The sequence below is a fragment of the Arctopsyche grandis genome, chromosome 10 (assembly GCF_051622035.1).
Source record: "Arctopsyche grandis isolate Sample6627 chromosome 10, ASM5162203v2, whole genome shotgun sequence".
Lineage (NCBI taxonomy): Eukaryota > Metazoa > Arthropoda > Insecta > Trichoptera > Hydropsychidae > Arctopsyche > Arctopsyche grandis.
The window spans coordinates 10,164,052-10,236,140 of record NC_135364.1 but is presented as its reverse complement, the minus strand read 5'-3'; the positions used below and the strand labels follow the sequence as shown (position 1 = coordinate 10,236,140).

The following is a 72,089-nucleotide window of genomic DNA, read 5'->3' as shown; positions in this document are numbered from 1 at the left end:
ACCAAACCTAACCCAACCTAGCCTAACTATCACCGAAATCAAATAATTCGACATTGCAAAAATATCGAAAAAACTCGCTTACCTCACCAAAACTAACCCAACCTAACCTAACCATTAACAAATTAAAGAATTCGATATTGTAAGATTTACTTAAAACTTGCTAACCACAACAAATCTAACCCAACCTAACCTAACCATCACCGAATTCAAAGAATTCGACATTGCAAAAATATACGAAAACCTCGCTTACTTCACCAATCCCAACCCAACCTAACCCAACCATCACCGGATTGAAAGAATTCAACATTGCAAAAATATACATAAAACGTGCTTACCCCACCAAACCTAACCCAACCTAACCTAACCATCACCAAAATCAAAGCATTCCAGATTGAAAGACTTACACAAAACTCTCTATCCTCACCATACCTTACCCAACCTAGCCTTACCATCACCGAAATCGAAGAATTCGAGATTGTAAGACTTACACAAAACTCGCTAACCTCACCAAACCTAACCCAACCTAGCCTAACTATCACCGAAATCAAATGATTCGACATTGCAAAAATATCGAAAAAACTCGCTTTCCTCACCAAAACTAACCCAACCTAACCTCACCATTAACAAATTAAAGAATTCGATATTGTGAGATTTACTTAAAACTTGCTAACCACACCAAATGTAACCCAACCTAACCTAACCATCACCGAATTCAAAGAATTCGACATTGCAAAAATATACGAAAACCTCGCTTACTTCACCAATCCCAACCCAACCTAACCCAACCTTCACCGGATTAAAAGCATTCGACATTGCGAAAATATATCGAAAAAACTCGCTTACCTCACCAAACCTAACCCAACCCAATCTAACCATTAACGAAATCAGAGAATTCGAATTGTAGGATTTACTTAAGACATGCTAACCACACCAAACCTAACCCAACCTAGCCTAACTATCACCGAAATCAAATAATTCGACATTGCAAAAATATCGAAAAAACTCGCTTACCTCACCAAAACTAACCCAACCTAACCTAACCATTAACAAATTAAAGAATTCAAGATTGTAAGATTTACTTAAAACTTGCTAACCACACCAAATCTAACCCAACCTAACCTAACCATCACCGAATTCAAAGAATTCGACATTGCAAAAATATACGAAAACCTCGCTTACTTCACCAATCCCAACCCAACCTAACCCAACCATCACCGGATTGAAAGAATTCGACATTGCAAAAATATACATAAAACGTGCTTACCCCACCAAACCTAACCCAACCTAACCTAACCATCACCAAAATCAAAGCATTCCAGATTGAAAGACTTACACAAAACTCTCTATCCTCACCAAACCTTACCCAACCTAGCCTAACTATCACCGAAATTAAATGATTCGACATTGCAAAAATATCGAAAAAACTCGCTTTCCTCACCAAAACTAACCCAACCTAACCTAACCATTAATAAATTAAAGAATTCGATATTGTGAGATTTACTTAAAACTTGCTAACCACACCAAATGTAACCCAACCTAACCTAACCATCACCGAATTCAAAGAATTCGACATTGCAAAAATATACGAAAACCTCGCTTACTTCACCAATCCCAACCCAACCTAACCCAACCATCACCGGATTGAAAGAATTCGACATTGCAAAAATATACATAAAACGTGCTTACCTCACCAAACCTAACCCAACCTGACCTAACCATCACCGAAATCAAAGCATTCCAGATTGAAAGACTTACACAAAACTCTCTATCCTCACCAAACCTAACCCAACCTAGCCTTTCCATTACCGAAATCGAAGAATTCGAGATTGTAAGATTTACACAAAACTCTATAACCTCACCAAACCTTATCCAACCTAACCTAACCATCACCGAAATCGAAGAATTCGAGATTGTTAGATTTACACAAAACTCGCTAACATCACCAAACCGAACCCAACCTAGCCTTACTATCACCCAAATCAAATAATTCGACATTGCAAAAATATCGAAAAAACTCGCTTACCTCACCAAAACTAACCCAACCTAACCTAACCATTAACAAATTAAAGAATTCGTTATTGTAAGATTTCCTTAAAACTTTCTAACCACACCATTCTAGCCCAACCGAACCTTACCATCACCGAATTCAAAGAATTCGACATTGCAAAAATATACGAAAACCTCGCTTACTTCACCAATCCCAACCCAACCTAACCCAACCATCACCGGATTGAAAGAATTCGACATTGCAAAAATATACATAAAACGTGCTTACCTCACCAAACCTAACCCAACCTGACCTAACCATCACCGAAATCAAAGCATTCCAGATTGAAAGACTTACACAAAACTCTCTATCCGCACCAAACCTAACCCAACCTAGCCTTTCCATTACCGAAATCGAAGAATTCGAGATTGTAAGATTTACACAAAACTCTATAACCTCACCAAACCTTATCCAACCTAACCTAACCATCACCGAAATCGAAGAATTCGAGATTGTTAGATTTACACAAAACTCGCTAACATCACCAAACCGAACCCAACCTAGCCTTACTATCACCCAAATCAAATAATTCGACATTGCAAAAATATCGAAAAAACTCGCTTACCTCACCAAAACTAACCCAACCTAACCTAACCATTAACAAATTAAAGAATTCGTTATTGTAAGATTTCCTTAAAACTTTCTAACCACACCATTCTAGCCCAACCGAACCTTACCATCACCGAATTCAAAGAATTCGACATTGCAAAAATATACGAAAACCTCGCTTACTTCACCAATCCCAACCCAACCTAACCCAACCATCACCGGATTGAAAGAATTCGACATTGCAAAAATATACATAAAACGTGCTTACCTCACCAAACCTAACCCAACCTGACCTAACCATCACCGAAATCAAAGCATTCCAGATTGAAAGACTTACACAAAACTCTCTATCCTCACCAAACCTAACCCAACCTAGCCTTTCCATTACCGAAATCGAAGAATTCGAGATTGTAAGATTTACACAAAACTCTATAACCTCACCAAACCTTATCCAACCTAACCTAACCATCACCGAAATCGAAGAATTCGAGATTGTTAGATTTACACAAAACTCGCTAACATCACCAAACCTAACCCAACCTAGCCTTACTATCACCCAAATCAAATAATTCGACATTGCAAAAATATCGAAAAAACTCGCTTACCTCACCAAAACTAACCCAACCAAACCTAACCATTAACAATTTAAAGAATTCGTTATTGTAAGATTTCCTTAAAACTTGCTAACCACACCAAATCTAGCCCAACCGAACCTTACCATCACCGAATTCAAAGAATTCGACATTGCAAAAATATACGAAAATCTCGCTTACTTCACCAATCCCAACCCAACCTAACCCAACCATCACCGGATTGAAAGAATTCTACATTGCAAAAATATACATAAAACGTGCTTACCCCACCAAACCTAACCCAACCTAACCTAACCATCACCGAAATCAAAGCATTCCAGATTAAAAGACTTACACAAAACTCTCTATCCTCACCAAACCTAACCCAACCTAGCCTTACCATCACCGAAATCGAAGAATTCGAGATTGTAAGATTTACACAAAACTCGCTAACCTCACCAAACCTAACCCAACCTAGCCTAACTATCACCGAAATCAAATAATTCGACATTGCAAAAATATCGAAAAAACTCGCTTACCTCACCAAAACTAACCCAACCTAACCTAACCATTAACAAATTAAAGAATTCGATATTGTAAGATTTACTTAAAACTTGCTAACCACAACAAATCTAACCCAACCTAACCTAACCATCACCGAATTCAAAGAATTCGACATTGCAAAAATATACGAAAACCTCGCTTACTTCACCAATCCCAACCCAACCTAACCCAACCATCACCGGATTGAAAGAATTCGACATTGCAAAAATATACATAAAACGTGCTTACCCCACCAAACCTAACCCAACCTAACCTAACCATCACCAAAATCAAAGCATTCCAGATTGAAAGACTTACACAAAACTCTCTATCCTCACCAAACCTTACCCAACCTAGCCTTACCATCACCGAAATCGAAGAATTCGAGATTGTAAGACTTACACAAAACTCGCTAACCTCACCAAACCTAACCCAACCTAGCCTAACTATCACCGAAATCAAATGATTCGACATTGCAAAAATATCGAAAAAACTCGCTTTCCTCACCAAAACTAACCCAACCTAACCTCACCATTAACAAATTAAAGAATTCGATATTGTGAGATTTACTTAAAACTTGCTAACCACACCAAATGTAACCCAACCTAACCTAACCATCACCGAATTCAAAGAATTCGACATTGCAAAAATATCGAAAAAACTCGCTTACCTCACCAAAACTAACCCAACCTAACCTAACCATTAACAAATTAAAGAATTCGTTATTGTAAGATTTCCTTAAAACTTTCTAACCACACCATTCTAGCCCAACCGAACCTTACCATCACCGAATTCAAAGAATTCGACATTGCAAAAATATACGAAAACCTCGCTTACTTCACCAATCCCAACCCAACCTAACCCAACCATCACCGGATTGAAAGAATTCGACATTGCAAAAATATACATAAAACGTGCTTACCTCACCAAACCTAACCCAACCTGACCTAACCATCACCGAAATCAAAGCATTCCAGATTGAAAGACTTACACAAAACTCTCTATCCTCACCAAACCTAACCCAACCTAGCCTTTCCATTACCGAAATCGAAGAATTCGAGATTGTAAGATTTACACAAAACTCTATAACCTCACCAAACCTTATCCAACCTAACCTAACCATCACCGAAATCGAAGAATTCGAGATTGTTAGATTTACACAAAACTCGCTAACATCACCAAACCTAACCCAACCTAGCCTTACTATCACCCAAATCAAATAATTCGACATTGCAAAAATATCGAAAAAACTCGCTTACCTCACCAAAACTAACCCAACCAAACCTAACCATTAACAATTTAAAGAATTCGTTATTGTAAGATTTCCTTAAAACTTGCTAACCACACCAAATCTAGCCCAACCGAACCTTACCATCACCGAATTTAAAGAATTCGACATTGCAAAAATATACGAAAATCTCGCTTACTTCACCAATCCCAACCCAACCTAACCCAACCATCACCGGATTGAAAGAATTCTACATTGCAAAAATATACATAAAACGTGCTTACCCCACCAAACCTAACCCAACCTAACCTAACCATCACCGAAATCAAAGCATTCCAGATTAAAAGACTTACACAAAACTCTCTATCCTCACCAAACCTAACCCAACCTAGCCTTACCATCACCGAAATCGAAGAATTCGAGATTGTAAGATTTACACAAAACTCGCTAACCTCACCAAACCTAACCCAACCTAGCCTAACTATCACCGAAATCAAATAATTCGACATTGCAAAAATATCGAAAAAACTCGCTTACCTCACCAAAACTAACCCAACCTAACCTAACCATTAACAAATTAAAGAATTCGATATTGTGAGATTTACTTAAAACTTGCTAACCACACCAAATGTAACCCAACCTAACCTAACCATCACCGAATTCAAAGAATTCGACATTGCAAAAATATACGAAAACCTCGCTTACTTCACCAATCCCAACCCAACCTAACCCAACCTTCACCGGATTAAAAGCATTCGACATTGCGCAAAATATATCGAAAAAACTCGCTTACCTCACCAAACCTAACCCAACCCAATCTAACCATTAACGAAATCAGAGAATTCGAATTGTAGGATTTACTTAAGACATGCTAACCACACCAAACCTAACCCAACCTAGCCTAACTATCACCGAAATCAAATAATTCGACATTGCAAAAATATCGAAAAAACTCGCTTACCTCACCAAAACTAACCCAACCTAACCTAACCATTAACAAATTAAAGAATTCAAGATTGTAAGATTTACTTAAAACTTGCTAACCACACCAAATCTAACCCAACCTAACCTAACCATCACCGAATTCAAAGAATTCGACATTGCAAAAATATACGAAAACCTCGCTTACTTCACCAATCCCAACCCAACCTAACCCAACCATCACCGGATTGAAAGAATTCGACATTGCAAAAATATACATAAAACGTGCTTACCCCACCAAACCTAACCCAACCTAACCTAACCATCGCCAAAATCAAAGCATTCCAGATTGAAAGACTTACACAAAACTCTCTATCCTCACCAAACCTTACCCAACCTAGCCTAACTATCACCGAAATTAAATGATTCGACATTGCAAAAATATCGAAAAAACTCGCTTTCCTCACCAAAACTAACCCAACCTAACCTAACCATTAATAAATTAAAGAATTCGATATTGTAAGATTTACTTAAAACTTGCTAACCACACCAAATCTAACCCAACCTAACCTAACCATCACCGAATTCAAAGAATTCGACATTGCAAAAATATACGAAAACCTCGCTTACTTCACCAATCCCAACCCAACCTAAGCTAACCATCACCGGATTGAAAGAATTCTACATTGCAAAAATATACATAAAACGTGCTTACCCCACCAAACCTAACCCAACCTAACCTAACCATCACCGAAATAGAAGAATTCGAGATTGTAAGATTTACACAAAACTCGCTAAACTCACCAAACCTAACCCAACCTAGCCTTACTATCACCCAAATCAAATAATTCGACATTGCAAAAATATCGAAAAAACTCGCTTACCTCACCAAAACTAACCCAACCTAACCTAACCATTAACAAATTAAAGAATTCGTTATTGTAAGATTTCCTCAAAACTTTCTAACCACACCATTCTAGCCCAACCGAACCTTACCATCACCGAATTCAAAGAATTCGACATTGCAAAAATATACGAAAACCTCGCTTACTTCACCAATCCCAACCCAACCTAACCCAACCATCACCGGATTGAAAGAATTCGACATTGCAAAAATATACATAAAACGTGCTTACCTCACCAAACCTAACCCAACCTGACCTAACCATCACCGAAATCAAAGCATTCCAGATTGAAAGACTTACACAAAACTCTCTATCCTCACCAAACCTAACCCAACCTAGCCTTTCCATTACCGAAATCGAAGAATTCGAGATTGTAAGATTTACACAAAACTCTATAACCTCACCAAACCTTATCCAACCTAACCTAACCATCACCGAAATCGAAGAATTCGAGATTGTTAGATTTACACAAAACTCGCTAACATCACCAAACCTAACCCAACCTAGCCTTACTATCACCCAAATCAAATAATTCGACATTGCAAAAATATCGAAAAAACTCGCTTACCTCACCAAAACTAACCCAACCAAACCTAACCATTAACAATTTAAAGAATTCGTTATTGTAAGATTTCCTTAAAACTTGCTAACCACACCAAATCTAGCCCAACCGAACCTTACCATCACCGAATTCAAAGAATTCGACATTGCAAAAATATACGAAAATCTCGCTTACTTCACCAATCCCAACCCAACCTAACCCAACCATCACCGGATTGAAAGAATTCTACATTGCAAAAATATACATAAAACGTGCTTACCCCACCAAACCTAACCCAACCTAACCTAACCATCACCGAAATCAAAGCATTCCAGATTAAAAGACTTACACAAAACTCTCTATCCTCACCAAACCTAACCCAACCTAGCCTTACCATCACCGAAATCGAAGAATTCGAGATTGTAAGATTTACACAAAACTCGCTAACCTCACCAAACCTAACCCAACCTAGCCTAACTATCACCGAAATCAAATAATTCGACATTGCAAAAATATCGAAAAAACTCGCTTACCTCACCAAAACTAACCCAACCTAACCTAACCATTAACAAATTAAAGAATTCGATATTGTAAGATTTACTTAAAACTTGCTAACCACAACAAATCTAACCCAACCTAACCTAACCATCACCGAATTCAAAGAATTCGACATTGCAAAAATATACGAAAACCTCGCTTACTTCACCAATCCCAACCCAACCTAACCCAACCATCACCGGATTGAAAGAATTCGACATTGCAAAAATATACATAAAACGTGCTTACCCCACCAAACCTAACCCAACCTAACCTTACCATCACCAAAATCAAAGCATTCCAGATTGAAAGACTTACACAAAACTCTCTATCCTCACCAAACCTTACCCAACCTAGCCTTACCATCACCGAAATCGAAGAATTCGAGATTGTAAGACTTACACAAAACTCGCTAACCTCACCAAACCTAACCCAACCTAGCCTAACTATCACCGAAATCAAATGATTCGACATTGCAAAAATATCGAAAAAACTCGCTTTCCTCACCAAAACTAACCCAACCTAACCTCACCATTAACAAATTAAAGAATTCGATATTGTGAGATTTACTTAAAACTTGCTAACCACACCAAATGTAACCCAACCTAACCTAACCATCACCGAATTCAAAGAATTCGACATTGCAAAAATATACGAAAACCTCGCTTACTTCACCAATCCCAACCCAACCTAACCCAACCTTCACCGGATTAAAAGCATTCGACATTGCGAAAATATATCGAAAAAACTCGCTTACCTCACCAAACCTAACCCAACCCAATCTAACCATTAACGAAATCAGAGAATTCGAATTGTAGGATTTACTTAAGACATGCTAACCACACCAAACCTAACCCAACCAAGCCTAACTATCACCGAAATCAAATAATTCGACATTGCAAAAATATCGAAAAAACTCGCTTACCTCACCAAAACTAACCCAACCTAACCTAACCATTAACAAATTAAAGAATTCAAGATTGTAAGATTTACTTAAAACTTGCTAACCACACCAAATCTAACCCAACCTAACCTAACCATCACCGAATTCAAAGAATTCGACATTGCAAAAATATACGAAAACCTCGCTTACTTCACCAATCCCAACCCAACCTAACCCAACCATCACCGGATTGAAAGAATTCGACATTGCAAAAATATACATAAAACGTGCTTACCCCACCAAACCTAACCCAACCTAACCTAACCATCACCAAAATCAAAGCATTCCAGATTGAAAGACTTACACAAAACTCTCTATCCTCACCAAACCTTACCCAACCTAGCCTAACTATCACCGAAATTAAATGATTCGACATTGCAAAAATATCGAAAAAACTCGCTTTCCTCACCAAAACTAACCCAACCTAACCTAACCATTAATAAATTAAAGAATTCGATATTGTAAGATTTACTTAAAACTTGCTAACCACACCAAATCTAACCCAACCTAACCTAACCATCACCGAATTCAAAGAATTCGACATTGCAAAAATATACGAAAACCTCGCTTACTTCACCAATCCCAACCCAACCTAAGCTAACCATCACCGGATTGAAAGAATTCTACATTGCAAAAATATACATAAAACGTGCTTACCCCACCAAACCTAACCCAACCTAACCTAACCATCACCGAAATAGAAGAATTCGAGATTGTAAGATTTACACAAAACTCGCTAAACTCACCAAACCTAACCCAACCTAGCCTTACTATCACCCAAATCAAATAATTCGACATTGCAAAAATATCGAAAAAACTCGCTTACCTCACCAAAACTAACCCAACCTAACCTAACCATTAACAAATTAAAGAATTCGTTATTGTAAGATTTCCTCAAAACTTTCTAACCACACCATTCTAGCCCAACCGAACCTTACCATCACCGAATTCAAAGAATTCGACATTGCAAAATACGAAAACCTCGCTTACTTCACCAATCCCAACCCAACCTAACCCAACCATCACCGGATTGAAAGAATTCGACATTGCAAAAATATACATAAAACGTGCTTACCTCACCAAACCTAACCCAACCTGACCTAACCATCACCGAAATCAAAGCATTCCAGATTGAAAGACTTACACAAAACTCTCTATCCTCACCAAACCTAACCCAACCTAGCCTTTCCATTACCGAAATCGAAGAATTCGAGATTGTAAGATTTACACAAAACTCTATAACCTCACCAAACCTTATCCAACCTAACCTAACCATCACCGAAATCGAAGAATTCGAGATTGTTAGATTTACACAAAACTCGCTAACATCACCAAACCTAACCCAACCTAGCCTTACTATCACCCAAATCAAATAATTCGACATTGCAAAAATATCGAAAAAACTCGCTTACCTCACCAAAACTAACCCAACCAAACCTAACCATTAACAATTTAAAGAATTCGTTATTGTAAGATTTCCTTAAAACTTGCTAACCACACCAAATCTAGCCCAACCGAACCTTACCATCACCGAATTCAAAGAATTCGACATTGCAAAAATATACGAAAATCTCGCTTACTTCACCAATCCCAACCCAACCTAACCCAACCATCACCGGATTGAAAGAATTCTACATTGCAAAAATATACATAAAACGTGCTTACCCCACCAAACCTAACCCAACCTAACCTAACCATCACCGAAATCAAAGCATTCCAGATTAAAAGACTTACACAAAACTCTCTATCCTCACCAAACCTAACCCAACCTAGCCTTACCATCACCGAAATCGAAGAATTCGAGATTGTAAGATTTACACAAAACTCGCTAACCTCACCAAACCTAACCCAACCTAGCCTAACTATCACCGAAATCAAATAATTCGACATTGCAAAAATATCGAAAAAACTCGCTTACCTCACCAAAACTCACCCAACCTAACCTAACCATTAACAAATTAAAGAATTCGATATTGTAAGATTTACTTAAAACTTGCTAACCACAACAAATCTAACCCAACCTAACCTAACCATCACCGAATTCAAAGAATTCGACATTGCAAAAATATACGAAAACCTCGCTTACTTCACCAATCCCAACCCAACCTAACCCAACCATCACCGGATTGAAAGAATTCGACATTGCAAAAATATACATAAAACGTGCTTACCCCACCAAACCTAACCCAACCTAACCTAACCATCACCAAAATCAAAGCATTCCAGATTGAAAGACTTACACAAAACTCTCTATCCTCACCAAACCTTACCCAACCTAACCTTACCATCACCGAAATCGAAGAATTCGAGATTGTAAGACTTACACAAAACTCGCTAACCTCACCAAACCTAACCCAACCTAGCCTAACTATCACCGAAATCAAATGATTCGACATTGCAAAAATATCGAAAAAACTCGCTTTCCTCACCAAAACTAACCCAACCTAACCTCACCATTAACAAATTAAAGAATTCGATATTGTGAGATTTACTTAAAACTTGCTAACCACACCAAATGTAACCCAACCTAACCTAACCATCACCGAAATCAAATAATTCGACATTGCAAAAATATCGAAAAAACTCGCTTACCTCACCAAAACTAACCCAACCTAACCTAACCATTAACAAATTAAAGAATTCGATATTGTAAGATTTACTTAAAACTTGCTAACCACAACAAATCTAACCCAACCTAACCTAACCATCACCGAATTCAAAGAATTCGACATTGCAAAAATATACGAAAACCTCGCTTACTTCACCAATCCCAACCCAACCTAACCCAACCATCACCGGATTGAAAGAATTCGACATTGCAAAAATATACATAAAACGTGCTTACCCCACCAAACCTAACCCAACCTAACCTAACCATCACCAAAATCAAAGCATTCCAGATTGAAAGACTTACACAAAACTCTCTATCCTCACCAAACCTTACCCAACCTAGCCTTACCATCACCGAAATCGAAGAATTCGAGATTGTAAGACTTACACAAAACTCGCTAACCTCACCAAACCTAACCCAACCTAGCCTAACTATCACCGAAATCAAATGATTCGACATTGCAAAAATATCGAAAAAACTCGCTTTCCTCACCAAAACTAACCCAACCTAACCTCACCATTAACAAATTAAAGAATTCGATATTGTGAGATTTACTTAAAACTTGCTAACCACACCAAATGTAACCCAACCTAACCTAACCATCACCGAATTCAAAGAATTCGACATTGCAAAAATATCGAAAAAACTCGCTTACCTCACCAAAACTAACCCAACCTAACCTTACCATTAACAAATTAAAGAATTCGTTATTGTAAGATTTCCTTAAAACTTTCTAACCACACCATTCTAGCCCAACCGAACCTTACCATCACCGAATTCAAAGAATTCGACATTGCAAAAATATACGAAAACCTCGCTTACTTCACCAATCCCAACCCAACCTAACCCAACCATCACCGGATTGAAAGAATTCGACATTGCAAAAATATACATAAAACGTGCTTACCTCACCAAACCTAACCCAACCTGACCTAACCATCACCGAAATCAAAGCATTCCAGATTGAAAGACTTACACAAAACTCTCTATCCTCACCAAACCTAACCCAACCTAGCCTTTCCATTACCGAAATCGAAGAATTCGAGATTGTAAGATTTACACAAAACTCTATAACCTCACCAAACCTTATCCAACCTAACCTAACCATCACCGAAATCGAAGAATTCGAGATTGTTAGATTTACACAAAACTCGCTAACATCACCAAACCTAACCCAACCTAGCCTTACTATCACCCAAATCAAATAATTCGACATTGCAAAAATATCGAAAAAACTCGCTTACCTCACCAAAACTAACCCAACCAAACCTAACCATTAACAATTTAAAGAATTCGTTATTGTAAGATTTCCTTAAAACTTGCTAACCACACCAAATCTAGCCCAACCGAACCTTACCATCACCGAATTCAAAGAATTCGACATTGCAAAAATATACGAAAATCTCGCTTACTTCACCAATCCCAACCCAACCTAACCCAACCATCACCGGATTGAAAGAATTCTACATTGCAAAAATATACATAAAACGTGCTTACCCCACCAAACCTAACCCAACCTAACCTAACCATCACCGAAATCAAAGCATTCCAGATTAAAAGACTTACACAAAACTCTCTATCCTCACCAAACCTAACCCAACCTAGCCTTACCATCACCGAAATCGAAGAATTCGAGATTGTAAGATTTACACAAAACTCGCTAACCTCACCAAACCTAACCCAACCTAGCCTAACTATCACCGAAATCAAATAATTCGACATTGCAAAAATATCGAAAAAACTCGCTTACCTCACCAAAACTAACCCAACCTAACCTAACCATTAACAAATTAAAGAATTCGATATTGTAAGATTTACTTAAAACTTGCTAACCACAACAAATCTAACCCAACCTAACCTAACCATCACCGAATTCAAAGAATTCGACATTGCAAAAATATACGAAAACCTCGCTTACTTCACCAATCCCAACCCAACCTAACCCAACCATCACCGGATTGAAAGAATTCGACATTGCAAAAATATACATAAAACGTGCTTACCCCACCAAACCTAACCCAACCTAACCTAACCATCACCAAAATCAAAGCATTCCAGATTGAAAGACTTACACAAAACTCTCTATCCTCACCAAACCTTACCCAACCTAGCCTTACCATCACCGAAATCGAAGAATTCGAGATTGTAAGACTTACACAAAACTCGCTAACCTCACCAAACCTAACCCAACCTAGCCTAACTATCACCGAAATCAAATGATTCGACATTGCAAAAATATCGAAAAAACTCGCTTTCCTCACCAAAACTAACCCAACCTAACCTCACCATTAACAAATTAAAGAATTCGATATTGTGAGATTTACTTAAAACTTGCTAACCACACCAAATGTAACCCAACCTAACCTAACCATCACCGAATTCAAAGAATTCGACATTGCAAAAATATACGAAAACCTCGCTTACTTCACCAATCCCAACCCAACCTAACCCAACCTTCACCGGATTAAAAGCATTCGACATTGCGAAAATATATCGAAAAAACTCGCTTACCTCACCAAACCTAACCCAACCCAATCTAACCATTAACGAAATCAGAGAATTCGAATTGTAGGATTTACTTAAGACATGCTAACCACACCAAACCTAACCCAACCTAGCCTAACTATCACCGAAATCAAATAATTCGACATTGCAAAAATATCGAAAAAACTCGCTTACCTCACCAAAACTAACCCAACCTAACCTAACCATTAACAAATTAAAGAATTCAAGATTGTAAGATTTACTTAAAACTTGCTAACCACACCAAATCTAACCCAACCTAACCTAACCATCACCGAATTCAAAGAATTCGACATTGCAAAAATATACGAAAACCTCGCTTACTTCACCAATCCCAACCCAACCTAACCCAACCATCACCGGATTGAAAGAATTCGACATTGCAAAAATATACATAAAACGTGCTTACCCCACCAAACCTAACCCAACCTAACCTAACCATCACCAAAATCAAAGCATTCCAGATTGAAAGACTTACACAAAACTCTCTATCCTCACCAAACCTTACCCAACCTAGCCTAACTATCACCGAAATTAAATGATTCGACATTGCAAAAATATCGAAAAAACTCGCTTTCCTCACCAAAACTAACCCAACCTAACCTAACCATTAATAAATTAAAGAATTCGATATTGTAAGATTTACTTAAAACTTGCTAACCACACCAAATCTAACCCAACCTAACCTAACCATCACCGAATTCAAAGAATTCGACATTGCAAAAATATACGAAAACCTCGCTTACTTCACCAATCCCAACCCAACCTAAGCTAACCATCACCGGATTGAAAGAATTCTACATTGCAAAAATATACATAAAACGTGCTTACCCCACCAAACCTAACCCAACCTAACCTAACCATCACCGAAATAGAAGAATTCGAGATTGTAAGATTTACACAAAACTCGCTAAACTCACCAAACCTAACCCAACCTAGCCTTACTATCACCCAAATCAAATAATTCGACATTGCAAAAATATCGAAAAAACTCGCTTACCTCACCAAAACTAATCCAACCTAACCTAACCATTAACAAATTAAAGAATTCGTTATTGTAAGATTTCCTTAAAACTTTCTAACCACACCATTCTAGCCCAACCGAACCTTACCATCACCGAATTCAAAGAATTCGACATTGCAAAAATATACGAAAACCTCGCTTACTTCACCAATCCCAACCCAACCTAACCCAACCATCACCGGATTGAAAGAATTCGACATTGCAAAAATATACATAAAACGTGCTTACCTCACCAAACCTAACCCAACCTGACCTAACCATCACCGAAATCAAAGCATTCCAGATTGAAAGACTTACACAAAACTCTCTATCCTCACCAAACCTAACCCAACCTAGCCTTTCCATTACCGAAATCGAAGAATTCGAGATTGTAAGATTTACACAAAACTCTATAACCTCACCAAACCTTATCCAACCTAACCTAACCATCACCGAAATCGAAGAATTCGAGATTGTTAGATTTACACAAAACTCGCTAACATCACCAAACCTAACCCAACCTAGCCTTACTATCACCCAAATCAAATAATTCGACATTGCAAAAATATCGCAATCCCAACCCAAACTAACCCAACCTTCACCGGATTAAAAGAATTCGACATTGCAAAAATATATCGAAAAAACTCGCTTACCTCACCAAACCTATCCCAACCCAATCTAACCATTAACGAAATCAGAGAATTCGAGATTGTAGGATTTACTTAAGACATGCTAACCACACCAAACCCAACCCAACCTAGCCTAACTATCACCGCAATCAAAGAATTCGACATTGCAAAAATATATCGAAAAAACTCGCTTACCTCACCAAACCTAACCCAACCCAATCTAACCATTAACGAAATCAGAGAATTCGAGATTGTAAGATTTACTTAAGACATGCTAACCACACCAAACCTAACCTAACCTAACCATCACCGAAATCGAAGAATTCGAGATTTTTAGATTTACACAAAAGTCGCTAACATCACCAAACCTAACGCAACCTAGCCTAACTATCACCGAAATCAAATAATTCGACATTGCAAAAATATCGAAAAAACTCGCTTACCTCACCAAAACTAACCCAACCCAACCTAACCATTAACGAAATCAGAGAATTCGAGATTGTAAGATATACTTAAAACTTGCTTACCACACCAAACCTAGCCCAACCTAACCTAACCTTTACCGAAATCAAAGAATTCAAAATTGTAAGATTTGCCCAAAACTCGCTTAGCTCACCAAACCTAACCCAACCTGACCTAACCATCACCGAAATCAAAGCATTCCAGATTGAAAGACTTACACAAAACTCGCTATCCTCACCAAACCTTACCCAACCCAACCTTACCATCACCGAAATCAAAGAATTCCAGATTAAAAGACTTACACAAAACTCTATAACCTCACCAAACCTAATCCAACCTAACCTAACCATCACCGAAATCGAAGAATTCGAGATTGTTAGATTTACACAAAACTCGCTAACATCACCAAACCTAACCCAACCTAGCCTTACTATCACCCAAATCAAATAATTCGACATTGCAAAAATATCGAAAAAACTCGCTTACCTCACTAAAACTAACCCAACCTAACCTAACCATTAACAAATTAAAGAATTCGTTATTGTAAGATTTACTTAAAACTTGCTAACCACACCAAATCTAACCCAACCTAACCTAACCATCACCGAAATCGAAGAATTCGAGATTGTAAGATTTACACAAAACTCGCTATCCTCACCAAACCTTACCCAACCCAACCTAACCATCACCGAAATCAAAGAATTCCAGATTGGAAGACTTTCACAAAACTCTATAACCTCACCAAACCTAATCCAACCTAACCTAACCATCACCGAAATCGAAGAATTCGATATTGTTAGATTTACACAAAACTCGCTAACCTCACCAAACCTAACCCAACCTAGCCTTACTATCACCCAAATCAAATAATTCGACATTGCAAAAATATCGAAAAAACTCGCTTACCTCACCAAAACTAACCCAACCAAACCTAACCATTAACAATTTAAAGAATTCGTTATTGTAAGATTTCCTTAAAACTTGCTAACCACACCAAATCTAGCCCAACCGAACCTTACCATCACCGAATTCAAAGAATTCGACATTGCAAAAATATACGAAAACCTCGCTTACTTCACCAATCCCAACCCAACCTAACCCAACCATCACCGGATTGAAAGAATTCGACATTGCAAAAATATACATAAAACGTGCTTACCTCACCAAACCTAACTTAACCTGACCTAACCATCACCGAAATCAAAGCATTCCAGATTGAAAGACTTACACAAAACTCTCTATCCTCACCAAACCTAACCCAACCTAGCCTTTCCATTACCGAAATCGAAGAATTCGAGATTGTAAGATTTACACAAAACTCTATAACCTCACCAAACCTTATCCAACCTAACCTAACCATCACCGAAATCGAAGAATTCGAGATTGTTTGATTTACACAAAACTCGCTAACATCACCAAACCTAACCCAACCTAGCCTTACTATCACCCAAATCAAATAATTCGACATTGCAAAAATATCGAAAAAACTCGCTTACCTCACCAAAACTAACCCAACCAAACCTAACCATTAACAATTTAAAGAATTCGTTATTGTAAGATTTCCTTAAAACTTGCTAACCACACCAAATCTAGCCCAACCGAACCTTACCATCACCGAATTCAAAGAATTCGACATTGCAAAAATATACGAAAATCTCGCTTACTTCACCAATCCCAACCCAACCTAACCCAACCATCACCGGATTGAAAGAATTCTACATTGCAAAAATATACATAAAACGTGCTTACCCCACCAAACCTAACCCAACCTAACCTAACCATCACCGAAATCAAAGCATTCCAGATTAAAAGACTTACACAAAACTCTCTATCCTCACCAAACCTAACCCAACCTAGCCTTACCATCACCGAAATCGAAGAATTCGAGATTGTAAGATTTACACAAAACTCGCTAACCTCACCAAACCTAACCCAACCTAGCCTAACTATCACCGAAATCAAATAATTCGACATTGCAAAAATATCGAAAAAACTCGCTTACCTCACCAAAACTAACCCAACCTAACCTAACCATTAACAAATTAAAGAATTCGATATTGTAAGATTTACTTAAAACTTGCTAACCACAACAAATCTAACCCAACCTAACCTAACCATCACCGAATTCAAAGAATTCGACATTGCAAAAATATACGAAAACCTCGCTTACTTCACCAATCCCAACCCAACCTAACCCAACCATCACCGGATTGAAAGAATTCGACATTGCAAAAATATACATAAAACGTGCTTACCCCACCAAACCTAACCCAACCTAACCTAACCATCACCAAAATCAAAGCATTCCAGATTGAAAGACTTACACAAAACTCTCTATCCTCACCAAACCTTACCCAACCTAGCCTTACCATCACCGAAATCGAAGAATTCGAGATTGTAAGACTTACACAAAACTCGCTAACCTCACCAAACCTAACCCAACCTAGCCTAACTATCACCGAAATCAAATGATTCGACATTGCAAAAATATCGAAAAAACTCGCTTTCCTCACCAAAACTAACCCAACCTAACCTCACCATTAACAAATTAAAGAATTCGATATTGTGAGATTTACTTAAAACTTGCTAACCACACCAAATGTAACCCAACCTAACCTAACCATCACCGAATTCAAAGAATTCGACATTGCAAAAATATACGAAAACCTCGCTTACTTCACCAATCCCAACCCAACCTAACCCAACCTTCACCGGATTAAAAGCATTCGACATTGCGAAAATATATCGAAAAAACTCGCTTACCTCACCAAACCTAACCCAACCCAATCTAACCATTAACGAAATCAGAGAATTCGAATTGTAGGATTTACTTAAGACATGCTAACCACACCAAACCTAACCCAACCTAGCCTAACTATCACCGAAATCAAATAATTCGACATTGCAAAAATATCGAAAAAACTCGCTTACCTCACCAAAACTAACCCAACCTAACCTAACCATTAACAAATTAAAGAATTCAAGATTGTAAGATTTACTTAAAACTTGCTAACCACACCAAATCTAACCCAACCTAACCTAACCATCACCGAATTCAAAGAATTCGACATTGCAAAAATATACGAAAACCTCGCTTACTTCACCAATCCCAACCCAACCTAACCCAACCATCACCGGATTGAAAGAATTCGACATTGCAAAAATATACATAAAACGTGCTTACCCCACCAAACCTAACCCAACCTAACCTAACCATCACCAAAATCAAAGCATTCCAGATTGAAAGACTTACACAAAACTCTCTATCCTCACCAAACCTTACCCAACCTAGCCTAACTATCACCGAAATTAAATGATTCGACATTGCAAAAATATCGAAAAAACTCGCTTTCCTCACCAAAACTAACCCAACCTAACCTAACCATTAATAAATTAAAGAATTCGATATTGTAAGATTTACTTAAAACTTGCTAACCACACCAAATCTAACCCAACCTAACCTAACCATCACCGAATTCAAAGAATTCGACATTGCAAAAATATACGAAAACCTCGCTTACTTCACCAATCCCAACCCAACCTAAGCTTACCATCACCGGATTGAAAGAATTCTACATTGCAAAAATATACATAAAACGTGCTTACCCCACCAAACCTAACCCAACCTAACCTAACCATCACCGAAATAGAAGAATTCGAGATTGTAAGATTTACACAAAACTCGCTAAACTCACCAAACCTAACCTAACCTAGCCTTACTATCACCCAAATCAAATAATTCGACATTGCAAAAATATCGAAAAAACTCGCTTACCTCACCAAAACTAATCCAACCTAACCTAACCATTAACAAATTAAAGAATTCGTTATTGTAAGATTTCCTTAAAACTTTCTAACCACACCATTCTAGCCCAACCGAACCTTACCATCACCGAATTCAAAGAATTCGACATTGCAAAAATATACGAAAACCTCGCTTACTTCACCAATCCCAACCCAACCTAACCCAACCATCACCGGATTGAAAGAATTCGACATTGCAAAAATATACATAAAACGTGCTTACCTCACCAAACCTAACCCAACCTGACCTAACCATCACCGAAATCAAAGCATTCCAGATTGAAAGACTTACACAAAACTCTCTATCCTCACCAAACCTAACCCAACCTAGCCTTTCCATTACCGAAATCGAAGAATTCGAGATTGTAAGATTTACACAAAACTCTATAACCTCACCAAACCTTATCCAACCTAACCTAACCATCACCGAAATCGAAGAATTCGAGATTGTTAGATTTACACAAAACTCGCTAACATCACCAAACCTAACCCAACCTAGCCTTACTATCACCCAAATCAAATAATTCGACATTGCAAAAATATCGCAATCCCAACCCAAACTAACCCAACCTTCACCGGATTAAAAGAATTCGACATTGCAAAAATATATCGAAAAAACTCGCTTACCTCACCAAACCTATCCCAACCCAATCTAACCATTAACGAAATCAGAGAATTCGAGATTGTAGGATTTACTTAAGACATGCTAACCACACCAAACCCAACCCAACCTAGCCTAACTATCACCGCAATCAAAGAATTCGACATTGCAAAAATATATCGAAAAAACTCGCTTACCTCACCAAACCTAACCCAACCCAATCTAACCATTAACGAAATCAGAGAATTCGAGATTGTAAGATTTACTTAAGACATGCTAACCACACCAAACCTAACCTAACCTAACCATCACCGAAATCGAAGAATTCGAGATTTTTAGATTTACACAAAAGTCGCTAACATCACCAAACCTAACGCAACCTAGCCTAACTATCACCGAAATCAAATAATTCGACATTGCAAAAATATCGAAAAAACTCGCTTACCTCACCAAAACTAACCCAACCCAACCTAACCATTAACGAAATCAGAGAATTCGAGATTGTAAGATATACTTAAAACTTGCTTACCACACCAAACCTAGCCCAACCTAACCTAACCTTTACCGAAATCAAAGAATTCAAAATTGTAAGATTTGCCCAAAACTCGCTTAGCTCACCAAACCTAACCCAACCTGACCTAACCATCACCGAAATCAAAGCATTCCAGATTGAAAGACTTACACAAAACTCTCTATCCTCACCAAACCTAACCCAACCTAGCCTTTCCATTACCGAAATCGAAGAATTCGAGATTGTAAGATTTACACAAAACTCTATAACCTCACCAAACCTTATCCAACCTAACCTAACCATCACCGAAATCGAAGAATTCGAGATTGTTAGATTTACACAAAACTCGCTAACATCACCAAACCTAACCCAACCTAGCCTTACTATCACCCAAATCAAATAATTCGACATTGCAAAAATATCGCAATCCCAACCCAAACTAACCCAACCTTCACCGGATTAAAAGAATTCGACATTGCAAAAATATATCGAAAAAACTCGCTTACCTCACCAAACCTATCCCAACCCAATCTAACCATTAACGAAATCAGAGAATTCGAGATTGTAGGATTTACTTAAGACATGCTAACCACACCAAACCCAACCCAACCTAGCCTAACTATCACCGCAATCAAAGAATTCGACATTGCAAAAATATATCGAAAAAACTCGCTTACCTCACCAAACCTAACCCAACCCAATCTAACCATTAACGAAATCAGAGAATTCGAGATTGTAAGATTTACTTAAGACATGCTAACCACACCAAACCTAACCTAACCTAACCATCACCGAAATCGAAGAATTCGAGATTTTTAGATTTACACAAAAGTCGCTAACATCACCAAACCTAACGCAACCTAGCCTAACTATCACCGAAATCAAATAATTCGACATTGCAAAAATATCGAAAAAACTCGCTTACCTCACCAAAACTAACCCAACCCAACCTAACCATTAACGAAATCAGAGAATTCGAGATTGTAAGATATACTTAAAACTTGCTTACCACACCAAACCTAGCCCAACCTAACCTAACCTTTACCGAAATCAAAGAATTCAAAATTGTAAGATTTGCCCAAAACTCGCTTAGCTCACCAAACCTAACCCAACCTGACCTAACCATCACCGAAATCAAAGCATTCCAGATTGAAAGACTTACACAAAACTCGCTTCCCTCACCAAACCTTACCCAACCCAACCTTACCATCACCGAAATCAAAGAATTCCAGATTAAAAGACTTACACAAAACTCTATAACCTCACCAAACCTAATCCAACCTAACCTAACCATCACCGAAATCGAAGAATTCGAGATTGTTAGATTTACACAAAACTCGCTAACATCACCAAACCTAACCCAACCTAGCCTTACTATCACCCAAATCAAATAATTCGACATTGCAAAAATATCGAAAAAACTCGCTTACCTCACTAAAACTAACCCAACCTAACCTAACCATTAACAAATTAAAGAATTCGTTATTGTAAGATTTACTTAAAACTTGCTAACCACACCAAATCTAACCCAACCTAACCTAACCATCACCGAAATCGAAGAATTCGAGATTGTAAGATTTACACAAAACTCGCTATCCTCACCAAACCTTACCCAACCCAACCTTACCATCACCGAAATCAAAGAATTCCAGATTGGAAGACTTTCACAAAACTCTATAACCTCACCAAACCTAATCCAACCTAACCTAACCATCACCGAAATCGAAGAATTCGATATTGTTAGATTTACACAAAACTCGCTAACCTCACCAAACCTAACCCAACCTAGCCTTACTATCACCCAAATCAAATAATTCGACATTGCAAAAATATCGAAAAAACTCGCTTACCTCACCAAAACTAACCCAACCAAACCTAACCATTAACAATTTAAAGAATTCGTTATTGTAAGATTTCCTTAAAACTTGCTAACCACACCAAATCTAGCCCAACCGAACCTTACCATCACCGAATTCAAAGAATTCGACATTGCAAAAATATACGAAAACCTCGCTTACTTCACCAATCCCAACCCAACCTAACCCAACCATCACCGGATTGAAAGAATTCGACAGTGCAAAAATATATCGAAAAAACTCGCTTACCTCACCAAACCTAACCCAACCCAATCTAACCATTAACGAAATCAGAGAATTCGAGATTGTAAGATTTACTTAAGACATGCTAACCACACCAAACCTTACCTAACCTAACCATCACCGAAATCGAAGAATTCGAGATTTTTAGATTTACACAAAAGTCGCTAACATCACCAAACCTAACGCAACCTAGCCTAACTATCACCGAAATCAAATAATTCGACATTGCAAAAATATCGAAAAAACTCGCTTACCTCACCAAAACTAACCCAACCCAACCTAACCATTAACGAAATCAGAGAATTCGAGATTGTAAGATATACTTAAAACTTGCTTACCACACCAAACCTAGCCCAACCTAACCTAACCTTTACCGAAATCAAAGAATTCAAAATTGTAAGATTTGCCCAAAACTTGCTTAGCTCACCAAACCTAACCCAACCTGACCTAACCATCACCGAAATCGAAGCATTCCAGATTGAAAGACTTACACAAAACTCTCTATCCTCACCAAACCTAACCCAACCTAGCCTTACCATTACCGAAATCGAAGAATTCGAGATTGTAAGATTTACACAAAACTCGCTATCCTCACCAAACCTTACCCAACCTAACCTAACCATCACCGAAATCGAAGAATTCGAGATTGTTAGATTTACACAAAACTCGCTAACCTCACTAAACCTAACCCAACCTAGCGTTACTATCACCCAAATCAAATAATTCGACATTGCAAAAATATCGAAAAAACTCGCTTACCTCACCAAAACTAACCCAACCTAACCTAACCATTAACAAATTAAAGAATTCGTTATTGTAAGATTTCCTTAAAACTTGCTAACCACACCAAATCTAGCCCAACCGAACCTTACCATCACCGAATTCAAAGAATTCGACTTTGCAAAAATATACGAAAACCTCGCTTACTTCACCAATCCCAACCCAACCAAACCCAACCATCACCGGATTGAAAGAATTCGACATTGCAAAAATATACATAAAACGTGCTTACCTCACCAAACCTAACCCAACCTGACCTAACCATCACCGAAATCAAAGCATTCCAGATTGAAAGACTTACACAAAACTCTCTATCCTCACCAAGCCTAACCTAACCTAGCCTCACCATCACCGAAATCGAAGAATTCGAGATTGTAAGATTTACACAAAACTCGCTAACCTCACCAAACCTTACCCAACCCAACCTAACCATCACCGAAATCAAAGAATTCCAGATTGGAAGACTTACACAAAACTCTATAACCTCACCAAACCTAATCCAACCTAACCTAACCATCACCGAAATCGAAGAATTCGAGATTGAAAGATTTACACAAAACTTGCTAACATCACCAAACCTAACCCAACCTAGCCTAACTATCACCGAAATCAAATAATTCGACATTGCAAAAATATCGAAAAAACTCGCTTACCTCACCAAAACTAACCCAACCTAACCTAACCATTAATAAATTAAAGAATTCGATATTGTAAGATTTACTTAAAACTTGCTAACCACACCAAATCTAGCCCAACCTAACCTAACCATCACCGAATTCAAAGAATTCGACATTGCAAAACCTTTCGAAAACCTCGCTTACTTCACCAATCCCAACCCAACCTAACCCAACCATCACCGGATTGAAAGAATTCGACATTGCAAAAATATACATAAAACGTGCTTACCTCACCAAACCTAACCCAACCTAACCTAACCATTACCGAAATCAAAGCATTCCAGATTGAAAGACTTACACAAAACTCTCTATCCTCACCAAACCTAACCCAACCTAGCCTTACCATTACCGAAATCGAAGAATTCGAGATTGTAAGATTTACACAAAACTCTATAACCTCACCAAAACTAATCCATTCTAACCTAACCATCACCGAAATCGAAGAATTCGAGATTGTTAGATTTACACAAAACTCGCTAACATCACCAAACCTAACCCAACCTAGCCTTACTATCACCCAAATCAAATAATTCGACATTGCAAAAATATCAAAAAAACTCGCTTACCTCACCAAAACTAACCCAACCTAACCTAACCATTAACAAATTAAAGAATTCGTTATTGTAAGATTTCCTTAAAACTTTCTAACCACACCATTCTAGCCCAACCGAAACTTACCATCACCGAATTCAAAGAATTCGACATTGCAAAAATATACGAAAACCTCGCTTACTTCACCAATCCCAACCCAACCTAACCCAACCATCACCGGATTGAAAGAATTCGACATTGCAAAAATATATCGAAAAAACTCGCTTACCTCACCAAACCTAACCCAACCCAACCTAACCATTAACGAAATCAGAGATATCGAGATTGTTAGATTTACTTAAAACTTGCTAACCACACCAAACCTAACCCAACCTAACCTAACCATCACCGAAATCAAAGCATTCCAGATTGAAAGACTTATACAAAACTCTCTATCCTCACCAAACCTAACCCAACCTAGCCTAACTATCACCGAAATCAAAGAATTCGACATTGTAAGATTTACACAAAACTTGCGTTTCTCACCAAACCGAACACAACCTAACCTTACCATCACCGAAATCAAAGAATTCGAGATTGTAAGATTTACACAAAACTCGCTAACCACACCAAACCTAACCCAACCTAGCCTAACTATCACCGAAATCAAAGAATTCGACATTGCAAGATCTACACAAAACTCGCTAACCTCACCACACCTAACCCAACCTAACCTAACCATCACCGAAATCAAAGAATTCCAGATTGGAAGACTTACAGAAAACTCTCTTACCTCACCAAACCTAACCCAACCCAGCCTAACCATTAACGAAATCAGAGAATTCGAGATTGTAAGATTTACATAAAACTCGCTTACCTCACCAAACCTAACCCAACCTAGCCTAACAATCACCGAAATCAAAGTATTCGACATTGTAAGATTTACACAAAACTCGCTAACCTCACCAAACCGAACACAACCTTACCTTACCATCACTGAAATCAAAGAATTCGAGATTGTAAGATTTACACAAAACTCGCTAACCTCACCAAACCGATTTTTCACAGAAATCAAAGACGTCGACATTTCACAAATTTACAAAAAACTCGCTAACCTCACCAATCCTAACCCAACCCAACCTAACCATCACCGAAATCTGAGAATTCGAGATTGTAAGATTTACTTAAAACTTGCTAACCACACCAAACGTAGATGTTTGGCAATAATCTGTCTTTCTGCCAGTTTTCCAATTTTTTGAACTTAGCAGAGTTAGATTCCAAAGAATCTTTTATTATATTATGGACATTGGCTTTTCGCTCATGAATTTTTGTAGCCTTTCAATATCCGCTCCAATCTCGCTAATTGTGTTTTGTATGTGAATGCTTTTCTTTATTTGATTCCCATCGATTAGCTAGGGAAAAAAAAGTCCAACCGACCAGAGCCCCGCTTGGCCGGCTAAGCCTAAATACACTCAGTGGGTCGGCATGCCCACTGAGGCCTCGTGAACGACCTGTTATTTAACGTCTTCAGGCAAAGCATCCCTCAGCACGATTACATACACCTTGGATTAAAGACGTGGTTCTCTTTGGTTTAGTCCGCTGACGCCTAACCTACATCCTACCCGGATACGCGCCTATCTAGCATCTCCCCCCCACTAGATGTTACGGCGGACTGCAAGCCCCCTAGCCACGACAAGGCCAGAACCGTGTAGGAGGACCCAAACATTTAACCTAACCTCACCTAACCCAACCTAACCTCACTTACCCAACCTAACCTCACCTAACCCAACCTAACCTCACCTAACCCAACCTAACTCAACCATCACCGGAATCGAAGAATTCGACAATGCTTGATATACAACTAACGTGCTTTTTTTTTTTTAATCTATGCCCGGGAGGAGAAAATCTTCGATAAGACTCCCGATTTTTACTGACTAAAAAACTCCCCCGGCTTACCTCACCCCTTTGGGAACACCACTCGTCGGTGGATTGCTTCCGCAGGGGCTGATTTCGTCCTTGTTGGCTTTTAATTTTTGTGCGGATCCCTCCTTTCCGGTGCGTCTAGTTGACCCGCTTGGTTTCTGTTTCCTGAAAAACATTCATATGTAGTGTTAATGATAGGATGATAATAGTATATCTTTATCTATGGATTGACATCTATTCATTTCCTTCTATAAGTCTTTCCGCTTTCCTTAGCCGTTCGGCCTCCTCCTTCTGCTTCATGACGCTCCTTGCGAACTCTGCGAATGCGTCCCAAGTGGCTTCGTCTTTAGTGATGTTCTGTGCTATGTCTTCTGTGTTGTCCGGGGTGCTTTCTTCGAGTGTGGCTCTTTCAGATTCCCACATAGGGCATACGAGGAGTGTATGCTTCGCGTCGTCTTTGATTGATTCACAGTGGTGACATCCTGTTGTCGTTTCCTTTCCGATGCGGTTGAGAAATGCTCCGAAACACCCATGGCTGGTTAGTAGCTGGGTTGTGTTGTAGTCCGGTGGTGCGCTTTTCCTCCTTGTCCAGGCTGCGATTGATGGGATCAGTCGATGTGTCCATCTACCTTTGTCTGCGCCGTCCCAGCGGACCTGCCATTCCGTCATGAGCTCCGCCCGTGCCGTTGCTCTTACGTTTTTCGTTCCCTCCTTTCTTCCCTCGTATACCTTCTTTCTTTCGTGTGCCAGTAGGTCGACGGGTGGTACTCCAGCAATAACCAGTACTACGCACTCAGATACTGTTGTATATGCCGATACGATTCTCAGTACGCCCCTGCGTTGTACCTTTGCGAGGTATTTTCTGGTTCTCTTCACTGCCATGCTGGTGCACCGTATAGGATCACCGAGTGCACTACGCTGTTGAGTAGTTTTCTTCGGCATGGTTTGGGCCCTCCGATGTTGGGCATTAGTCGTCCGATGCTGTTGACAGCTATTGCCGCTTTCTCCGACGCATGCTTGGCTTGTTTCTTAATGGTTAATTTGTCATCTAGAATTATTCCAAGATAAGTCAAATACCTTTTTAGTCTCACGTCGTATCCCGAAATGGTGATTTTCGGGGGTTCAATTTTTCTTTTCCTGGTGAACAAAACCGCCTCGGTTTTTTGTGGTGCAAGCGGCTTCCGTCATTCAGTCGTTCACCAGGTCGAGAGTGTCGTTTGTGGTGTTCTCGAGGTCCGTTATTATTCTAGCCACAACAATAACAGCTACGTCGTCTGCAAAACCCACCAGCTTCGCACCTCCTGGAAGTCTTAACTTAAGAAGTGAGTCGTACATTATGTTCCATAATGTTGGTCCCATGACAGAGCCCTGTGGAACACCAGAGGAGATCTTGCGTTCTGCCAGTCTTGTGATCAGAACCCTCTCTGACAGGTAACTTCCTATTATTCTTACAAGGTAGTCCGGTATTCCACCGAGATCCAATAGGGCCGACATTATTTTATCCCATCTGGCAGAATTGAATGCATTTTTAACGTCCAGTTTCACCATTATACAGTGACTACTCGTTTTTAATGTTCCACTCTGCGCGTCTTTTATTGTCTTTATGACCTCGGCTATTGCGTCTACCGTGAACCGTCCGGGTCTGAACCCGTATTGCTGCAAACATAACGCGCCTTCCGTCTCCGTCGTCTTCGCTACTCTCTGTAATATGAGGCGCTCGAGAAGTTTGCCCAATCTGTCCAACATACACAGTGGCCTGTATGACGACGGCTCCTCCGGTGGTTTGTTGTTCTTGGGTTAAAGCACGAGTCTCTGCCTTTTCCATACTTTCGGAAAATCTTCGCTCTTGAGGCAACTGTTGAATGTCCGCAGCAATGTTTCCGGGCAGACTTTAGCAGATATGCGGAGAATTTCGTTCGGTATTCAGTCAGGTCCAGGTGATTTGTCAGTTGACAGCCGTTTTGTTGCCGAGTAAAGTTCACCCAGTGTAAACTCTGGGATGTCTTCGGGCTCTATGTTCCACGCTTGTGGTGTCGTCTCGTTGTGTGTAGGGTTTTGTGTGAAACTCCTCCTGATTGCGTAGGTGACTGCTCTTCTTGCTTCTTTTTGGGCTTCGCTTGCAGTTTCGATGGCCGTTTGGTCGTCTTCATGGCCTGATCTGTGTCTTCGTCCAGTCCGACAGAGCTCTCTTCGTGCAGGTTCTTCGCAGCTCTGAAATTTCATCGTTCGACCAATATTGTGGTTTCCGTCCCTCTCCACCCTTCTTCGGCATCGAGGCTTCGCAAACCCGAGTGATCGCCGTCGTTGTCTACTTGCAAAGTTCTTTCTCTGTTGTGGCGTCTTGAATACGGCCACACTCGAACTTAAGCGTCTCTTCGCACGTTTTACTGTCTAAACCTAACCTCACCTAACCCAACCTAACCTAACCATCACCGAAATCAAAGAATTCGACAATGCAATATATACACCCAAACGTTTAACCTAAACTCACCTAACCCAACCTAACCTAACCATCGCCGTAATCAAAGAATTCGACAATGCAAGATGTACCAAACGTTTAACCTAACCTCACCTAAACCAACCTAGCCCAACCATCACCGGAATCGAAGAATTCAACAATGCTAGATATACAACTAACGTGCTAACCTAACCCAACCCAACCTAACCAGAACCGGAATCAAATAATTCGACAATGCAAGATATACACCAAACTTTTAGCCCAACCATCACCATAATCGAAGAATTCGACAATACTATATATACAACTAACGTGCTAACCTAACCCAACCCAACCTAACCATCACCGGAATCAAATAATTCGACAATGCAAGATATACACCAAACGTTTAACCTTTTTTTTTTCGGGAGAGGGGAAAACCTTGCATAGCCCCCCCCCCCCGGCCTGAATTCCAAGGGGAGTGTGAGATTCTTACTCACTAAAAACCCCTCTCTCTTTCATCTGCTGCCGGACCCGCACTTAAGCATTACCAGGCAGCAGCTAACCTTGCACAATGCGCTCGCACAGGAGACAGCAGGGACCCACCTCAGGTCGCGATACTCTTACGAATACGAATACGAATCAGAAGCGGGCCCCTGGCGTCTCCTTTCCATTTCGGACTGCAACCTCTCCCTGATCACGGAGGCAGCAAAGGCCTCCCAAGCCGACCAGCTCCTTCTGTCGCGGAGCATGGAACCCATCACCATCCCCGTCCACATCGTTTCCTCCCCGATTGCGGCTTTGAGGGCCTCTCTCGGGGCGTCCCACGCAGGACAGTGACGCAATGTATGCTCCGCGTCATCGTCAGCTGCCTCACAGTGGTGGCAGCTTGGTGTTGCTTCTTTCCCTATTTTGTGCAGATAGGTTCCGAAGCAACCGTGTCCTGTCAACAACTGGGTGAGGTGATAACTCAGGTCGCCGTGTGTCCTTCCGCACCATTGCTTCAGGTCACCGACGAGCCTTTGCGTCCACCTTCCCCCAGTAGCCGACTCCCACCGCTGCTTCCACTGAATCATGGTGGCATCCCTCGTGTCACCAGTGCGGCATCTTCCGATACCGTGCGGTACGCCGAAACGACCCTCAGAGCGCTCCATCTCTGCCTTCCAGCCATTTTCCGTCTAGTGCGCTCCACTTTAAGGGAGTCACACCAGACGGGAGCGCCGTACAAGAGTATGGAGTGGACCACCGAGCTCAGGAGTTTCCTCCTAAAACTCTTAGGCCCACCCACATTTGGCATGAGGCGGGCTAACTGACAGGCCGTCACGTCCACCCTGGCGGATGCCCGCTCCACATTCTCGGTGAACCTGAGCTTTCGGTCGAGCTGGATTCCGAGCTATCGCACCGAATCGCAGAACGGCACCTCAAAACCCTCTAGCTCCAATTTTGGCGAGCCGAAACCTCTTCGTCTGGTGAAGAACACTGCCTCCGTCTTCTGGACTGCTAATTCCAGCCCAGTGTGATCTAGCCATGTCTTCACCCGATAGAGCGCGTCATTGCCGCAGATCTCCACGCTACCAAACGTTTAACCTAACCTCACCTAACCCAACCATCACCGGAATCGAGGAATTCAACAATGCTTGATATACAATGCTTGGTAAGGCTCCTGGAGTTGATATGATAGGCGGAGATATTGCCAGAGTTGTTTGGTCAGTTGGTAATTTTGAACTTCTCAATGTTTATAGGAATTGTTTTAAATTTGGAACCTTCCCTAGTTGCTGGAAAGTTGGAAAATTGTTTGTCATTAAAAAGCATAATACTGATAGACTGGCTAGTGACCCTAAGGCTTATCGCCCAATCAGTTTGTTGCCTATTCTTGGGAAGGTCCTGGAGAGGCTAATTTCGAGTCGGCTCAATAGTTTCCTTGACGATAACTCTGTTTTATCCGGTGGTCAATTTGGATTTAGATCGGGCAAGTCTACTGTTGATGCAATTCGCTGTGTCTTGAGGGAGTCTTCGGACTCTCCATCCAAGTATGTAGTTACTGTTTTGTTGGACGTTGCTGGAGCGTTTGATAATGCCTGGTGGCCCATGCTATTGATCAAGTTGCGTCTGCTGGGACTGCATCCGAATTTACTATGCTTACTGCAGAGTTACTTGTCGGATAGGAAATTGGTTTTCGAACTCGGAGGACAGGTTGGTTTCAGGGATCTCTCTATTGGATGTCCACAGGGCTCAGTTTTGGGACCTATCCTTTGGAACATTCTCGTCAATGACCTCTTTACAATCAATTTGCCGGAGGGTTGCAGGTTGGTTGCGTATGCTGATGACATCGTGTTGTTAACGCAAAGTCCTGTGTTGAGATGGAATGTAGAGCTACTGCGGCACTTCACCTTCTAGACGATTGGGCCATAATTAACAAACTTTCTTTCTCACCCTCTAAGTCCAAGTGCTTACTATTAAAGGGTTCTCTTGTTAGAGCCCCTAATATCAAACTCGGAGACTGTAAGATCAAATTTGTCAACGAGTACATGTATTTGGGTGTTCTCGATGTCAGGCTTACATTCAATGGTCATATTGGGAGAGCATTAGATAAAGCTAAGGTTTCCTTTGGTCGTATTGGTCGCCTTTGTGGTCGCTCTTGGGGTTTGGGTTTCCATGAAAAACGCTTGGTATACGATGCTGTGTTTGTGAACTCTTTGACGTATGCATCTAGCATTTGGGGTCATCGTGTCGAATTAAAGACGGTCCGTCGTACATTAAATAGTGGTCAGCGTTTTCCTCTGATCGCTCTTACCCAGGCTTATCGCACTGCGTCTACAGACTCACTACAGATTCTTGCGGGTACATTGCCACTTGACTTGGTCGTCCAAATAAGAGCTGCTCGAGAAAAACTTCGTGGTGGGTTAGATGCTTCAGTCTCAGGCGTCCTTTTCCGTGCTCCTAATCAGTCACAGTGCGATGATCCTCGATTCTGGGGAAGTTTGAAGTCTGTTATTTTAAATTGTGCTATTTCGGCTTGGCAACTTAGATGGGATTGTTCCTCTAAAGGTAGACAAACCTATTTGTTTTTTCCGACGGTCACTTCACGCCTTGAGCGTGATTGGCTGTCGCCTAGTTTTTGGAGCAGTCAATTTTTAACTGGTCATGGCCACTTTAACGGCAAGCTCGCATCTATGGGCTTGGTATCTGAGTCCTTTTGTCCGTGTTCTTTTCCGGAGCAGGATGCAGATCATATTCTGTGGTCCTGTCCTGGGATGGAGGCTGAGAGGAGGGTTCTGCTGGACAGCGTCAGGGGTTCTCTCATTGGCCCCCTACATCATGGGGATCTAATAATGAGTAGAGCATCGTTTAGAGCTTTCGAAAAGTTCGCGGAATGCTTTGGGAAGCTGTGTTCCCCTGGATGCTACTACTCCACTTAATTGCAAAAGCATTTATGTGTTGATTTATTTATTTTTATTTTTTATATTATATTCTGTGAATGTATGTGTGTGTGAGTGTGAATTTGCTGTTTAGGTGAGTGTATGTATTTGTGGTTGATGTGTGTGTGTATGTGTGTGTGTATATATGTGTGTGTGTATGTGTGTGTATATGTGTGTGTGTGTGTGTGCGTGCGTGCTTATGCACGCATAATCATGCGCACATGTATGTTTACTTGAGGTGTGCGTGCATTCGCACGGCAAATCTCAGGTTTTGTTTCCTACCGCATGCGCACTTTATGTGTTCATGCGTTGTTGCTAATTTTGTACTTGGTTATGTACAGTGTGGTTTTTTTATTAGAACAGTGATGTGCGGTTGTTCTTGTGCGATATTCATGAACAACCGTCTCGTTCTCCGACGAAAGGGTCTCTTGGACTGTATTCGTCGGGGAGGTGGTGGCCTCATGTTGAGGGCTTTAAGGGTCAAATTCCGTGACCTTTAAAGCGGGCTAAAGATAAAACTAACGTTTTAACCCAACTCAACCCAACCTAACCATCACCGGAATCAAAGAATTCGACAATGCAAGATATACACCAAACGTGCTAACTGTTCAGACTATGTCTGATGATCGGCTTTCGTGGCCTTACGACCCACGATTTGGCCGATATATTTTTGTGCTGGCCACCCTGAAAGCCAACGCACACTGACAGTTGCGCGCCAACGGCTTCGGCATAAACACGCAGTTAGCTCCTCGCCACCGAAATCAGCTCCAGTATCCGTCCGGTGTGCACCAGAGGAAGCCTGGTCTGTCTTCGTCCAGAAGGCAGACAACTGAGCTACGCGTGGCTAACCTCAAAAAGCACGCGTGGTTACTTTGTTTGCTCCCCCTTTCCCCCCTGCTTGATCTCTGTATAACTTATACAAAATACAGTCGCAATACATAAAACAGATTTACGCCCTGTTTTCATTGGTTTACAATTTCCCGCCTTTTTTCCACATCACGCATCCCACGCACACTGTACGAAAGAGAGAGGGACAGAGCAGAGCAGCCATCATCAGCAGAGACCAGACCACCGGCGACGAAGGAAGGCACCGTGAGGACACCAGCCCAGCCCACGCTTACCACGAGCTATCTCACAAAACCGACTTCAGGGGGCTCTCGATTGAGCATCCCTGGCCTAACCTAACCTAACCATTACCATTAAGCATTAATAGCAAAGTGCCCAAAATGGTAAACGGACTACTAGTCAAATGTGAACCAGTCACAGGACAACCGGTCGCTCTAGATCGGTCACATGTGATCACCCGTCACACCCTTAAATCGGTCACGAGAAAACTGGTTGACAGATTTTAGGGTGTGACCAGTTTTATGGTGTGACCGGTTTTCTCGTGACCAGTTTTAGTTAGACCGGTGATCACGTGTGACCGATCTAGAGCGACCGGTTGTCCTGTGACCGGTTCACATTTGACTAGTAATCACCGAACCGCCCAAAATACGTGTCTCTATTTATTGCCTTTATAAATGAGGCAATGCTCGTTAATGGGGTAATTTAGGTGGACTGATAGAAAGTGACAGCAACAACTGTCAAACTGTCAATCGCTGATGTTGTGATGTCTGTATGTAGGAGTGTTTGTTGCTGCTGTCTACGCGGATCCAGCTTACGTAGTTTATTGTTGCCTTATTCCCACAATGGAGAAATGGAAGTTTACGCAGATATGATACAAAAATGCTACGATATTCAGGTATTACATATAAAAATAGTCTAATATATATTTTACATCTTGGTAAATTTAAAGTTGAAAGAACGATAATTACATAGTATTTATAAACGTATTTAATATGATAGGATGTCCTAATTATATATAAATCGTCTAATTTAATTTATTACCAATTTAATTATTAATCCAAGTATATAAATACGAACTATCAAGTATTGGTATACTATCTCACCATAACTTACACTGTAGACTGAAGAGTTTTGGATGTTTTTTTTTTACTTTCATCCCGAGCAACGCCAACTTGTTTCAATGTGAATCTTATTTTCTCTTCAATTAGTACACGGGAGATGTTCATTCTTTTTATTTGCATTATAACATGATCCAAAATTTGTACAACATATTTATTATGCCCCAACAAGCACAAATAAGATTTGATATTTACCATTTTGATGTGTAATTATTTCACTTTCAGATGATTTCTACAGACGAAAATATCGATAAGAAGTTATATATGATTTGCAACAGTTGTGTATCTCGTTTGAGAGAAGCTTTTTTATTTCGACTTCAAGTAGAAGTCGCATGTGAATCTATCGAAAAAGGTATAATAAGTGTTATTTAAGATTCAAAATACATGCATAATAACCAAATATTTGAAATTAGCAAATTTTTTATATGTATTTGCTTTGCTTTTAGAGTTAAGAAATTGTAATTATTTCGCTGAAGAGCAATCTACATCAAGGAAAGTAGCTTCGGATGTTCACAATGTAGAAGTAACCTTTGACGATAGGCCGACTGGGAATGATGGCGATTTATATTATTGTCGTGTGAATGAGGGTGATAAACAGATCAATTTAAAAGTTGAACCCGTAAATATTGAAGAAAAATATAGTGAAACACTGAACGACACCATTTTGATTATTGGAAAAGAAAAGGATGATTCAAAAAAGTATGACAGAAAAAAGATCAATGGCAAGAAAATGAAAGATATTAAAGAGCAACCCTACAAACTAGATAAAAATGATCTTACATGTAAAATTTGTAATGAAACATTTGCGAGGCATTTCACACTCGTTTCTCACATGTCCGTCCACTTTCCTAATTACGTTTGTCATATTTGTAGTAAGTTTTATATAACAAAAAGAAGTTTAGGAAATCATATACGGCGTCATCAGCAGTGTTTGATTCCACAAACTTGTCAAGTTTGCAATAAAACATATAAGGGCATTGAAAATTTGAAGCAACACATGAGGCATCACAATCGCGAAAAGAACATATACAAATGTCCGCAGTGTACTGAAAAATTTTCATCATATTACTCGAGAATTAAACATTTGATCGACATTCACAACGACGAACCAAAAAAGTACAAATGCAAAATTTGCCCTAAGCGATACTATCAAGCGAACGCTTTGAGCCATCACGTTAAAACTAGTCATTTGCGAGAAAAAAAATACACCTGTCAGGTGTGTGAAGTATCTTTCTTCGCTAAATCCACTTTAACGGGTCATATGATAAAACATTCAAATATAAAAAAATTTCACTGTGAGGTTTGCAATAAATCTTTTGCGAAACGATTCACTTTAAATGAGCACATGAAAATTCACAATAACGTTAAAAATTGGGTTTGTACTGTTTGTAGTAGAGCTTTCACACAAAAGTGCACTCTCAAAGGTCACATGAAGGTGCATGAAAAGGAAACGCAATCAAATCCATCGCTGAATAGTATTAATCAAACTTCTCTTTCAGTTAAAAACGATCACACAAATAATTTTAACTTATAAAACATAAGAAATACAAATTTTACTACTTAATGGTAATAACACACTCAAAAGTGCGACACGGGACGCATACGTGGACTCCAGCTGTGAGAGGCGTATCGTTACTAAATTTTGCAGACAATTCACATATACATACAGATATTATATTTTTACTATTATACACTAATAAAAATATATATGTATGTACATATATGTACAGTTCTTTATTGTTTCTACTTCTGTTATTTCACCATCACCGATTGAAGGTAAATATAATATATGTACCAACCATGAAGATCAGAATGTGCCTTTTCCATTCCCGTTATTTCTAGTAAATATGTAAATGTAGTTTTCGAAAATCTACCTACCCACTTTCTACCTAAATTTCTTAAAAATTACGTTAATGAATACACTTGATGAGTGCCTATTTATTCATCGATCGACAGTTTAATTGATGAATATATGTAGGTAACATGTTCATAAATATACAATAGGAGTATAAGCAGGTCTGACGTGGAGAATTTGAGGTTTTAGTTCCAGGGCCTGGGTTACAAGTGGGGACCGTTTCAGGGGTCCAACTTACTGGACCCCTGAAACGGTTGATGAACACTCGAAAAATAATAAAATGAGTGTGTACAAGCTCTAAGATTAGGAGTGTGGGGGTAGACTCGTGTATGAGTAAATCTCACGCATACACGTGTACTTGTCCCGTATTACCTTCCAGCCTGGGATGTTCTGGTACGAGTTCATTTTTCAAGTCTGGCCCTGGACATCACTAACCCTCTATACGCCACTAATCTCTGAAGTTTAGCTTATTGCGAGTGTCAACGATGTAGATCTCTGACTTATGTTACGTTTTTTATTTGTTTATTTACAAGATTTTTCTTTTTAGTTTGCCATAGGGCACAGAATTATATTTTTCCAGGGCCTGGGATTTCTCTCGGTCAAATAAAAATAAATACATATATTTTTATTTCTCAAATTTAATTTAGTGTGTTTTTCTAGATCCACACATCTCTAAAAATAAATAAGAATAAAAACATAATTATTATAGAATAATTTATTTTTTGCAATTGTATATATTAATTTCACACACAGTATTAGATTTAATCAAATTGAGACTAGTGCATCGAGATATACGTATATATAGGGAGATTTTAAATATTAGTTTAGTGGGAATTTCAAATATAACAAAAAGAAACAATAGAATTTTCATTTATCATTTTTCTTTGAGTACAAATATCAAAGTATGTATGTAGATCTAAAACAGTCCTTATATTATGAATTTGGGATGACGATTGATAGTCAACATCTTTTTTTTCAGTTTTAAATTATCGAAAAACATCTGTTATTTCATTAACGTTGCACTTGAATTTTAGTTGAACATTAAAAATTCAAAAATCTAATTCTGAAAAATTTTCAAGCCAAATGAAACATAGAAGAGGCTTGTAAAAACAAAATAAAATATTGTATTTTTTTATATGGCAACATAATCATATAAAATTTAATGTGTATCTGTAAGGATGATATTGCTTTAGAGATAAGTTGAAATTAATCATATGTGAATTCAATCAGATTTTTATGCAAATTCTATCAATGAAAAAAAAGCTCCAACATGGTGAACAAACTATAAACTTGTTTTACAATCCAGAATCAGTAAAAATTCTTTGCCACATGCTTCCTTTATATGCCGAAGTATTCCATTCACTAGTTAACTGTTAATGAACTCCCTAGTACGCAAATTAAACGATGTATGCACATTATTATTGGAGTATGCAAATGCGAATGAGGCGAATCTGTATGCCAGCTTTGGATGTGCGTTTAATCATCGAAAAGGTCATACATCGAGTATTACAGTTGTAGAGACTTAGGCTACAATAAAAACTTATTTTAAAGTCTCAAAGACAAATAAAATTATAAAATGCTTTAAAAATATGTATATATCAAAATATAGTAAATATGCTTGACGTGGATTTATTGATATTCCGACTGTTTTATGAACAGCAATGTCGATAATTTATGCAGTAATAAAAATGGCAAAAATTTAATATGTATTAACACATCTACATACATTTGGAATACAATATCAAATGATCACATACCAAATAGAAATCTGAGCGTTAAACGTTGGAATCGTCATTGGATTATAAGCATATAAGCACAGAGGCAGATTGGGCATATTATATAATATAATATACATACATATGTTAGAAAAATCTACATACGTATGTATATCAGTGACATTGAGTATACATAGATCAAGATAAAAATACACTTTTTTTATAATTGTAAACAGAAAAGTTTTCATCTGGTCATCAGAGTCCTTTTGCTTGAGATCGGTCTCTGCTTATGTTACATTACATAAGTGGAGTCAGAACTGGTTTGCATCTTTGAATTCAAATCATTCGAAAATCGTACGGGCCCAATTTTTCCTGAGTACAAACACGCGTGTTGATGTGTGTATTTATGGTCATCTTTAATTAGTTTTATATCGTGAAATTTTGAGTGAAGTCATATTCTATTGTTGGAATAACGGTTTGTACAAATTTCAAAAAAACTATGAGATAAGAGTGCACGCCGAGTTCACCACCGCTCTCCATCACAGTTTCTATTATTTTCTTCATTACTTCAGCATGCCTGAAATGTTTATTTAGCGTTTATAAATAAATGTAATCATAAATTTAGTCAACACTGAATGTGTGTTTGAATCGATTACACTGAACAGCAAAAAATCACGTTTTCTAGTATTGCTGTGCCAAAAGTGAGTATTAGAATCAAAGGTCACATGTTTTTTCTATCGATGGTGATTTTTTATTGCTTTAAAATACCTTCCTAGAAAATTTATTACAAATATTGCAGCATTTTTTATTACATATGTAAATCACTGTATTAACTGAAGAACACGAAATTAACAAAATTAATTAATCTATTGACGCATTTATTCAGACTTATATATAAATTTTTACATATTGTACATAAATCAAATTCAGATATTTGTGACAGCGGTTAGGATGATTTTTGCCAATTTGAGGAACCGTTTCAACAATGAAAATCAGATAAATTAGCAAACTCTGATAAACGATCGACTTGGAGTTGAAAATATCCAAGTCTAACCAGCAGTATTACGGGATTGATCCCATTAATCTCTTGGTGCTAAACATAAACGCAACCACTGAGCCATACTGCTGGCTTATGTACATATATTTCAAATTTCAACGTAATTTAAAATCATTTACCGCACGAATTAGTACGTTTAAATAAAAAAATATATACTGAAATAGAAAACAAATCTTTGTAAACGTAGAGAAATATAAAACTGGCCCAATAAATGCATAATAGCACGGGGAAAAAATGTGTAAAAAAAAAAGTAAAATTTTTGACTTTCAAAAGTATTTAAAAGCAATAAAACAATCACAATCAATAGAAAAAACATCTGACTATTGATTCCAATACTCACTTTTGGCACAGCAATACTAGATTGGGCTAAAAACTGCAAAATCCAAAAAACTGTAAAAATTGCGCATTTTTTAACGCTCATATAACAAGAGCAAACCATCAATATTATTGCCTTATTCGAATTCAGTGGGTCAAACTTTGTAAAGATGGATTAGTCTCCGCTTTGGTAGTTTTTTTTTTGTTGCTCAGTGTTGTTTGCAGAATACAATATTTTATTTACCGGCAAGGATGAACGGAAGCCATGCTAGGTCCGGATAAATGAGGATGAGACTCCATGGTGACGGTTTTTTTAGCGTGATCTTGTGAAACGTCTTCATACATTTGTTCTACAGTGAGTGGCGAACGTTTCTAATAAAAATAAAAATTCACTCAGTTTAGTATTATTTAGTAGTAAAATAATGCAAATAATAATAATAAATAAATAAGCTAACTAAAATTGTACCTCATCGTAACCTATAAGCCACAATCTAGGTGTTTGGTAATATTTATCGTAAGTTATATGAAGATCGTAAGTTCTAGTGTGCACTATTTCACCTCCTTCTTGTTTTGTAGAAGCTTTTGGGGGTGCTTTCTTTTGCTTCAAAGCCGTTGACTACAATTATAAAATAAGTTTTTCAAAGTAGATCATTGTATTAAATAATAATTTGCTCCATGTTATCTAAAGTGGAAATAATATGTAATGAATAACACTTACTGGATCAACTTCGTCTAATAGTCCACTTTGTTGAAAAGCTTCCATATCCTCTGCCTCACCGTCTTCTTCAGCACCACTGGAATTTTCAGCCGAGTTTTCATCATCCGAGTCACCTGCAGCACCTTCCAAAGTCATCTCACAAACCTAATAAAAATTTATTTTAATAAAATTCAATATATGTAGATACAGAATTAAATTAAAATGATTGAAAAAAGAAACCTTTTCTTCTATACTCAATGCACCAGAATTATCAAAGTGGTGAGTGTCTACCCAACCACCCTCAGAATCTTGTTCATCCTCTATAACTTTTTCGTTATCTTCACAGTATTCCATCTAATATATAAATTTAAAAAAAAACGTTAATATTCATCAAGCTTTAATTGGTGTGTATATAATTATAAATAAATGCAACTTGCTTGTTTGCATCTTCTGTAGCATGGCAGATTTCGGGTGATGAGAAATTGCCGATCGGCTGGTAAGTACGGCTTTGCACGTGATTCATCTCCGCGAGCCCATTGCCATGTAGGACAGTGGTGCACCAGATGATCTCCAGCTACTATGAATTCCTCTGGAGTCAGCACACCAGTCTCGCGAAATTTCGATTCCTATATATGTAGATTGGTTCCAAATTATTTTTTGTTTCAACGTGAATTTAAATATTTACAAAGTAAATTATGTAAAAAAAAAATACAATCGCTATTTAGAAGTATTTAAATTGATTTAATCATAAAAAATTTAGAATTCCTCCAATGAAATTTGACTCATTGTCGATATTTCAAATAGCATTTGATGCAATGTTTTTCTTTTCAATGTCCATATTTGTTTAAAACGGTGTCACACTCGTGCGAGTGTTATTTAGATCAGCGGTTTTCAACCACAGGTCTGCAGAACTTTCTAGTGAAATAAGAACTGTGAAAATCATAAATGAAGTTTGCCGTCAAGGTACGAACTCAGTACTGTGTAAGAGTATGGACTTATCAATAAACATAATATTTTCCATCAAGGGTTTTGCACAAACATTTTACAAAAAAGAAGCTAACTTTTTGGAAGATATACATCTAGTGCTCATAGATTAGTAGGTGACCAACATTCATCGTCCAATCAGTGATCATCCTATGAGCGAGCAGCAGTAGTCAATGGCTGTTTGGCAATGTTTTTCATGCTGATATAGAACTTTTTCTTTCCGTTCATGCAACATTATAAATAATGGTTTTATTCCTACCTTATAGGTTTGTTTAATATTTTTTCCAATTACCGCCAGTCAAATGGTTGAAAACCGTTGATTTAAACATGATATGTGAATTGTATGGAAATGCCTTAATTTATCGACTTATATGCGTATAAAAGGATAATCACAGCGCAAAATAAAAATGTTGGAAAAAACAGTAGAAACAAATTGAAACCTTGAGAACAGGCGTGAGATACTCCGCCACGCCCAGGGCTGTGCCCTTCACCGAATTTATGACACTTTGCATGACGGATTGTTAAATATCGACGACAGCAATCACCGAATGCCGAACGTCGATCACGATCCGACTACTTGTCGGCTGTCACACGACTCACAGCTTAAACACCTTGATCCACGGCTATAAATATTTAAAAAAAATTATTGAGTTGAAAATTGAAAATGTATGTATGTATGTAGATAGGTTATCTGAAATATCAAGATTAACTATTTTAATTATACTTATTATTGTAACAAACAAAACAAAGAATAAGTATTCTTTTTATATAAAATATTACTGCATTATTTTATATAAAATATTACTGTATAATTAACTAATTTCACATAATGGTATTATAAAGTATGAATCAATTTAAAAACGCCGTGAAGTATGGGTGTTTTAGCATAATGCTTGTATAAAGTTCAAAATTTTTAAAATATATATTTAAGGGTAAACGGACTACTAGTCATATGTGAACCAGTCACACTAAAACTGGTCACACCCTAAAATCGGCCAATCAGTTTTCTCGTGACCGATTTTAGGGTGTGACCAGTTTTCTCGTGATCAGTTTTAGGGTGTGACCAGTTTTCTCATGAAAAGTTTTAGGGTGTGACCAGTTTTCTCGTGACTAGTTTTAGTGTGACGGGTGATCACGTGTGACAGATCTAGAGCAACCGGTTGTCCTGTGACCGGTTCACATTTGACTAGTAATCACAGAACCATATTTAAGCTATGGAGGTTGTACATATTTCGTATTGTCGTGTTTCAACAAGCAAGACATTTTGTAAATATGTATACACAGGGGCGGATCAAGTAAATCGGGGGCCCCAAGCGCATTTGAAATTTGAGGCTCCCACTTCAGTAATGTAAATAAATTCAGTAATGTTATCATCGTTTTTACCATGCTTTTCAGGATATGGTTTTTCCGTAAACGGATTATTGCGCAAATTGCGATAAATTGATTATTGCGCAAGTTGCCACATAAATCGCGAATACGGAATATCTAGCACTCGAGTTCTCGTTAGTACAATATTTAGCGTGGTAAATTTTGATTGGTGGAGTTTTTGGGTGCCAGATGTTCCGTGACCAAGATTTTAGTGACGTGCAAGAGACGATGCGGTGCAAACGATCGAAAAGCGCCAGACAGACTGAACCACAGAATAACGACACGTGTACCTAATGCGTGCGCACTGCTCGCACTTACACTAAGCGAAATCTACCCGAAGTCCCGACATACACCTACCCTGTATACGTTCTGTGCTTCTGATACTTTAGTTCCGAATTTTCCCTTATTAAATTATTAAAAACTCGCCAGAAAGATCCAACTCAATTTTAATAATTACCATTTTAATAATTGCATCTGTGCACATCGAAAGGTTACTCGTCTTCTGATGTGCAATTTTTCATTCGTGAAGTCGAGAATTGCGTTTAAAGCAGCCATCCAGTTAATCTGTGGTTCAATCTATCTGGCGCTTTTCGATCGTTTGCACCAAACCCGCACGAGATCACAGTTTTGTCAACCACCCCTCATTATCCTGCGAAAGCTTATCAGAAAGTCTTCCTTATGCGCCCTTAGTCTACAAGTCAATTTCAGTATGCATTCATCTTGTACGAATATATTATTTAAGAAGCATTACTATTATTTAAATTATTTATTTTATTTAAAAGGCGCCAAATTATTTAAAAAGTGCCATAGCCGATGGACCCCTGCGCTGCAAAGAATTGCAAACCAAGTGGGCGCATGCTCATTTCATACTAATGTGTCGGCTTTTGCCATTTTAAACTTGCCAGAAAGATCCAACTCAATTTTAAGAATTGCCAATCATCAATGTACATCGAAATGTCATCTGCGCAACCCCATGAATATCTCGTCTTTCGTACATGCTGAAATTCAAACAGTTAAAATGCAATCGAAATGAGCATGCAACCGGGTGATTTGCAATCAATCGAAATGAATATGAATATAACAAAAATTATATTCATATTCATTTCGTATGTTTGTGTGACTGACCTGGTCAATGAATGAATTCAACTTAAGTTGGCATTTGTGAACACCAAGAAAGTACTAGAGTCGCAATTGCGGGTTGTCATATCTGGCAGCTGGAAACTGTCACTCAAGTATCTTCCAACGTCTTTCTTTTGGTCTCTCAACATGGACGGGATTCTCGACTCGACCGTTTCGCAAGCTGAAGTAGCAGTGAGTCACCTCTGCTTTTTGTGACTGAAAAAAATTTTCCTCATCTAATGTCAAAATTAATTCACAGTCGCCATTGTTATTATTTTATTAACAAAGATGTTTATATTTGCTAACACTAAACGATCAATTTATACAATTAAGCTTTTCTGAAAGATTTTAATTTTGTATTTCTTAATGGGGGTGATTTTCAAATCTGTAGGGTTTTTTTTTTATATTTTGGGGTGCCACGTCAGTAGTGGCCGGATCCACAGCACGCCGTTTATTGATCAATTGTTGTAAATGCTATTGTTCAATTGTTGTAAAAGGTTCGCCCAACCTTTTTTTTTTGTACTCTAGCTTTGTAAATAGAGCCAAACTGCCCCGATTCCTGGAAAAAGCACTGTCTCTATCTGCAGTCTACTTATAAGTTGCTATAGCACCCAATGTTAATGCAATACACATGTATATGATAGATATTCTTGTAATATTTACTTGATCTAAATACGAACTATTGATAGATAAAGTACATATTTTGTTCGTGAGCGAGTTAGACTTTGAGATTTTAACTGATAGGTGCTCAATATTGATTCCTGCTGGTATTTAGTAGCCTTTTAGATTTTTGTGATCTTCACATTAAAATTATTATTACATCAATACAAAATAACTATTAAATTTATTATACCTGAAGTGACTTTTTCCTCAGAAAAGTAAAAAAAAAATATCACACAATTTTTTCTAATTATTGAACCTAATTCTTATAAATTTTATTAGTGACACGATTTTTTTTCGGACGTGATTTGATTCATTCTTTTAGTAGCGTTGAATGAATATTAATATTACCCACCAACTTTCTATAAATGAGCTCTACTGTATAAATAACATACAATATAATATTTTTAAATCGATTTCAGAAATATGAAACAAAATATAACTATGCCATTGACAAAAATGAAGTCACAGATCAGGTGCAATTTGAGTATGCTTGGTGTCTTGTAAGAAGCGATAATTCAGCAGATATTCAAAAAGTATAATCTTATTTATTATAAAATTCGTTCATACGTGAATATAGTATATGAACTATTCTTACCATTTATTTTATTATTTATAGGGAATTCTACTGTTGAACGATTTATGCAAAAAAAATGTCAATGACCGAAGGGACTCGATGTATTTCTTGGCCGTAGGCTATGCTCGTTTAAAAGATTACAGCAAGGCAAAAGAAATGCTAAATTTGATACTGAAAGCTGAACCAACCAATAATCAAGTTTTACAATTATTAGTAAGCTATCGATTTGTTTTTTTTTTAACAATGTCTAATGTGAGTTGCATTTGATATTTATTTATTTATTTTCTCTACAGAAAGTTATCAACGAAAAATCTCGAGAGGATATTAAAGACATTGCATATAATGTAAGTGCAGGTGCGTTAATCGTCGGAGGAATCGTCGGTCTCGCCATGGCTTTCACCAAATCGAAATAATTTAATCCATTTATGATATTGATGTATGCAATTTTAGCTTGCGAGAGATATTTAGCTGTTGATTGGAGACTGTTCATGTTGTTTCTTTATAACGTGTTAGATGTATGTACATATCAGTCTATTGAGACTGCTATTTAAGTTTATATCCAACGGGCGTTTGTACCCAATTTCCTTTTATATGTATTTAGAAACCATGCATGAGTTTTTTTTTCTTTTATAATAAATTATTTTATTTTATTAATGTAAAGGTTGTGTAAGTTATTATCGAACAATTCAATTTCAAAAAATTTACACATGCCTATATTGTAATTGAAGATTTTAATATTCATTTTATTTGTATGCAATGCATATAAGGTTGCCAACTGTCTAGTTTTGCAATTCCAGAAACTAAATCATTAGTGTATTTAAGTTTTATCTGTAATAGAATAGTCGAAAAAGAGTTGGTAAAAATTAAAACTCAATATAAAATAATAATAGCTTCAGCACAAATGTGACCCAGCGAGACTGGATGAATTGGTAATCTTTTTAGTACACGATAAGTATTTTAAATGTGTATTGGTCTAAAATAAAACAAAATAAACATTGTAAACACTTATTTTATTTCTTTATAAATCATGTTCAAGCAGTACACAGCTTTAATTTAATATGTCTAATATAATAATAATAATAATAATAACAATATGGCAAATTTGAATGATAAAAAATAATTAAAAAGAAAAATATATATATATTATATATAAAGTACATTACTATAATAATTGTGTGTATTTTTGCGTTGTTTAGGAACTTAAAAATGTTAACCGGAAAGGGAACGTTTAAAAATACAACTACTGCTCTTAACATTCTCATTCAGATTTTATATAATTCTCATTTTAGTATAGATGTTTTGTGCCAAATAATTTCTATCAAATTTTTAATGCAAAAATCAACATTAAAAATTGCCAAATGACTTACACAAGTTGGTGAGAATTATGAAAAATGTTTGAATGGGAATATGATAGCCATGTATAATATAATACAAGATTACAGTTCGTGCTACCTTTCTGGTTAAAAAACGACATAACAACGAATAATGATAGTTAACACAAACATTCATATTACACTAATTATAACTTTCATTTAATTCTGGACAATTGTTGTGTATTCCTGGCTATTAAATATTATTGTATATTTTTATACACCTTCACCAGAGGCACAATCTGTACAAGCAATAAATGACTAAAAATTTGTAAAATAAACGCAACCGTTGCGAACAATCGATCGAGAAAAAAAAAAGATTTTTTCAAGGTATTTAACAAAGAAAAATCCAAAAATTAAATATATGTATATATATGTACACAGATTCAAATAATAATAATAAACCAATATCTATAACGATGCAACACTTACAACACATGATTCACGACAATTTATATTTTTTTCTTTTCAACATTTCTAATATATAATATATATGTTTATATATATATATATATAATATATTATATATAAGAGTTACTGTCATATAAACCAATATATTTTACTGTGCTTATTTGATAATATATTGATTGGTAAGGTTTTATATACATCACTTAACGTATTACTATTATAGGGAGCAAGTATTTAGGAACTTGGAACGCCTGATTATCGTGTCACAGCATTAAATTTTGTGTGATTGCTGTTAAGGCACGCTGATGGTTAAGCTTTTTTTTCTGCGCGGTTTAAACACACATACACATAAAACAGATAGTCGACAGACAGCTTGTGTCGGCTATTCTCAATCGACGATTCTATCTGAATTATACAGGCTCATTCGTATCAATATTAGAAGGCACCTCGTCCCTCAACAGTAAGCATCTAAAACATCAAAAATTAACGTATTTCTTTCTAAGACTTTGATAGGTCTACATTTTTTGTATTCACTAAGCAATATTTATTTAATTTTATTCATTTTTTTTTTTACTTAATCATATAAGATTCATCGACGCGGCCTCTTTTTCATGGCTTTTAACTGAAAAATTCACCTTTTGTATAATCATATGGCTTTTTAAATTGTTTTTACATACATTCTAAGGAGAGATGGCGCACTATAAAGTGACGTGCTGTTATTTCTAGCTTCAAATTTCCAATTTAACACTGCACTCGGTTCGTTTCAGTTGGATTTAGACATTACCAAGCTTATTGACATTATTGTAAAGTATACACGACCAGTTAAATGGAGATAGTCTGAATTATTTGTACTATTCGGTTCAGCGGAAGACTTAAGATTCAATATTATAATAATCTACTAATGTAAACATCATCGTCGATTTAAAATTGAATAGCAAAATGGCTATTATATCGATCTACGACTAATTGTACGTTTACACTGGGATAATTGTAAATATATAAACATTGAAAACAAATGTTTTTTTATTTATTTAATTTTCATAGGAAAAACTTTCGTGAAATGAAAGCATTGATGAGGAATTTATGATTGATGATATTTCAAGTGATGGATCAACAATTTATTATTTCTATAAGCTATCATAAAAACCCTGCTATGATTCTTACAATAGTAATGTAAAAAGTGTAAATGCCGCGTCGACCGAAGTGCAAAATTAAATTGGAAATATAATTTTATATGTATATCTACGCATACATGTATGTATGTATGTTTTCAGAAATAAAAAAAATCACAATATGTGGTAACAGTTTTAAGAAAATGCATATACCATTTTTTTTTTAATATACTTAACAAGTTCCCAAGCTAAAGGAATATCACTGGGTGAAAATAATAATTACCTGCTCATTTATGGCACCAATTCAATGGCGACACCAGGTTATGTAACAATATTAAGCTCGCACATTTATATAATTGTAAGTAGTCTTAACATTAAGAAATCAATTTTACTTTTTAAATAAATAAGAACGCTCTCTTAAGTACTTTAAAAATATCAACGTTACCCTTTAAAAAATAATTAATAAAAAATGACTTACAGAAATAATTCTAAAACTAAAGCCTTTTACACGTACATATGTTCAAAACATTCAAAATTATTAAAAATTGTATTATCACACAATCAAAACATGCTTATAAAAATTAAAAAGGTTAAATTGTGTCGTATTAATTTTCTTTAATCAATATCTTTTTTTATCAACTATCAACGTTCCAGTAAATATTTGCTATTGACTTCTAAACTAAAACAGTAATTTCTAAATTTAATCATAACCAACACATTAAAAAGTCATATAAAATATGGAACCTGTGCATTGAAGAAAACGATTCAAAATATTTACAAATACACCAAAGAACAAAATATACATTCTTCTACGAATCGAAATAAGTAATAAGTAGTAGCTTTAATTCCGAATCAATCTATGTGTTACTAATAATAAAATTTCGGTAAATATATACTAAGCACCTGTTACAATATTAATAATTTTTGCAATTTTTCTACCAATTTACACCTAAACATAAAAACGAAATACCCAATATTTAAATATGACAAAATTGTGCTAATTTCGCATAATGTGGTCGGTCACCAAATGATCCAGTTTCCCAGCGTAACTTTAGGAGTTGAATTATATTTGACCTTTCAGTACACGTCTTACCGATGATAAAATGCAACATTTTGTTAATTAATACAACTACTCTAACCCATAATTAAAAAAAATAATCAAAATACATATATTACATTATCAATATGTAATTCTGAAGTCAGCAAGTCTAACGGTATAAAATTCAATAGTGATTGATCAAACAGAACATGTTAAATACACAGGTATATAATATTATGTCAACTGTAATACTATCAATTTTACAATCAGGCTTATTTGAGGTATATGCGTTCAATGAAAAAAATAAAACATTCTACAATACACAATACTATACATAATAGGTTCACGAAAAATTTTCTAATAGGTTGAAATATATTTTGAATATAGAACAGATTTCCACATACATAGTTCAGCATTTATCAATTAATTACATACGAATATTTTGTACTTTTTATTCAAAAGACGGTTAATTACAATAAATCGCACTTTCATACAATTATCCAGAATAAAAATATTAATCAGATAACAAAATTTATAAAATTTAATTCCAAATATTGGGTGAATGATTCGTCAACAAAATTTCAGTTAACACATCACAAAACGCATAATGAACGAATGAAATACAACAAAAGTCATTGAATATTAACCATATTAATAATATTTTTTACCTATTAAAAATTTTAACTATCATACTTGTGATATTATATGTACAACACAGTTTGAATATAAATTTACAAAAAAATATAACTATTCATAGATGATTCATTGCTCTCCCGAGTGCATCAATGAAATACAATCAAAACATTTTAAATGCTCGAGGTTTGGGCAACATGTGAAACAATATTTCCGTATAAAACATTTTCTATAATATATATATATATATGTATATATATATTTAAAATCTATATGTACGCAATTACATCTGGAATAGATAGTATACTTTTGTTTTTTAATATACATATAATATGAATCTATTGTGTATATGAGGTAAATTGTACTTAAAAAGATAATATCTTATTTTAATACAAAAGGAAGTATGTATATATGAATGCTAAATATTTTCTAATTTTCGTGATAAAATATCTTGAACACAATTTTGAAAATTTACTATTAAGATCTCAAGATTCTCACGACTTACAGTTTGAATACAATTCCAAGATTATACAAATATATATTTTGTACAGTCTAATCAAACATAGGGCGTGTTTATCCATAAGGGATGAAGTATCGTGGTTTATTGTGTAATTGTAGGAAAAATCTTGATTGAAATCAAGGGTATGTTTTTAGTCTGTGCACAACATTGGGAAAAGTTGAGAATACTTGCGTAGAAAATTCCATTAAAAATTTGATTCGAAAAATATTCTGATTTTTATTCGCTAGTTCTGGATAAGATAAAGGCAGAATATTTTTTTTTCATTAACATCGTATTTTTTACTATTTAATATGTATACATATATGTATATTAAAGTTAGTTTTAGTATAAAATTTCAAGCTCTACATTTCTTTGTCGTATACTTTTTTTTTTGAATTTCAAAACTTTCTTCCCGTTTAAAATATTCTAAATTGATTCAATACTATGAGGCAGTTATAATGAGGTACACATTTGGAGTCAGGTGTAAAAAGATATTTTTGTCATTTGTGATTTTAAAAACTTACTATATATATATTTACCTAGTTTTAACAATAATTGTCACCATTAAAATTAATTTATAACTTGAGGTAGATGGATGGAATAATATGTTTGTAATTGTTGAAGGAATATTTTGAATAACTTTTTAAACACTACAGTACTTTTTTTTTGAGGTAGATGGATGGAATTGATGTATGTATAAACATACAAATATATTTACATCCTAGTTAATAAACACACTGGATGATTGTTCAACTTATTATTTAACCAGTATTTCATACTATCTATCTTATATTGTAAACAAAAAATTGCATAATAGGTAAAATGGCACAAACAACTAAACTTTTTTAAACTCTAAGTTACCTATTTCAATTAGAAGCTCTGGCAGTCTTCTGATTTATTATAGTATTAGTATATTTATAACATACAGTGAATATTCTGGTATACGAGTGCTTCATCGGGCACGTCCACGCACCGAGCTATGTTACACAATGTCGTAAATAAATAAACCGATTGTTCCACGTTTAACATTGTCTCTATGACAAAAACAAAACAAAATTTTTCTATTCCTTTACTTGCATTAGTCTATTCACAATCTTTCTGCAATTCGTCTTCAGAATACTCATCTTCCTCCGGCTCACTGCTGTCTCCACGTATTTTATCGTCTTTTTCTATCCGAAAATTCATTCTGTCTTCCCTTTTATCATAATCACTGATATCTAACTTACGGGTATTTCTATTTTGATCCGATTCTTCATTGCTATCTCTCTCCGTATCGATCTCGAGAATATCTCTATTTATATTTCTATCTTTGTCCCTCTCCTTGCCAAGATCCAACGCTTCTTCATCTCTCATATCCCGTTTGGAATAGTGATGCATTTGATCTAAGAAGTGGTGGGACGGAGGCGACAACTTATTCAGAGATCCTATTTGTTTTTGCTCCAGTTGAGTTCCTAACGCATTTAATTGGGCTAGTTTCGCCGCATGCATCGCCGCTATTTGCTCCTGTGACACTCCCATTGCTAAAATATTCAAAAAACATTAATTGATATATTAAAATATATTTTTAGTAACAAAAAAGAAAATTACCAAATGAATTTTCAGCCATGAATTGTAAATAAGTATCTAATATTGCAGAGCCACCAAGTGCTGCCGGATAATCTTCGGACTTTCCCGTAAGATTTTGTGCAATGGAGTCTATACTCTTGGCGGTCACTGCTTTCATGGCTGGAACTTTAGTTATAGTTGTATTCGAGTGATGATTTAAGTCTATAATGTTAAAATATTATATTTTGTTAATATACATAGTATATATGCAAAAAGTGGTTAATTTTATAATAGACATATATGTATATATACAGAATGGAGGAGAAAAAATTGGAAGATAAACACTAATAAACACTAATTGCTAAGCAAATTCAAATTCACTAGCCAAACTATACTGCATTATTCCTCAAAGGCAAGATTAGATTTATTGCACTAATAATCTATCAGTTTCAAGTTACTAATCATCTAATAATACATATGTGTGTGTATTATGTATTTATATCAGTGGTACACAACCATATGTACAATATAACATTTATTGCAGGCCGTCGACTAAAACACGTATTTGATAATAACAATTTGTACAATTTTTATTGGGTTGACTGTCATAACTTTAACCATTCAAATGTGCACGTTTGCTCGAAATGTATCTTCAGTATTTGAAATTAATGAAGAACTCGTCTCTATGCACCAAAAGTTGCCAGGTATCATTAAAAACACGTTTAAATTCGCTTACAGTGCAAATTTCGGATATTTAAGTTGTATTGTTTTTGACATATGTAAACAGGGTAATCAAAAACGAAATTCATCCCTCCTGTTATTTTCTAACATTTTAAAAATTTCGATTAACTATTATTAAAGTTATTAATTGTCATGACAATAATTAATTATATTATTGTTATTATATAATAAATTATTGAGCTCAAAATTGGGACCTTGCATCACCATATGTTATAACCTCTACCATATTTATGTTATATTATAAGCAGTTGGAAAATGGACAAATTCGCCTTTTTAAAAAAAAAAGATTGTGTACCACTGATCTAAATATATGATACAAGTATGTATAACAATTTAATTTATTGTTTAGATAGTGATTTTAATAATTATTAGATTTATTTTGATATTAAAATAATTTTAAAATACTAACTCGGAGGTGACATGGGAAGCATGTCGAATCGATGAGGCGTTATCGTCAAGTCTTCAGGATCGTTATCGCCACATATTGAACTAGTTTCGGACGCTGCCGAATGCGCACTCTTGGCATCCAATTTGACGTCTGATCTCCGAGGACCGGTCGGCGACGCTCGCGCTCTCAATTCGGCTGGCGATATCTTCACCCCGGCTTTTGCCAGCAATCTAGATCAAAAACAATCAACTTTAAACAATCCACAATTTGCACACAACGTATGTCATCGATCGATACACATTCAAATTTTTCGCAAAAACCCTGATTTGTGTAATAAAAAATATACATTATGTTTAACCTGCTTGCTAACTCCGGGTCGAATGGACTCGGCATGGGCAGCACAGGTAAATCTTTCGTCGATATGCCCCGATGCTGTCGAGACATGTGAGAGTGTAACGAGTTTCGCGACTTAGCCACTGTGCCGCACAGAACGCATCTGATGAATTTTAGAAATGTTAGATTCATTAATTGCATAGTCCATTCGCTGTAGGAAGACACCAAGATAAAACGCACTTGCTGTCCCTTACACCCCATCTCGACCAATAGCATTTGGCACGTACAATGTTCTATTGTACGCACGAAATGCCGAGAATTGTGAGAAAGTGTCTTCCTACAGCGGATCTTCTATAGCTAGATATTGGATTGAAAATTCATCATAATATAGACTCACCTGTAGCCTGGACATATCGTGTGTTTGTCTTCCAAGTGAGTTCGTAGAGTATGAGCTGAACGGTAAATCTTACCACATTTAGGACATGGCCTTGGATCCGTCGCTCTTACTCTTAACATGTCCAATGATCGTCGAGATACTGTTATAAAAGAAATTATTTATACATTTGTATTACATAGGCATGTTAATATTTTATTTATTTGTTTATTATGTAATTCATACTATTTATTTATATTTGGACTTTCAGCTAAAAATAACACCAATTAGAATTCCGACTGCATTTTTTTATAAATATGTATAAAATGTTGCTTTGAAAATATTCAATATGGTTAATAAGTGTATATATATATTTTCCATTTGTAGCAGATAATATACTTTATTATAATCTAACCTGATCGTAGAAGGATATTTAATACATAAATGGGTATAAAAATAAAAACATATCTTGATTTACTGCAATTTTATTTAAATTACAGTCTCAACACTAAATACATTATATAAGCTTTTTTAATGTATCTTTTGATATTAAAATTTACATTTAAACAAAAGTATACATATAATAAAAGCCTTTAAAACAAATAAAAGTATTTTATAATATTTTTATTTTACTCTGTTACACAGAGTTAAGGAACATTCAATTTCTTTTCATTACAGACCACCATCTCGTCTAATTTATATGTACGTTGGAACTATATTTTATGGCCTCTATGGCGAATTATTATTAATATTTCTTACATTCTACGCTAACAGTCGAATGATTACATGTAAAGCTTAATTTAAATAAGAAAACTCAGTCAAAAAATATTATTTGGTAAACAAAAATAGTCCTATGTATTTATTTACAACACTAGTTAAATGCATTTCATTATCACTTACATCAGTGATAGGCAACCTTTTCCCACCGACCGAAGCTATTTTTATACTGAATGTCAATAATTGTAAAAGCCTCGATAGACATTGGAAGTACTCTAATTTATTGCAGGCAGTTTCAAGGCAGAATGGGCAACTAAAATACTCTAGTATAATTAAAACAATGATTTGATTCGCTCCGTGGGACATAGGCATGGGGTTACCCATAACTGATTTACAATTGTGCTGAACAAAAAGTTAGTAAGTAGCTCACAAAACAATGTAAACTAGCACTAAGTCAGAACAATATTCAAACTTAATTAGAAAGACTAGGACTTGCGTTAGGTAAATTTCACCTTTAATAAGAAATATGAATGATACAACATAAATTGGAGCGGAACCATCCAAGTCCTGACCTTCCAGTTTGAATATTATTATATGTAGTTTCTCCCCAGAGAGAAATTTCAGCAAGATGACGTCAGAAAAAGTGATTTTTAATAAGAATTATTTTAGGAGTGATTTTTATTCATATTTTATCTCACAACGGTGTACTTTATCCCTTCAAAAAATGTCTCCGTTGAAGTATCCAATATATTTTAATGTACGTACATATTAATATTTTCGCACACATATACATTTCTAATCGGTCTTCGTCACGGGCCCGAATGTTAAACGCCTGAAAACGCAAATATCGGAAGGCAAAGATCGAAAGATCAAAAAAAAGGGTGCATGGTAAACGGTGCATACTCACTTAAATTGCGAGAGCAGGATACAACAGGAACAAGAGGAACAGGCTTTTCCTCCCGTATTAATGTGCGCGCGCAGAATACGGGAGGAAAAGCCTCTTCCTCTTGTTTCTGTTGTATCCTGCTTGCGCAAATTAAGTGAGTATGTACCGTTTACCATGCACCCTTTTTTTTTGATCTTTCGACTTAAGATCTTTCGATTCTCGATCTTTGCCTTCCGATATTTGCGTTTTCGGGCGTTTCACATTTGGGCCCGCGAGGTAGACCCATTTCTAATACATTTAAAATCTGCCTAATAAAATTCGTAAAATTTGTCATTGTGAGATGAAAATATTGTACTTATTACTATTTCTTATTTTATTTTTTAAACTGGTTAAATATCTGAATGGTTAGAAAAATAAGCTAGATGATGCAACTGACTGAAAGGTTCTGGGGAGAACACTGTAATAATAAGTCTATTAGTATAAGTTTAAGCCACGTTATTGATTATTTCACGGATTCCACCCACAACTCCATTTCAAACTTTTCATTTTATCCCACTGTTCCGGATGTTTAATTCGCATGTGATTCCGAACGGAATTGGGATGAGCAAAGAGTCTAGCGCATGTGGTGACAGGGCACAGAGGACTGTCACGAGGGTAATGAGTGTCGATGTGTTGCCGAGCTTGAGCTAAAGTCAAAATTATGCCGCACAACGGGCAATCTAGCTCGCCTTCGCTTTGAAACTGTTTAACGACTACGTTATTTCTGATGCCGCCACTCGTCAACATTTTCACTAGGTCGTTTTCGAAGTACGACAGACTTTGCTCGGGTTGTGGAGATAATTGTAACTGCCTAGACATAGCGTCGGGAGACGCAGGGGCTTCGGCCTTTATTATCTGGGGGGCAGTACGGTTGCTCGGCAGAACGGCGGCATCTGTAATGCCGATATCAAAGCCATTACTAAGTTTTACAAATTAAAAATCTACAAGGATTAAACTCAAAGTATTAACTGCCCCATTAGTTATTCCTCGACTCGGATGCTAAATCACACTGCTTTTATTTTAATAAAAAAATTCATTTAAAAACACGCAAATATAAGTGTAAGCAGCGGTGGAAAAAAAAAAAAATTTTGTTGCTTGAATACATGCATATACATACATATACGCGCACACACATTTTCATACATATATTCAGCGATTAATATTTGCTATGTTGAATCCGTGAACTTGTAGAATTCATGAATTAGGCAAAAACTTACCAAATATCATGATTTCGCTCCGCCCTCCAATCATTTGGAATTTTGATTAATTTGATTAATTCCTAGAGTGTATGTATAAGTTGCATTGCCAATTTAAAACTTAAAGTACTCTTTTTTTTTTACTTAAATTTTTTACCTAATTCACGAATTAAACAATATACATGTACTTGATTTATTGATGAATTTACATTTGTTCCTTGATTGCATATAATATTGGTTGTGGCTGTTTGCAGGTACTATATCTGCGAATTATTGGCTATTTGCAGGTACTATATCTGCGACAGGCGCAAAGCCTTCTGCGCATGCCCGTGAACTGTCACTGTCAGCGTGTTTACTGTTAAAATTTTGTTTTAAACCTCTTAAATCTGATTATAATTTCTTACATTTAATGTATGCTAGACTTGTTTAATCAATCGTTCATTATACATGAGGCAAATAAATTTCGCACGTTATTATAATAGATTTATATCATTTAGCTAGTTCGCGGCTTGTAAGACTTGTATGTAGTTATTATACGTTGTATATGATAATAATTTTTAACAATTAATAATATTAACTAATTTGGATTATATTTTTTACTCTACGTCACTTTACGAGTTCAAACTAAATTTTAAGAGGTTTAAAACAAAATTTTAACGGCCAACACGCTTACAGTGACAGTTCACGCGCATGCACAGAAGGCTCGGCGCCTGTCGCAGATATAGTACCTGTAAATAGCCAATAATTCGCAAATACAGTACCTGCAAATAGCTAATTATTTGCAGATATAGTACCTGCAAATAGTCACAACCTATAATATTTTATGATTCGAACATCTTGAAACGGATCACTCTCTGTGCATTTCTACAGCTTTATATATGTATATAAATTTGTATGTAATAAAAATATAATTTTGATATTCAACATTTATTTTATAAAACTGTAGAGCATCAATTTTTGAAAGAATTTATCTGGTCCCAACTTCACCACAAATCTTTCTTTTTTTTTTGAAGTACAGAATAAATGTGTGTGCGCGTTTGAGATAACATATTTATAATTTTCCAGATTAAATATAATTTTTGTTGATAATATAAATACCTATAAGCATTATGATATTTTATATGTAGGTGAATCGTAAATGTACATATGTGTATATGTAGAATCTAAATGAATTAGCAAATAAGTATTATTCAATACACCCCAAAGTGGTTATGAAATAATTTAAAATGAATTGTGAGAATATTAAATATTATTTCATTGACAGCATAATCCGTGACAATATGAGCACAACTTTGTATGTGTTTTAGAAACGTTTTCTTCGATTTGTGCTATCAAATTTGTTACAAAAATATATAATACAAGCTTAAAAATATAAAATTGTATCATCTATTACATGAATATATCGAAATAGTCCTACATTGTAAATTTCTTCAGAAACAATTGTCCTCTAATATAACTTGCTCGCAAATGATTGGCCAGTTGATTTTTTAAAAATATACATACATATAAATATGCAATGCATGTTATTCAATTTTAAACCAATAAATTATAATTAACACTTAATATGTATAATTAAATCACTATTGCCATGCTGTTAAATAAAATCAATGAAAATATATAAAATAAAATTTTAATTGAAAGCTGTTATCTTAAATTTCATTTTGAAACCACCGACCATTTCAAAAGGATCTTTGTCTTGTATTCTTTTGACCAATCTGCCTTAGTATTCGTATAATAGCATCAACTTAATTAACGAATGTTAATTGTGCGTATTATTGATAACAAATGATTCACTTGTAGTCTACTTAACAATCAAACTAATTTCAAATGGCATACAAAGAAATTGATATGTTATTAAGAGAAGTTATTCACATTTAATAGAATATTGTAAAATGAAGTTGATATGAAATCCTTAAGGGGAGGAATACGTAGGTAACTATTTTGCGTATTTTCGTATATATGTATATGTATGTAAATGGAGCATTTTTTGTAAATCGAATGTACAGATGGGACGCAAATAGCGGAAGCATTTATTTTATTTAATAACCTTTTTAACTATTCCAATTATTAACAATATTTTTAATAAGCACTAGCCAGCGTCGTTCAGGAAAGTCGAAGCTTCACTCAGCAAATGGGGCCTTTTGGAATTATATGGATACCTTTAGACCTCAAATTTGATGGTTCTATATTGAAAACTGGAAATTGCATAGCGGATAAACTACTGAGAAAAACCCTGAGGTGATATTTGTGTAATGAAAATATATTATATTTAACCTGTGCTTGCTAACTATAGGTGGAACAGATTTAGCATGGGCAATTTTTCGTCGATTAAGCTAAAAGTTTACCTAAACACAATCTGCTTTAGGTCATCGACTTTAGTGAGTCTTTAATTAATATTATGTATAGATGTATTATGAGCATTTATAAGGATTGTAAATAGGTTTTTGAGCTCTTTTTCCTATTATGCTGTAGATTAACATTAGAATAATATAATACTATGATTACTAACCAAATTAAATTAAATTGTAAAATAGAAAATGATCAGTAGATCAGTAGCTATTAAAATAGATATAAGATGTATTGTGAACATAATTTCGTAATAATAAAAAGCATTTAAAAATCAAAAAATTATTCCAAATACTGCTATTATTATTAAAGCTAAAAATGGCAATAAAATTTTTGAACAGTTAAAAAAATGAAATATGCTTCCAGTACTTGCGACCTAAACTGTATAAGACTATATAAGTTATAATATACATAAGTCGTTGAAATTAGCTTTATACATTTGAAGCACGTGTTTTTTTTTTATATACCAATAATATATTTTACATATAAGAAACACTTTTGGAGCACTAATAATGAAATAGTTTTATCACATCTGTAATACTGGCACTTTCACAATGAATATATCACATTGTTTTACTATTTATATCACTCGCGTTTTGCCTCGTCGGTGCAAAAATGTTTCAGAACAGCAAATGCTATTGTACATTGTTCAGTCGGATTATTATGAAGTTTGCCTTTGCCTAATGCCGTGTGCTTGCAGCTGGTGATTTATAAGGTAATGCTTCGTCTTGCACTTCTTGCCGCAGTGCTGGCAGCCGTGCCATTGCTCCCTGTCTGTCTGGGAGTGAACGTTTAGAATGTGCTGTCTAAGGTTGGATGTGGAGGAGTAGACGCGACCGCACATGAGACACTGCGGCCGGTAGGAGGAAGGCCCACTCATTAGTGCCGCCCCTGTAACACAGAGGCGGCCATTAGTCAACATTGCCCTCGGTCGAGTGCCAACAGGTCAACAATATATCAAAAATATTTTCATATACAGTCTATATATGCTTCAAAGCATGCATTTATTAATACATCTACTAGAGATGTAGTATTTATTACTCATGCACAAAATGTTTAATATTATCAAATCACTATAAATGCAGGGGGGTGGTGGTGGTGGTGGTAGGCGATATAAGTTTCATTCATATGTATACTTTTTAAGTTAGTATGTTCGCGATTATGTTCTAATCAAGGATGCCAGAAGTTTCCGAGTGTGTTTTAAGCCGCAAATTAACATAAACAAATAACTAAAGGCCTAACATTGTTTATGATGAAATTATACAAAATTTACAAATGGAAGACTATATATTATTAAATAATATTAAATATCCTTTTAAAGAAACTTTAGTTGGATCTGGAAATTTAATGCAAAAATGGTTTTATTAAAAAATATGAATAGTTGTCTAGAGAAAGTTTGATGATAAATTTGCTTGGTTAATTTCCATATTTTTTTAAACACGCTTGAATGACATTAATGTAACAATATTTTATTGCGTAATAAAAGCATATTACATAAATTCTAAAAGAAGTTGAAGAATATGAGAATCTTCGATCAATATTCATGCAGAGCTGAAAACTTTCGCTTAAGCGTATTTTGTAATAAAAACAAATTAGTTTATTAGTTTCAAAGTAAATCTGGCATCCCCGCTTTGAATTTAATTTCATATATCATAATGAATAGATCATTTGATTCAGTACATATGCAAAATTAAGGCTTTGAAACAGCATTCTACTACTGTTTTAGAGAAAACTTTTATTTCAACAAAATATTTTTTTCAAGTATATATTATAATATAACATCTCTAATTGATATAATGTGTGTACCGATTGGTATTTATTGGGAAATTGATGGGGACGATGATGAATTAGAGTCGTATGTCTTCCTCTGTCGAATACCGTGTATCGAAAGCAAATGTATTTGCATGTATTGTCGCGTTTTGAACGCTTTTTGGCAGACGGGACATCTGAACAATTCACTCGGCATCGAGTGCAAATTTACAATGTGCTGTTTCAGATTGCTGTTGTTACTGTATACTTTTCCACATTCGGGACATTTGGGTTTGACTTGACAGTCTCCTTGCAACGTCGCATTGTTTTGGTACAGTGGCGTGATAGAAAACTTTCCGTAACTTGACTCGTTAAGTATTTTGCCGATATCAGTTCCGATGTGATGCTGTGACTGTTGCCAGCTCGCCGTCGCCATTAGGCTGGTTGACTGTGCGGTCGTTCTCACTTCTGTTTGGTTGACAGCTTGGTTACTGGCTCCGCTGGTCCAGTCGTGTCCTGCGGCAGACGGACACCCTCATCATTATCACAACTTGTCACTGATTTCAATCTTCTAAACGTCTACTTTCGACATTTTTTTCGTGTACTGTGCCGCTTAACAATTCACTAAACTGATTTCAACAATTGTCTTACAAATTGTTTACTCATTAGACATTTAATATAAAAATACACCAATTTTAAATGTGATAATATAATAATTATATATAATAGAATTTAAATTACACAATAAATTTTGATAAACGAATATATGTATGTATATTTTCACACGAGTGTAGTGCATAATAACGGCCCTAGTACAGAAACGGAAAACCAGCACAAATTAACAAATTCCTATTGTAGTTTTAATAACACTAACAGTACAATTTCGTCATTTGTCATTTTGTGCAATCAAGTCCAACTTATAAAGAAATTAATATATTCAATAATTAACGTTTTTAACAATATTTTGCAGTGATAATTGTGTCCAAATGCAGTGGAATTCAATCGATGAATCTTATGTTTGATTTAATTAATAACACATTTCCTTTATTGGCCTAAATGAATATTATATAAGGGATAAGTATATAAGGGAAATTTTACAAGTGTATATAAAGTAATTTAATGTTAAAAAATTTGGTATGAATGTATCACACAATGGTAAATGGTAATATTTATTCATAGATTATGTGGTACATTTGTTTGATACTGGAAACCCATTACAAATTGGAATATACTCAATGTTTTAAATTTAAGAGTTGAAATAAAAATTTTATATCTTTTAAACGGTAAAAAGCCCTTCTCGGATATGTGTAAATAAATATGAATAATTTCAAAATCATAAGAAGCTAATTTGAATAACGATCATGCTATGTTTTTTATTTATATAATATATCATATATACGCAAATAAAAACAACTTACCGAAATTATCAGGTGTCCCATGCATGCCGGAAGGCCCCGGTAAAAGTCCTGAAATATAGATTTTATTAATTGTTTGTTTTATTTAAAAACAATAAAAGCAATTAAAAGAATAAATTCCATAAAGAAATAATAATTCTTTTGATCATATCAAAAGGCTTACCTTGAAGCCCAAGCAACGCCCCAGGAAAATTAGGATTTCTCTGCGGATCTAATAAGCTGCCGTTGTGTCCAGACATACCCATATCTTCTCCGGAGTAATCTTGGGGTTCTTGCTTTGGTATAGGTGCATGACGTGGTGGCAAATCACTCTCATTGTCACTTATCGCAGCATCGCTCGAAGAATCTTCACCGGTCGACTGTGTTTGTAAAGAGTTTTCAGAATTTAATTTCTGTAAAATTTGAAAAATATTCGATTTTATCCCAATTACAGGACTTAAAGAATAATTTTAAGTATATTCATTATTCTGAAACATGATATAAATTGAAAAATAAATACCATATTGTTCAGATGTGATGTAGGTCCACCTTCTAATGCTTGACTAAGTAGAGAATCCCGTAAATCTAAACCGTTATTTATAGCTCTATCAGGACTTCTATGATTGTGAAAATTTAATGTTTCCACTCTGGAAACAAAAGCAGTATATTCCAAACTTTAATAAAAATGTAAAATAATAAAAACAATAAAATAACAATGTTATCACATTTTTTTGGAATTAAATCAAAAATTTAATCAAATTTTTACCTATTCCTTAATTGCGCATTATATAAATCTGAAGAACGCGTCCTTTTCGACGGAGGTGGTGAATGACCATCTCTTCTCGAACGGCTTCTGTCTCGTGAACTGTCTGATAATGGTGCATCAGGCCACGCCATACTTGTTGACGACTAAGAACACATAGGTAAAAGAAAATATTTTATTCTGATTACATATTCAATTACGATAAGAAGTCGATTTTATTTTAGTATCGTATATATTACCGGTGAAACTTTATGATCAATATTGTTCATTGGGACACCGGGCGTAGGCACGTCTGCTAATCCTCTGACTTGAAGCATTTGAGCTGCTTTGAGAAAGTCACCTAATTGTTCTTGTCCTATGTGCACCTCTCCATTATACATGAATCTAATGAAAGAAATGTTTATTTTAAGTACAATGAAAACGTATAGATTATATCTGTAGACGAGGAAGTACAGGGACTCACTTCAGTAAGCTTTCCATGTCTTTCTTTTGTATATCCCTTAAAATGACAATCGGATGTTGGCAAGGGTTTGCTTTCAACAATTTTCTGAAATAGGGACTACACGCCGATAATACAACTTTGTGGGCACTGAACGAGCATCCGTCGCAGGCCAGCGTCACGTCCACAAAGTCTTCTTCGTCACGCAGATGCCTGAACGACGACAGGATAGCTGAGTGGAAATCGTTCCATCGCAGAGAATACTGCTGCTCAGTTGGTCCTGAAATTAATCAAACATTTTACATACATAGTTCTGAAAGGAAGACAAATTTTGTAGTTGCTTCTGTTTTTAGCTACAACTACTAGCACTATATAATTAAAATATCTAATGAACATATGTCATTACTGTTCTAATTCGAATAATAAGCGCACACGCGTTTTAGGGCGAAATCACACAGGAAGGAACGCGGCACATGTTTTTTTTTAGATACTTTTAAACATGCGAAAAAAAATGTAGCATGCCTAATGTGACCATTTAGTTTTGTCCTCAAAACGGGACATCTACCAATTTTTAGGTAATAGTATGTGTATTCAAGAAAACGCGTATTTTTTCATAGTTTTTATTTATTAATAAAAAGAACAGGAATGTTGATGAAGAAAAGAAAAGAACAGGAATGAATAATATAAATATAAAAAAATTATGTTGTTTTATATTTTTCTGATGAACAAATTTTCTTAAGTATTACTGGGTTTGCTTTTAAATAAGAATGAAATTCTTGGCAGGATTTCTTAAAATTGATTTTAATTAACAACATCGCTTTAAGAACTGAGACTTGCAATTGCGATTTTTCGGTCGTCCACAACTTGTTCATCTGTGAAAAGACTCATTCTACGGGTGCATTAGTTCCGGGCAGGCATACAATGTATTCAATAATTAGACGATATATAAGTATATATATAATAATTCAATAAATATACTCTCTTTTTGAAAACAGGACATTTCGAAGTCCCGAAGCTGTGCTTGGGGACAACGGGACAGGCTACCTAAAAACGGGACGGTCCCGTTCAAAACGGGACGTATGGTCACTTTAGGCATGCCCAGCACATATTCCAGGCATGCCCAGCACACACCGTCCCAAAATCGGTAAATGGATTATTACGCACACTGCGATTGCGAACGATTGCCTAAAAGATAATCTTTGCCACGCAAATCGCGAATACGGAATATTTGGCACACGAGTTCTCGTTAGTTCTCGATAGTATGATGGACTTTTCGGTTTCCAGATGTACCATTATAGAGATTTTGGTGACTTTTGAGCGAGCGTTTTGTGCGCAATAATCACCGAACCCCCAAAATCACCCACTGGAGTGTTTTCGGTAAAATTTTATCCTTGCTTGACGATAACGGCTTGACAATAACTTGCTTGACAATAACGATAATTGATCGATAACGGTGTATCCCATATTTGAAGAAATATAGGATAGCCCCCAAAGCGGGGTGCAAAGCACACGACGTGCCGTTCTTACCTGTGTGATTTTGCCCTTACTCTCAAGTTAAAGTTTAATATAATATAATGTAAAAAGGAAACATATATTGAACTGTAAAACCATGTGGACCACTTTTAAAGACAAAAAAAAGGGCCACTTTTAAAGACAAAAATGATAAAAAAGATTACCTCAAATTTCGATATATTAATTTGCGGTCTCCGTGAGGAGCCGGAATGTGAAATTACCGAAAATCGAAAGATCGAAAAAAAGTATTCTGCGCGCGCACATTAATACGGGAGGAAAAGCCTGTTCCTCTTGTTCCTGTTGTATCCTGCTCTCGCAAATTAATGAGTATGTACCGTTTACCATGCACCCTTTTTTTTCGATCTTTCGACTTAAGATCTTTCGATTTTCGATCCTTGCCTTCCGATATTTGCGTTTTCGGTAATTTCACATTCCGGCCCGTGAGGTAGACCCATTGATTTGATATATTAATTTTGATAAATTAAATTTGTATATAATATTGTCGCTTTTTAAAAACCGAAATATGGACTGAAATTGTTCGCGGTAAATTTAACTTTTAATAAATAGTTTATTAGTGAAAATATAAATTACCGTGCTATCATTTCACAATGGCGGATTTCGAACATACATTTTTAATTGAAACCGTGTTAGTGACCAATAATTAATCGCAAAAATTTGTTGAATTAGATGAAAAAATATATTTTCAGTACGTCTTTTTTCGATGATAGATAAATCGACAATATATGATCATTTTATTTTAAAAATGAATATACAAAATTTTCAAAAAAGACATCAACTATTTTACACTGAGGGAGGTCATCTAATATATAATTTCGAAAGAGACTTTGTAAGTATGTAATGTTGGTTGGTAACATCGAAAACAAATCAAAGTTTTCATGACGACGATTCGATATGGTTTCGATTTGATATATTTCTTTTTTTCGATTCAAATAAATTTAATAAGCGAAGCCGGGTAAAACAACTAGTATTATATGGTGCTTGCATGCGATCTACCATTGAATCGCAGTCGACTTTTGTTTTTTATTAAACGAAATATTTATTACAATTTTTGTTTTTTCCCGCTGCTCCATAATGTTGTCGAATTATTTATATCAAAATATCGTCAGCAGATACATATGTATCTCTTAACCAAATCTTAAATGAATAGGGCCAATTCTAACTCTTATTCTAGAATAGAGCCAATTCTGACCCTTAAATAAATAGGTGTTGGCTGCTAAGACATGTTCTATTTTGTGAAAATATTGATGAAATAAAACTTAGCAGCCAACACCTATTTATTTAAGGGTCAGCATAGGTTAGGTTAAGTTAAAGTTGGCCCTATTAATTTAAGATTAGGTTGTTAGGATCGGTATTATTCAGTCTCATTGTCACACGCGAGAATTGCGACAGTGAGACCGCATATTAAAGTAAAAACGTGAAGGTAGATCGCATACTAAAGTAGATATGTGAAGGTAGACCGCATACTAAAGTAGCACCTATTATATAATAATAAGAAGCTTGTTCAAAATGGAAAATCCGACGACTGATAATTTGAGATTTACTAGTTTCGAAGTGTTATTTGTATTTAGGAATTTATAAATGAATCTTACCTGGTTCTGCGGCCATGATTGGTTGTACTGAGGGCGACAGGGTTGCAAGGTTGCCCTCACAGGGCGGTACAGCCTTCTCGCAAATTTTGGTAGGCGAAGGGTTAACGGGCACTATCTGCATTGGCTGCAGTTTCGACCCCGAGCTGCAACACCTCCATCGTCAGCCATAAAACCTCAATTTCAACACACTATCCTAGTTTCGGCACAACAACAATATGCAATTTTTGCCAAGAGCATATATTACGTACATATATTTATCACAAATGTATTATTAATATAATTTCGGAATTTTTATTGGTTGTAAGTTTCGTTCTGTTACATTCTTGGATATTTTGAGTGTGCCTGAAAATATAAAGCAGAACAAATATTAAGCATATGAAAATTATTTGGGACAAATGTCGGGTGTATGTAGTTGTGATTGTTTTTGTTGTGTTTCAAAGAGAAAGCTTGCAGTATGTAGAGTGCATTTCGATGTATTTTGTTTATCATTTTATAACCTTTTAGATTTGATTAATAACAGCGGTTCTGATTTAATTGTGTCGATTATTTGAGGCTAGTTTATGACTAGATAATAGTTTTATAAATAAAACACCTTCCGTTGCCGTATAAAAATACGTTCAAAGAAAAGCTTCGATTAAATCAGTGAGTAAATAAGAACATAACAAACGGCTGCAAAACAAAGTAGGCGTAATAAATTTTCGTAAGAAATTTTCGTGTTTTAAAATTTCTTACGAGAATATTTCTCAAATTTCTAAATATAAACTTAACAAAGTTTTATTACGGTTTTGCATTTTAATCACGTTCGAATTTCGAAACGTAAGATTATAAAATGCGATTTATCGTGTGGCACTTTGGAAGTTTTATAACAACCATATTATATTACAATAATAATTTTTGAATAACAACTTTGTTATTCTGCTTTTATACAATATACAAAATTTACACGCGCGAGAATAAATAATTAAATTATTGTAATTTCGTCAAGTCAAAGATGTCGAAATAAGTCGAAAATGATAACAAAATGCGGGGAGTGGTGTAAAATATATTCAAAACGATGTCGAAATGTGCGTTTTTTTTTTAGCACACAGCACTCACATAATTAAAGTCGCGCATACATCAAAGATAATAAGAAGAACATAATGAAGATGATAGAAACTGGTTTGGAGATTTGAAATCGAACGCACATTAAAATGTTAATAATAAAGCAAAATGTCAGGCAAAATTCCGATATCTACGCGACAGTCGATTGAATTTAAATTATAAAACGAAGACCAGTCGCTTTTACAACGAGCGAGAGCTACCCGCTAAACTGTACAGTTTCGAAATGTTCATCTCTTTTTATAGATCCCCCAAATAACAACTACAAGGTGAAGCAATTGCGTGATTCATTTATCTCGCTGGCTCGTAGGGATTCTGCGTTGTTTATTATATATACATATATACATTTATATATATACATACACACGCAGATATACATACATATATATCTCCGTTAAAGCGAAGTTTTGCTAGTGTAATTTAGGGAAAAGTTTAAACTTCAGACAAGCAGAGTGATTAACATCAAGAAAAGTTCATTAGAAGTAGGTGCTAGGCAGGTTGAGTAAGAAAACTTCAGAAGTTTTCTACCAAGCGGTCGGTATGTTTCATTGAAAAGGTCGAGCAGATTCTGTTTTCGATTTAAATTTAAAATTAGAATTGGTGTATGCAAAGTTTAAAAATCATTCGGATATACCCAAAAGAATGTTTTAAGTACCCCATAAATATTGAAAAAAGATATATACATACAAACATTATCAGAAAAACGTGAATAGCCGCGTCAAATGTCATGGTTAAATTTTAGCACGATCGCAATGTGTGTACTTTATCTATTATATTCATCACTTGAGTTTAATTTAATTACTTGACATTTTTCTTGAAATATTTTACTAATTAGCGATTACGCATGTTGCGGATAAATGCTTAGATTTATTTACAACGACCGGCAGATTTACATGGCGTCGCCCGAGTGTTGCTAAGGTCAAAGAATAAACAATAAACAATTAAATAGTATCAGCGTCGAATAACTTTGACTTTGGGAAAACATAATGTATTCGCGAGGACGAATACATTATGTTTTGATCTTAATATCACATTAAACATGATAAACTGTATACTCTGGATAAATACAATATTATTCTAATAATAATAACACATTGCTAATTAATTTTGAATTGCGGGATGCTGAAGTATATCATTGCTGGTTGTTTCGGCCAAACAATATAGCTCATTATCGTAATATAATAATCCTTATAAGTGATTTTAAAAATAATTAATACTTTTACCAATAAATATTGGTTTTAAAATTTTGTATGATAGATTAGACCCCAGACAATTGAGTATATATGTATAAAAATTGACTTTTAATTTAAAACATACGATAATTGTAATTTATATAATAAATTATTAGTTATTTCATTTAGCAGATAATTTTTTTTCATATTATCATTCAGAAAGTTAAAAAACATTTGAAAATAAAAATGCAACGATTCATTAATTTGAAAGTAAATAAATGAATACTCGTTTGTATATAAAAAAAATAAATGAATAGTAAAATCGTAGTACGATTTGAAAATCAGAGATGGCGCTCGTTGTTTACGTAACGCTCCTTACAAACTTGCACATTTTTACCTGAGCTTTTTAAACTGTCCATATAAATGCATATAAATGTTTTGATTAAAAATTAATACATTTCTATAAAGATTTCGACTAAAAATATTTTTAAAAGATCCTTAAACGCGAACATCGACCCCATGGGGGGTTTGCACTGATTTGCGACGATTTATAATTTGAGCATACACATACAAGATTCGTATTTAGGGCAGTACTGTTTTAAATCATATCAGCGACGGCCGTTGGGCGCGGTTTGCGACCCGTTGGTACAGAATTCTAAAATAAATTGGTAAAAAAGCAGAGACACCGACACACACACGGAGTGAGAGAAGCACACGCGTACAGATGGATCGGTAACAGGCAAACTGGCGACAATTTCAGAGAGACAGAGATTCGTCAAGAGTCTGCTCTAACACACACAAGTAGAGTATCTTATTACCGTTTTAAATTTAGCCATAGTACGCGTACCGCAGCTCGGCGTACTACGCACGCACACGCGATTATTTTTACACGCGTCGTTTTTCAGTTATATAGTGAAAAGTTTTTCAGAGACTCTCAAAGTTTTCCATGTTTTTCCCGGCATACTTTTTTTGCGCGTTGTTTGGGCGCGAGCGTCGTAGCGGCCGTAGTACCGTACTACAGTTCATAGACGGGCTACGAGATTTTCATGCGTACTACAACAACATACTACGCACGTGCTTATAATAAACGTAAACAAACATGATTTGTATGCATATACGCGAATTCGTTTAACGAGCACACTTTCAGACTCTTTCATTCGGGTGAGATTCATTGCGTGACGTACCATTTCGCAAATACGCAAATCTAGTACGTAGTAGTACTAAGCGTCGCATTTTTCCCTCCCCCGGTTGTGCAAGTGTGTACGTTATTATGAATGAAAGAAAAGTATTATACAGTTGCGCAATGTTTATACGTAGATTTTTGTGTGTTTTTTCAAAATATGAAATCATACAAATACGTTTAATTAAACTTTGCCATTTACGTTTTAAGAAAACAATTTTTGCGCGGAAAATTTTTAACGCGATATTAAAAACAACAGTATAAATGGAGAGAAATGTTACATCAGCGAGCGTGTTTATATCTCCAACCAGGGGCGTAAATATGTAGTATGTCGCACGGGTATGCGGTGCATGCGGGCCATTCAGATTTCAGGCCCCAAAAGGTTTTTAAATAAAAATACTAGACATTAAGCAAATAAATATTTTCGTAAGTAAGTCGTAAAATTTTTTAACCACTTCATCGCTACGCGTTTTTAGAAACCGATTCGATTATTTTATGTTTGTGTTAAGTGCCAGTCCTTGACACTACTTCTTGAATATATAACAAATTAAGGAAAAATATTGACTTTTTCAATTTCATTAGTATGACAGGATATTTTTAAATGTCACTGTGAAGAAACCAAAATTAATTTCGAGTCTTGAAATACGAATGAGCGCGCATCGGTGCGCTTATGGCGATTAAGTGGTTAAAACTATTCATATTACTAATAAGAAGCACTAGTTAAAAGTTTATATGTACTTCAAATTTGATATATTTGCATGCGGGCCCAAACGTTCTAGTTACGCCTCCAACGTCTATGTCTCCAACGCTAAGAATACACTACACTTTCGGAACGTAGTAAAAACGCAATAACATACTTGCACTTTTGAATAATGAGCCGTATCGCCGTTGCATAAGCGTCGTTTATGTTAAAAGGTAAATTGAAGGCTTTAAAAATCTTTTGGCAAACTTTCCGGCACACTTGACACAGTCTGTATATGTATATACCTACATAGGAGCGAAAATGAAAACACGCGAAAAAGTTTCGAGCGTGTTGTGTTTTCGAAATAGCCGCACGACGTGAATGGGGCGGGCGGGCGGGCGGGAGCGCGTATTTTATTTTGGCTCGCGTAACGTGAATCACTTGTTTACGCGGATGATAATATTGCACATTCGCACATCGGGGGAAGAGATGCAGGGCGTGGAAGTGCACGCGAGGCGAGAGGGAGGCCGGAAAAGCCGATGGAAATCAATACGGATCGGCGCAGGGCGGGCGTGCACTCGGACTAGCCCTGCACTCTCGGCGCACACGCTGCTGCTGCTGCACTCGGAAAATCGGCCCCCGACTTTCCCTCCTCGGAACCACGGAGACGATGCACTTTCGCGCGTTTTCAAACTACCGATCGATCACTCCCTGCACACGCATTGCAGAATGTCGCGGAAATTATGTGCTAATTTCGAATGCGAGTTTGAGCGAGTGAGTGTGTGTGTGTGTGTGTGTGTGTGGGTGTGTGGACGTGCGGTGCGAATACCTGCGTCGCGTCCGCGTCTTGCGGGTGGCGCGGTGCGACTGGTGCGCGGGTGCAGCAGCGCGCGGTGGGGCGCGCGGATGCGCCGACCAGGAGGGTTCGAGGGACGGGTGGGTGGGGGGGGGGAGCGGGGGAGACGGGGACGGGCGGGGGGCGAGGGGGCCGCTCGGAGGTGGGGGAGGGGGGCGGCGCCGTGGTCGGGGGCGGGGGCGTCGACACGTGGCCCCCCGTTCGCCCCCCGAGACTCCTCGTGCCCGAAGGATCCGTCACTCATCTGCATCTCGTTGCAGTGGCCGGACGCGGTGCGGTTCTCATTCATGATTTACGCGGGTTGGACCCCTTGCCCTCCCCCCCCCGTCTCCCATTGTACCCCCCCCCCCCCCCTCCCACTCCCTCTCATATATGCATCGTTCGCGGCGCGCGCGTAAATGCCGATGTATAAATAAACAAACGCGCGTGTGTCGCGAGCGTTTGCCGAGTGCCGTAGTAAGGCGCTCGGCGAATGTGCGCGCGAGCTTTGCGAAAAGGATCCACACGCCGTTGCGACGGTTGTACGTTAGTTGAACAATGCTAGTCAACTTTTCCAAGATCTTTTTGTATATAATGTATGCCGTGCGCATTTGCACAATCAATTGCAAACCAAGCGGGCGCATGCTCATTTCGCTGCATGCTCATTTCATACTTTAGTCTCTGCTTTTGCCATTTTTTTATTTATTTATTTTTTATTTCATACCAGGAAGGCATTACAGGTAAACCCCAATGCGCCTTCCTGGCCAAATTACAAACAATACAGCATTTTTTTTTATTATATAAGTCGCTAAATTACGAGACACTGACTTAAACTCGACAATTAACGAGACATCTATGAATTGTACATACATTTTTATTGTAATATTTACATTAATCATACTCAAATAGTGGTGACATAGTGG

The 72,089-nt window shown here is 36.3% G+C and overlaps 4 protein-coding genes across 7 annotated transcripts; 2 read left to right on the top strand and 2 right to left on the bottom strand.

Annotated features, from left to right (window-relative positions):
* Positions 1-34,189: 34,189 nt before the first annotated feature.
* On the top strand, positions 34,190-37,320 carry LOC143917875 (uncharacterized). Its single transcript, XM_077439487.1, has 3 exons — positions 34,190-34,537; positions 34,986-35,112; positions 35,207-37,320. Exons 1-3 carry the CDS (start codon positions 34,406-34,408, stop codon positions 36,292-36,294), a joined length of 1,347 nt encoding a protein of 448 aa, XP_077295613.1. The 5' UTR covers positions 34,190-34,405; the 3' UTR covers positions 36,295-37,320.
* Positions 37,321-38,477: 1,157 nt separating this feature from the next.
* Atg3 (Autophagy-related protein 3) lies at positions 38,478-41,992 on the bottom strand. Its single transcript, XM_077439488.1, has 7 exons — positions 41,824-41,992; positions 40,837-41,025; positions 40,640-40,753; positions 40,421-40,564; positions 40,169-40,318; positions 39,947-40,074; positions 38,478-38,907 (listed from the first exon to the last, which is right to left on the bottom strand). The coding sequence occupies exons 1-7, from the start codon at positions 41,893-41,895 to the stop codon at positions 38,757-38,759; spliced, it is 948 nt and encodes a 315-aa protein (XP_077295614.1). The 5' UTR covers positions 41,896-41,992; the 3' UTR covers positions 38,478-38,756.
* A 1,877-nt stretch (positions 41,993-43,869) lies between these two features.
* Fis1 (Mitochondrial fission 1 protein) lies at positions 43,870-46,147 on the top strand. Its single transcript, XM_077439590.1, has 4 exons — positions 43,870-44,062; positions 44,953-45,066; positions 45,150-45,320; positions 45,401-46,147. The coding sequence occupies exons 1-4, from the start codon at positions 44,018-44,020 to the stop codon at positions 45,518-45,520; spliced, it is 450 nt and encodes a 149-aa protein (XP_077295716.1). The 5' UTR covers positions 43,870-44,017; the 3' UTR covers positions 45,521-46,147.
* Positions 46,148-50,561: 4,414 nt separating this feature from the next.
* On the bottom strand, positions 50,562-71,435 carry ab (BTB/POZ-zinc finger protein abrupt). Of its 4 annotated transcripts, none has more exons than XM_077439137.1 (13): positions 71,161-71,435; positions 66,200-66,541; positions 63,102-63,357; positions 62,878-63,022; positions 62,642-62,784; positions 62,396-62,492; positions 62,060-62,288; positions 61,900-61,947; positions 53,573-53,711; positions 53,201-53,338; positions 52,864-53,072; positions 51,756-51,935; positions 50,562-51,688 (listed from the first exon to the last, which is right to left on the bottom strand). In XM_077439137.1, exons 2-13 carry the CDS (start codon positions 66,318-66,320, stop codon positions 51,252-51,254), a joined length of 2,142 nt encoding a protein of 713 aa, XP_077295263.1. In that variant the 5' UTR covers positions 66,321-66,541; positions 71,161-71,435; the 3' UTR covers positions 50,562-51,251. The 4 variants fall into 4 exon arrangements, with proteins under 4 accessions (XP_077295263.1, XP_077295262.1, XP_077295265.1 ...); XM_077439136.1 differs by having other exon boundaries at positions 62,396-62,522; positions 71,161-71,200; XM_077439139.1 differs by having other exon boundaries at positions 62,060-62,255; positions 71,161-71,200.
* Positions 71,436-72,089: the final 654 nt, after the last annotated feature.

Bases quoted from the DNA above. Each gene is read 5' to 3' on its own strand.
- LOC143917875 (XM_077439487.1), top strand. From the start codon at position 34,406: ATGTCTGTATGTAGGAGTGTTTGTTGCTGCTGTCTACGCGGATCCAGC. The intron at 34,538-34,985 runs GTATTACATATA...TTTCACTTTCAG, and splicing joins AAAAATGCTACGATATTCAG to ATGATTTCTACAGACGAAAA. The intron at 35,113-35,206 runs GTATAATAAGTG...CTTTGCTTTTAG, and splicing joins ATGTGAATCTATCGAAAAAG to AGTTAAGAAATTGTAATTAT.
- Atg3 (XM_077439488.1), bottom strand. From the start codon at position 41,895: ATGCAAAGTGTCATAAATTCGGTGAAGGGCACAGCCCTGGGCGTGGCG. The intron at 40,565-40,639 runs GTTTCTTTTTTC...AATTTTTATTAG, and splicing joins CATTGAGTATAGAAGAAAAG to GTTTGTGAGATGACTTTGGA. The intron at 40,319-40,420 runs GTAAGTGTTATT...TTATAATTGTAG, and splicing joins TATTAGACGAAGTTGATCCA to TCAACGGCTTTGAAGCAAAA.
- Fis1 (XM_077439590.1), top strand. From the start codon at position 44,018: ATGGACGGGATTCTCGACTCGACCGTTTCGCAAGCTGAAGTAGCA. The intron at 44,063-44,952 runs GTGAGTCACCTC...AATCGATTTCAG, and splicing joins TTTCGCAAGCTGAAGTAGCA to AAATATGAAACAAAATATAA. The intron at 45,321-45,400 runs GTAAGCTATCGA...TTTTCTCTACAG, and splicing joins ATCAAGTTTTACAATTATTA to AAAGTTATCAACGAAAAATC.
- ab (XM_077439136.1), bottom strand. From the start codon at position 66,320: ATGCAGATAGTGCCCGTTAACCCTTCGCCTACCAAAATTTGCGAGAAG. The intron at 62,289-62,395 runs GTATTTATTTTT...CAAATTTTACAG, and splicing joins CATCACATCTGAACAATATG to AAATTAAATTCTGAAAACTC. The intron at 53,073-53,200 runs GTTAAACATAAT...TTTTTGATCTAG, and splicing joins GACCCGGAGTTAGCAAGCAG to ATTGCTGGCAAAAGCCGGGG.